Raw genomic sequence first — 70,725 nt, 5'->3', positions numbered from 1 at the left:
GGTAAGAGTCTGGATGGCATTTTCATCTTTGGTCTGGAGTACACAGCATCCATTCTTCCAAAAAAAGCCCTGAAATACTTACTCGTCTGACAACAATACACGTTTCAATTGTTTTATGGTCCATCCCAGATGCCTTCGAGCCCAGGTAAGTCGCCAGGGCGATTAATTAAGGCTTCCTTTTGACAAACTGGAGTTTTAGATTAGATTAGATTAGATTAGATTCAACTTTATTGTCATTGCACAGTACAAGTACTGGCAGTAAAAGTGCAGAGTATTGTGAGCATTTAAAGTGGAATGTAGATAAATAAGATATTTACAGTAAGAAATATATATGGAGTAGTACAGTGTTAACAGGTATTGTATGATATAAGAACTATGAGCAATCATTCAGGTTTCTGGGATCCACAATCTCCCGGAACCTGAAGTGGGAACCCAACATCAATAAAATCATCAAGAAGGCCCAGCAGAGGTTGTACTTCCTTCGCCAGCTAAGGAAGCACAACCTGCCTCAGGAGCTGCTGATCCTGTTTTACACTTCAGTCATCGAGTCTGTTCTGTGAACATCAATAACTGTCTGGTTTGGATCGGCCTCAGAATTAGATAAGAACAGACTCCAACGGACAGTCAGGTCTGCGGGATTATCGGTGCCAACCTGCCCACCATCAAAGACCTGTACACTTCCAGAGTCAGGAAACGGGCAGGAAAGATCACTGCAGACCCCTCACACCCTGGACACAACCTATTCCATCTCCTCCCCTCTGGGAGGCGCTACAGATCTCTGTTCAGCAAAACCTCCAAACACAAAAACAGTTTCTTCCTCCACGCCGTCTCACTCCTGAACAGCCAATCCACCGTGGCACTGTGCAATAACCCTGGTTATTTATAATAACCACTGTACAAATACTCCCGAAGTTATATTATATTGTAATTATATTTAATTATATTATTTATTTCACCCTCACTGTAAAACTGTAATACTCATACCATTCAATATTTATCCCTGCACTTCATTTCTTTCTTTTTCTTAGACCAGGGGTTTTCAACTGTTTTTGTCCGGGGGACCACCATTCTGACTAGAAAGTATTCCGCGACCCACTGATGTGCCTACGCGCGCGTCCCTACGTATGTGTGTGTGCGTGCGTGCATGTGGATAGAAGGAAGTTTTAACATTTGGTTTTATTTAAAAACCTCAAACAAATCTAGGTATATCTACTTAACAAATCTAGAAAAATCTGTGTAAAAAACAACACAAATGGTGGATTTTCAGTGCTTAAGAATTTAAAACAAAATTAAAATGCAGTTTGTAGTTGTACTGCATCTCAGAACCATATGTACATCAATATATAACGTTCATGACTTAAATATACAGATGTGTAACTGACATGTTGAGAGAACGTTAAAGTAACGGTGATCAATAACAATCATGGTTTGTGCCAATTGTAGGGGTGTACTTAGGCCCGATTTAAGCTTGTCTATTCATTTATTTGTTTTTCACTCTTTTGTTTTATTTAATATTTTCATTATTAATTCTGCCCTTTTGGGCCGTCTTTTTGGGGAAATTAAAAATTCCCATCACACAAACTACATCTCCAACACCTCCTGAGAGTTTTTCTACCTAGGTCAACCGCTCTTCTACATCTCCCTTTAACACGCATGCACAGGGGGAAAATACTGGCAGTTTCTAGCCCAGAGCCAGTTTCAATATTCCCCTCATCACCTTTATATTATTTTAGACATATTTTTCTTATTTTAGATATTTTTTACGATATTCAAGAGTAATCTGGAAATGTGTTGAAATATCAAAGTTAATTTTGCAGACCCCTGGTTGAAAACCCCTGTCTTAGACCATCGCACTGTTAGTTTTGTTTTGTGTTGTTATGTGTATTCTATGTAAGAACATTGAGAGCCACTTCACCATGTCAAATTCCTTGTTTGTACAACTTACTTGGCCAATTAAACCTGATTCTGAAGATAAATATATAAAAATAAATAAATATGACTATACTATAGGCGGGATAATACAGTAGTAAAAAAAGTAACAGTGTAGTGCAAATGTTCAAATGTTCAGAGAAGGTGTGTATGTGAGGGGGGGGGGAATGCCGCTATCACTGTGGTGCAGAGTTCAGCAGACTGAAAGCCGCAGGGATGAAGATGTTCCTGAACCAGCTGGTCCGGGAACGGAGGACCCTGTAGCGCCTCCCAGAAGGGAGGAGGGCAAACAGTTTGTGGCTGGGGTATGAGCTGTCCTTGACAATGCTGCGCGCTCTCCGCAGACATCTCTTGCTCTAGACAGCTAAAATGGTGGGGAGTGAGGAACCGGATGTTATGTATGGATGTAATTTTACAAGTTGACAAGACAAAACATAAAATATCTTGTGTTCATACTGTCTCAAATAAAATACAAGTCAAATTAAATTTAGAAATCACTGAAGCTTTTTTTTATTTTCCTTTTTCCATACCGTCCCAACTTTTCCTGAGTTGGGGTTGTAAATTCCTCCTGTAAATTTTCCCCAGACCTGACCCAAATTGCACAATTTGTTGAGTTTTCGAGTATGATAAGTCCTCAAAAAAGGCAATTCATTTAGCAGAATTCCTGAGACACCCATCTTACCCTTAGTTAGGGTTGCCAACTCCCTGAAAAATAAATACGGGACACCTCATTGGCAGGGCTGGCCGACCCGATGCCTTCACCCTTCCTGGCGTGGTGAATTTGTATAGCCCCGTTTTTTGTGAGTGAAATGATTTTTTAACTATTTGACCCTGAATTGAATTGGATGCATATTTTTGAGTGACATGAACACATGGAAAACTAATTTATTATCCAGCAATTCACTTTAACAATAAACAAAATTAACTGAATAAAATAAGAATCTTTCTTTAACAGAAACCTGTCTTGCTTAACTTAAAACTGTATACATTACTATAAAACAATAGATAGAAAGCAGAACATCCATCTTGAAATAGTGCATTTTTTTTTTTTAAATAACAAAAGTGCAAACAGAACGTCTGTAGATAATATGAGCCACATATTTGTGGCTCAAAGGCCATGACTGTAGGCTACAGTTGTAGTAAAACAGAAAAAAACTCATGAACGCAACAGCTTAATGCCACATTATGTGGAGATATCCTACTTTTTCCACTTGTATTTCTTCTGAGCTCTTGCTGCAGTGAGGAGTTGTTTGTCTTTGAGTGCTACAGAGAAAAACTCTGAGCAAGACAGTTCATGATTGAGGCTGACAATGAGCTCACCTTTAATTAATTCAGTTCAGAACAAGTTTTCCACAAATTTTCATATAAAGCGCCGTGTTATTCATTTTCTATTGGCATTTTACTGACCATTTTTTAAATCTCACAGTAATACGGGACAAAGTGCGTCCCTTTTCAGCTCAATATGGAACGGGTGCTTTTGTTTCTAAATATGGGACGATTCTGTTTTTCAAGGGACGATTCTGTTTTTCAAGGGACGGTTGGCAACCCTAGCCTTAGTCCACTCCAAAGCTCTTCCTCTTAACAAACCCACCACATAGTACAGCTGTGGCCAAAAGTTTTGAGAATGGCACAAATATTAATTTTCACAAAGTCTGCTGCCTCAGTTTTTATGATTGCAATTTGCACATACTCCAGAATGTTATGAAGAGTGATCAGGTGAATTGCAATTAATTGCAAAGTCCCTCTTTGCCACGAAAATGAGCTTAATACCCCAAAAAACATTTCCACTACATTTCAGCCCTGCCAAAGAAGGACCAGCTGACATCATGTCAGTGCTTCTCTTAACACAGGTGAGAGTGTCGACGAGGACAATCCTGGAGATCACTCTGTCATGCTGATTGAGACAAAATAGCAGACTGGAAGCTTTAAAAGGAGGGTGGTGCTTGAAATCATTGTTCTTCCTCTGTTAACCATGGTTACCTGCAAGGAAACACGTGCAGTGTTTTGTTTTGGACAAAAAGGGATTCAGAGGCCAGGAAATGGCTGCTAGTAAAATTGCACCTAAATCTACCATTTATCTGATCAGCAAGAACTTCAAGGAGAGCGGTTCAATGGTCCTGAAGAAGGCTTCAGGGCGCCCAAGAAAGACTAGCAAGCGACAGTACCATCTCCTAAAGTTGATTCAGCTGCAGGATCAGGGCACCATTAGTGCAGAGCTTGCTCAGGAATGGCAGCAGGCAGGTGTGAGTGCATCTGCACGCACAGTGAGGTGAAGACTTTTGGAGGATGGCCTGGTTTCAAGAAGGGTAGCAAAGAAGCCACTTCTCTCCAGGAAAAAACAACAGGGACAGACTGATATTCTGCCAAAGGTACAGGGATTGGACGGCTGAGGACTGGGGTAAACTCATTTTCTCTGATGAATCCCCTTACCGATTGTTTAGGGCATCTGGAAAAAAGCTTATCCGGAGAAGAAAAGGTGAGCGTTACCATCAGTCCTGTGTCATGCCAACAGTAAAGCATCCTGAGACCAATCATCTGTGGGGTTGCTTCTCAGCCAAGGGAGTGAGCTCACTACTAATTTTGCCTAAGAACACAGCCAAGAATAAAGAATGGTACCAAAACATCCTCCGAGAGCAAATTCTCCCAACCATCCAAGAACAGTTTGGTGACGAACAATGCCTTCTCCAGCTTGATGGAGCACCTTGCCAAAAGTGATAAATAAGTGGCTCAGGGAACAAAACATCGAAATGTTGGGTCCATGGCTAGGACATTACCCAGACCTTAATCCCATTCAGAACTTGTGGTCAATCCTCAATGGGCGGGTGGACAAACAAAAACCCATAAATTCTGACAAACTCCAAGAATTGATTATGCAAGAATGAGCTGCCATCAGTCAGGATGTGGCCCAGAAGTTAATTGACAGCCTGCCAGGGTGAATTGCAGACGTCTTGAAAAAGAAGGGTCAACACTGCAAAGTCTTTGCATAAACTTAATGTAATTGTCTATAAAATCCTTTGACACTTATGAAATGCTTGTAATTATACTTCAGTATACCATAGTAACATCTGACAAAAAGATCTAAAAACACTGAAGCGACACACTTTGTGAAAACCAAAACTTTTGGCCACAGCTGTTATGACTCCCTCCCAAGCACAGTCAGACAGCAAATGGTTTCCTCCACGGGTCTTTAATGAAGTCTTGTTCTCCACATCAAACCGTGAAAACTAAGTTATACACAGTAACAAAGACATAACATATAACGTTCGCTAGTTAGCAAACACAGTATCAATAATTACAATCAAGGTTAAAATAAATAACAGACAAAATACCTCGTTGGCTGCATGCTCTGAAAAGGAATCTTCTTATCTTCTCTTGATTAACAAACTCTTAGACATGTGTGTAACTACATCTGCCTGCTTCTCTGTGTCTCTTCTTCGTGTTACTTCTCCGTGTTTCTTCTTCGTGTTTCTTCTCAAAACAAGCAGCTCAGCAGAGGCTTCAAAATAAAAGTCTTATCACTAATTACACACACTACACACATATATAAAAATACAAAATATAAATTGGAAAACCTTTACAACATATTATAGTAATATAGTGGCAACAGTTACAGCTGTATACCTTGGCTTGGCGTTGATGAACATATGTCTGCAAAATACCAGCAAATACTGGAGGAAGAATCCACCACAGCATTCAACATCCCAGGCATACGGCTCTGGCAGCTGAACGGCCGATTCCCTGGGTAGGTGTCCTGGTGGCGGAGGTGGCGAGGGCGAAGATGTAGTTTGTGAAGGGGAACACTGTTTAGTGAGGGACTCGACTAGATTATTGATCTGAGTTATCTGGGCACCTCTGGGTCCCTGAGTCTCCATTAAAACCCTGCAGAAGCTGGTGGTGGTGTCCCAGCAAGTTGCCTTGACTGGATATATCATGCTGGAAGGAGTCTGTCTCTGCTGGGTCCATTGTGTGGCCAGATCGTTCTGTTAAGTTCAATGGAGATTTGGACCCAGAATGCAGGACAGACTAGAGGATGCAGTTTAAAATTCAGCAGGCGAGATAGAGGAATAGTGAAGACGGCTGGCGGCAGACAGGTTAGCAGGTGGTGTTGATTAGAAGGCAGGCTGGGATGGTTCTGAACACAATAAAACAAGAATGGTGGTACGAACACAGGCAAGGTAACATAGAGCTAATGTCATATTTAGCTACCACCGTAGTGGACAGAACGATCTGGTGAAGGCTGGAAGGACACACACACACAGACAAGGGGGCTGGGGACAAAGAGAGAGACTGGAGGAGAGGTCGAGATCATACAGGTGGTTGCTTGAACAGGCTCATGCACTCCAGCTTTCCAAGGTTTTTATTATTACACCGGCTTCCCACCGGTGTGCTAGAAGTTAAAAGAACAACACATTCATCGAGCAGAAATCCAGCAGATCCCAAGAGACACTTTGTTATGTTGCATAACATATGATTATATGTTCATGCCATTATTCAAACTGACTAATTTTGGCAGTTGTGAATGAATTTTACAAACGTAAATAATGCCCCCTTCAGATATATTTACCTCATTACATTTGTTGCTGGAATTTACAGTAGGATTCAATTAGTTGAAATACTTTCAGTGTTAGATCACAGTGACAGAGAGGCCCTGATCTATATTCAGGTTTGTTTTTTGTAAGGTAATTTGTCAGTATTTATATAGCAGTATTCTAGTCTTGATGACCACTCAGAGCATTTCACAGTATAGTTTTTCCCATTCATACACAAATTCATATAGTGTATCTATGTGCAGCCCTTTCTCCATTACACATCAGTCACCCACTGTCGGCACACTTGTTCAGTATCTCCTATATAGCTCTATCTCCTAAGTCTCAGTGCCCTGACATAATGTATATTGTGATTTGGCGCTATACAAATGAAATTGAATTGAATTGATATATCTTAACTACAGCTAATTCCCAAAAAGCAGACCTCACGCAGGCCATAGGATTCAAGATTCAAGAGTGTATTGTCATATGCAATTACATTTGGCAGTCACTGGCAATGAAATGCTTGGGTCACAGGCTTTCTTCAAGCAATGCCCAGAATATTACAAGAAAATAACATCGAATAAAATAAATATCAAAAAAAAACATTTAAAAAATGTATATATATATATATACACACCTAGAGAAAAAAATTTGCAAATATGCTGAGGTGCAGAGTTAGTAGAATCATGGCAGATTTGAAGAGTTTAAAAGTCTTATGGCCTCGGGGATGAAACTGTCTCTGAGCCTGGTGGTGCGGGCCCGCATACTCCAGTACCTTCAGCCAGATGGCAGCAGGCAGAACAGTTTATGGCTGGGGTGAAAGGGGTCTTTAATTATCCGGTTGGCCTTCTTCCTACACCGCTGGGTGTAGAGGTCCTCTATGGATGGTAGCTCGGCCCTGGTGATGTGCTGGGCAGACTTCACCACCATCTGTAGAGCCTTACGGCTCAGGGCGGTACAGCTGCCATACCAGGAGGTGATGCAGCCAGGCAGGATACTCTCTATGTTGCACCTGTAGAAATTGCTAAGAATCCTGGCATCCATGTTGAGCCTCCACAGCCTACGGCGGAAGAAGAGTCGCTTTCTGGCAGTCTTCCTGATGGAGTCTGTGTGGTGGGTCCAGGTCAGGTCATCACTGATGTGGACCCTGAAGAACCTGAAGCTGCTGACTCGCTCCACTCTAGTTATGTTGATGGAGAGGGGGCGTGTTCTACTCCTTGTCTCTTCCTGTAGTCCACAATCAGCTCCTTCGTTTTGTTGACGTCGAGATGGAGGTTGTTGTCCTGGCACCAAGATGCCAGGGCTCTGACCTCCTCTCTGTAGGCCTTCTAATCGTTGCCGGTGATCAGGCCTATGACAGTGGTGTCATCAGCAAACTTTATGATGGTGTTGGAGCGCTAGGTGGCCACAAAGTCATGCGTGAGCAGGGAGTACAGGAGAGGACTGAGCACGCAGACCTGGGGGGCACCGGTGTTGAGAGTCAGGGTGGAGGATGTGGAGCTGCCTATCCGCACCGACTGTGGTCTGCCCGTCAGGAAGTTCAGGATCCAGTCACAGAGGATGTGTTGAGCCCAAGGTCTCTGAGCTTGGTGACGAGCTTCAGGGCCACGAGGTTATTGAATGCTGAACTGTGGTCAATGAACAGCATTGTCACATATGTGTCCCTCTGGTCCAGGTGGGAGAGGGCAGTTTTAAGGGTGAGGGAGATGGCACCTGCAGTCGATCTATTTGGCTTGTAGGCAAACTGAAGTGGGTCCAGTGAGTCAGGAAGGGAGGAGGTGATTAAGGGGTTGACTTACCGCTCAAAACAATTCATTATGGTAGAGGTGAGTGGTACTGGGCGGTAATCTTTCAAGCAGAGGGTTTTTGTTTTCTTGGGAACAAGGTCAATGATGGAAACATGCAGGGGACTACAGACTGGAGGAGTGACAGGGTGAAAGTGTCTGTGAAGACATCTACCCGCTGATCTGCACACACCTTGAGAGCTCTGTTAAGTGATCTCCACCGGATTAACACATGCAAGGCCCCTGGACCTGATGGCATCCCTGGCCGAGCTCTAAAGGTGTAATGGGCAGTCACAAGTTATTTCTAAAACAGTATTTTGACATGTCTAAACTCCTACTCTGGAAGTAACCAAGTTCCCTTCTACCTGCAGATTTACTGTTTAACTTTACCTGTATGTTTTATGTGATGCACCAAGGTATGCCAGGGGCAGGCTGAGGCTATCACACAAAATAATAAAGTGATGCTACTCGCCAGCACCGCCGACTTTCTCAACTGCAAAGTTCAACAATTACCTCATAGCTACACATAGATGACCTCCTACACTTGAGGGATAAGTTTGGATCCCAGAAAAGCCCAATTTATGTTAAGGCTGGCTCAAACGATGAACATAGTTATGTAAATAACACCAGGAGAGAGGTTTACTGTAATAATAACTGTAACAATAGAATAAACTCAAATACCTTGTTTCAACCAGGTGTTACTGCAGCAGGATGGAAAGAGAACTGAAGAAGAAGGCCTGCCTATATGGACTCAGCCCACTTAGAGGGATCAACACGAAACACCAAAACAAAACAGGATGCAACACTGCATGTAAAAAACACTTAAATAACAATGACTTGTAGGCTTTGTGGGTTTGTATCGCAAGGGGCTCTTTACGCACATGTGATTTAGCAAATATTAACTCAATCTTAATATTTTGTAAATGCAGAATAACATGTTAGTCCTGATAGAGCTGTCACTATAAAATTGTGCACTAACAGTAATTAGAAAAAAAAGGAAAACTCTGTAGAGTGTTAAAACTCTGATCTCAGGCAAGTCTCCTTTTGTGAGTGGTTGCACATTATTCGTATTGCTGTTCTACATTGTTTCTGTTGATTATTTAATTTTGCAACTTGCCACATTGTGTTTCCACACTTGGAATAACTTTTTGGTCACTATGGATTTTAGCACTGAAGGTAATTGGACTAGTAATTGGACTTGTTGTTATTCTACCGGATACATGTACAAGACAGTGATAATCATGAAAAACAAAAAATTTCAAAACTAAAAGTTTAATAAATTTTTGTTTCAAATTGCAAATTTTTTATTTCATAGTAACATTATATCAAACTACATTTGGATCAAATTAACCCTTTTTATTTTCTTGATTATTAATCATATATATACAGGCCAGACTTGAGGATAGCTTGATATCTTTGATTTGCTGTATGACAGACAATGTGATGAGATTCTATCTGAGTCGATGTAGCCATTACACATGTTGCGCTTCTCTTATTGACCACTAGATGCTACCCAGATATAATTTTCCCTCACTGTTTGCTCATTCAAGTGTTGAGCTGCTTTGGTCTTTGTGTAGGTTGTGGAAATGTACTGCGAGGCACCTAGGTGATAATCAATTTTAGATAAATAAAGTTTTTAATACTCTTTCCCTAAAACATACTGCTGAGTGACAATCAGCATATCAGCAGTCTCAATATATCTGTTCAGCCCAAGTTTTTCGCCAAGTTAGTAACTGCAGAATATCAGAGCTTCTCGAGGGTCACATCGCATAAATAAGGGTTAATTTAGTTAAATAATTGCTTGTTGTTTTGAAAAGTGCAATAGCAGTGTGTTACTATTATTGCCATTAGGAGAATAATGGTACATTCGTTTATCCAGAGTTTATTTGGCTTGTATGATGTGTTTATTTTACAATTGTAAATTACTTGAAAATGAAGCAAGACATTGTAAAAAAAATTCTTATATGTTGTGTTTCGCTGGTATCCTCTTATTTATGTACATCTTCCCTGTAGTGAAAGGACAGGTGATTCACATTGAATCTTCTTCTTAAATATAAATTGAAGAGTAAAGTGAAAGGATATTTATCTCCCTCTCTCTCGGTGTGTGTTTGTGTGTGTGTTTGTGTGTGTGTGTGTGTGTGTGTGTATGTGTGATTTAGGCTGTACTGTATTTTTACAGACAATAAGGTACACATACACAGTGAAGTGGTAGTGACATATTTGCCATGGTAGCACAAAGGAAAAAAGCGCTTCATTCTTTGTAAGAACCGCTCTTGGGCCGTCTTACACAGGCGCGGCGCGTCCCATTGGGCAAGTCGGGCAGTTGCCCAGGGCCTCGGCCACCAGGGGGCCTCGTCGTATTTATGATTTTTTTCTTTATTTTTCAAATAAATCACTCCTCATGTCCTCCTTCATTCAATATGAACCCAATAGCAAGACAGGCTTCATCGTACTTTCTTTTCAACTTGGTTTTTGAACACTGTGTCTTGTTTGTCACTGACCGGCTGCTTAACAGGAATGAGCTCTGATCTCACTCTGTGTCTCTGAGCGAATGTGAGCGGGCGGAGCCCCGGGGCATGTGTGTGTGTGATGTCTGGGGACACACACGCACACACTCGCCCGCACAACACTGTGCAGGTAGCCGCTGTAGAGCCGCGGGTTGCCGACCCCTGCCTACGGCGAAAGAACGATTTGTTTACAGTTCCACCGTTAATGAGATGCGGACGTCAAAAGTTTTGACTCAGAACATTAGTTCCTCCTGACATATCCCCTACCGCAGTTGGGGCGCGCGACACAGTTTGAGAATCACTGCATTTGGGAGACCCAGAGGTGAACTGTCCCCCTCGCCCCCTCCCCTTCCCCCTTCTCACACAGCATCAAGCAGGGGCATCTGCAGTTGCCAATTCCCCACACAGTGATATGATAGATAATAGAAAACCACTTCGCGGGCCAGATGATTTTTTTTGTGTGTGTTTGGTTAGTGCAGGGGTCGGCAACATGCGGCTCCGGAGCCCCTCTGCAGTGGCTCCCTGTACAGTGTTATGCATGTTGCGCATATTTTTCGCGAACGGTGAACTTAACGAATAAGTTTTCATATAATGAACGTGAGTGAATAATGATTTAAATCATCATCGTATCAGGCCGTCATGAAATACCAGGAGCGGGTGAATGTGTGGGTGCGTGCTCCCAGATAGCGGAAACACACACAGGCCCCGGGGCTCCGCCCCCCGCCCCGCTCACTCGCTCAGAGAGACTCAGTGAGATCAGAGCTCGTACACGTGAAGCAGCCGCTCAGTGACTTACCGGCTGCTTCTTATCAGTGGAAACAGTGAAAACACAGAGTTTCTCTGGTCACAGCTGATCAGAGATCAGCGCTGCAGCTTCTTGATCAGAGCAGAAGCTGCATTTGGTTTGTACCAAGCTTCAGTGTCTGTGTCCGCCTCCAGTCTGACCTGGTCTCATGTTTTGTTTTAATATTTCGTCAACTCAAATATGCGTCACATCCTATTACGTCCTGGCGCTCTTACCTGCAGGTTGCTAATCTATAGTGTCCGACCCTCGGCCTCGGTAAACTAACCAGGGACAAATCCCCCAAAAGAAATGTCTGGGAGGTAAATAGAGAGTTTAATTCTGCGTGGACAGATTAATTTGCTTTCACTGCCAATTGTTCTTTGCCCAGGGCCTCCAATTAGCCAGAACCGCCCCTGGTCTTACATACATGATTTAAGGCCTTAATATGGATTACACCAATGAAGTTGTCTCCTCGTGCAGTCTCTGTTTTCCTGGACGGGCTGCTCATCAGCTTGTTTTCTTTATGCACCTTTATTGTGCATTATATTATTCCATCAGTCCACTTTTCGCTCATTGTGATGAAGTGTTGGCGCAGTGACAGTGACAAGCTTTGAATATCTTTTCTCACGTGTGTGTGTGTGTGTGTGTGTGTGTGTGTGTGTGTGTGTTATCCTCTCTTTGAGCTGTATAAGGTTGTAACAGATACACAACATCAATGCTGAAGGTGCGAGCAAGTTATAATCTTTTTTTTCTCGTGAAGCCTGCCCACTGCTCCAAATATCTCCTCTGTTCAGAAACGCATGACATTATTGGACGTCTTCACCCCATGACCAAAAGTGTCCCGGTCGGTGATTGGCCCAGTCAACTTTGGATATTTAAAACGCTTCTCCAGTTAGTGCGTGTATGCCAGTATGCTTGCATGGTGATGCGATATGAGGACTGAGTGAATTTTCGACTGTCATAAAGCGGGGAAGCACTGTAGGTGTGTGAGAGCAATGCAAGATACAAACAATACCCCGAGCACCGAGGATGTCTACAATTTGCGAATAATTTCACTTATCAGCAACATTACGGGGAGAAAATGTGTATGTTATGGTGTTATTAGTAACATTTTGGATACAAGCACAGTTCCACAAAGTGGAAGAGGACTGAGAAAACAGAATTCACGTTCCCCAGAGAAGCAGCGATGGAGGAGCAGCGGGATCTGAACAGTACGGATGGCAGCGAGGGAGAATGCGTCTCCCCTTCTCACAGCCTACCCTCGCCGCCCATACTGCCTCTGCAGGTCGCCCAGCAGGCGCACAGAACAACCAACTTTTTCATCGACACCATTCTACGACCGGACTTCGGCAGTAAGAAGGAGCACGGCTTTGTCTCACGGGAGAGGGCGCACACCTCCGGCCGGGACCGCAGCAGACCAAGCATACCATGTCAGGACTCTAACTGCAGCACTGACAGCACTTCGTCTTCCACCTCCTCGACTTCTTTGGTGAGTCCCCAAAAGAACATTGGCAGTGACGAAGGAGACGCGGCCGCCTCCACTGGGAACAGCAGTGTGAAATCCGAGGAGAGGAATGGCGGAGGGGACGGAGAGAACACCTCCTCTTCGCTTGTGGTGCTGGATGGTACCGGGGCGCCCACACCTGAGACCCAGCCGCTGCTCTGGCCAGCCTGGGTCTACTGCACCCGGTACTCGGATAGGCCCTCATCTGGTAAGGCAATAGTTTAATGAAGAAAACAAGTTCAGTTCCTGTGAAAACGGAGGAATAATAATACCACGTTGATCTCACTTCAGTTTGGTATAAACAAGCTTCAAATGTTTAGTTTTCTGTCAAAAAATACGAGCATAAACTGCATACAACACATTTCATAAAATGTTTTTTTTTATTGTTATTTTACTTATCTTATACACAGAATGAATTAAATAACGTTTATTTTAATCCTACGATCAAATTCGACGGGGATGATTTTGTTTCGTTTAATGAAAATGTGTGTACACAATCATTTGTGTTGCCAGCTCAAAGTTAACCTTCCTTTGATTCCTTACAGTTTTTACTGAATCCTCTAGTATTAAGATTCCTAAAGAAAATATTTAATCAAACCTATTAGATAATAGACTGCATGTAATCTCCCGTCAACGAGAAAAACATAACCTAAAATAAATAAATGAATAACAATTTACTTTAAGTTAGTTTTGAGCTTACCCTGGACGCAAGCATGACACGTCTCAACGGGGAATCAATGAAACATCTGCAACACATTATTGTAAATAATGAACAGCATGTAAAAAAAACACATACGCTGTTTAAAACCTACAATTAGGGGTTTTCTGTTGGGGTTTCTCACAAATTATTTTAATTGCATTTGCTGCAGATGATTGTGTTACGTTGCAAGTAAATCATCAATCAAATTGTATTTGTAAAGCCCAGATTCACAAATCACAATTAGTCGCATAGGGCTTTAACAAGATGTGATATCCTCCTGTCCTTAATCCCCAACAAGAGTAAGGAAAAACTACTTAAAACCCTTTAACAGGGTAACATGAACATAGAAACCTCTGAGAGAGACATGTGAGAGATCCCTCTCCCAGGACGGAAAAACGTGCAATAGATGTGAAGTAAAATAAACAGCTCACATTTCCGTATATATCAATTTAAGTTAGAACTTGTAAACTTCTGAGTGAATGACATGGCATGACCTTGCAGCTTGACACTAATTATTTGAGACACGTACCTATCTTGTAAACACAGTAGGTACATTTAAGCATACGGCTGGCAGCATTGATCCTGTAGGATTAAGCTTCTACAGATGACAGCGGAGCTTTTGTGTGACACATGTTTTGATTCAGACCTTGATGTGCGAATCGACGGTAAACCTTTTCTATTGCTATAAAGGCTTTTCCCCCTGTAATCTCTGGGAGATGGGCTCTTGTCTTTTCCACCTCTGTTGTCCTCTCCCAGAGGCGGCTGAGGTGGACCAGAGCCGCTGCCAGTGAAGCACGGCGGAACAAAAGACTATGGAATTAAAGGTAAATGATCCAAGTCTCGCAACAGAAATATTGAGAATTAATCGAGCTCTTCTTGATTTGGGTCCAGCTTTTAATTTCACCAACATATAAACATAAGTTTAAAGGCAGATTTTACCCATTAGTGAAGGCTGTGGTTTGAGACTCTCCTTTATAGGCAGATAATGACAAACACTTGCTAAGCAGCAAAACGTTTAGGAATAAAAATAATTGGGATTACATATAATATCATATTTTGTTACAGCCTATTGCTACTGATGAAAATCATATCGTAATAATAATTGGTAAACATTGTTCGCCCTGCTTTGTTCATTAAGAACAGAGGTCTTAACAAAGAGCCTGCATAGAATGCAGATGTAAACGGTAATTTACTACTACGAAGAAGTCTGAGCGATGGCGTGTTTTTTAAATGAACCTCGTCTGGTCTGGATTATCTTTAACTTGGTTTCATTATGATGAAGAGTCCGAGATTTTATTATTTATAACAATCCCGTTAAATGTGTGTGAATGTTTGCATCATTATTTACGTGACTGTAACAAAAAATAAAATAGAGCAAGGCTTCACCTGCCTTAGTCGGGTCAAAGTCTCTATCTGCTCACTGATTCACACTGTACAACGTTTCATTTCATAATTTCATTTTCTACTACTACTTATAATAATAATAATACCAATAATATGAATACCAATAATAATAATAATAATAATATTACAATGTTACAATGGATGTAATATTATATTTTTCTGTAATGGCATACAGTTCATAAAAGGCCCACAAGGACATACACACAAGCCAATGGGGACAAACAATCCGAACTGGTTGTTTCATTATTCATATCTAATTATCTAATATGCGTTGAATATTTATTTCCGCTCTCCCGTCCTTTCGCCCTTACTGCAGGCCCAAGGACACGGAAACTGAAAAAGTCGAAAATCGGCAAAGAGGACAAGCGGCCGCGCACGGCCTTCACGACCGAGCAGCTCCAGAGACTGAAGACTGAGTTCCAGGTGAACCGCTATATTACGGAACAGCGTCGGCAGTCTTTGGCCCAGGAGCTCAACCTCAACGAGTCCCAAATCAAAATATGGTTTCAGAACAAGCGGGCCAAGATTAAAAAGGCCAGCGGCTTCAAGAACGGGCTTGCACTGCAGCTGATGGCGCAGGGACTGTACAACCATTCCACAACCACCGTACAGGAAGACAAGGAGGACAGCGACTGAGAAGTCCACACTTCACTGCTCTCCTTCACACACTCTGTAAATTGTAAATACATAGTATCTTATTTAATGATGCAGATGGGGGGTACGGAAAGAGTTTTGTTCACTGCAGGCTTTGTCTGTGGCTCCATTTCTTCTCCTCTTCTACGGACAAGAGCAAACAGAAACACTATTCCTGGAACCTCTCTCTGCAAAAACCAAAGATTTTTATTTTAAACATTTATTGGAAATTTTCATAAACTTTAAAGAAAAATACATCATCCTCCTCGCATATTTTCTCCCTCCTGCGTACACACACACACACACACACACGCACACACACACACTGTCAGTTAAAAATCATTTGTTCAGGAATATCATAGGAATACTGAAAAATTAAGGCCTTAGTTAAACACATTAGTTCACATTATTATTATTATTAACAACAATTCAAATTTAGTAACCAGACTCAAATTGTACCGTTATAGTTTAAGTTGCCAAACAATTATTTACTCGGAACAAGTTCAGACCTATCTAAATAGGTTAAAGGAAATAAGTAAATTAATTCACGAGTCTATTTTCTCCTGGAATCCTAATAGCGCTAAAAAAGTATTACACCACAGAATCGCAAATGGAGGAGTATTTGGCCCTTGAAACACATATCCTCTAGTGTTGCCTTTATCTTGGCAGGTAGAGCTACAGAGGTGTGCAGATCTGCAGACACATCACACAGCATTAGAATATGTGAGACATATGTGAGCTGCTCCCATGATAACGTGTGTATGGATTCGTATATGTACATTTAAACCACGTTTCCGAATTGATACTTTTATAACGGAAAAATCTAAATAAATCATCAAGATCAGACAGACTCTTATTCGCTTGCGGGTCAGACCGAATATTCAATTAATAAATGGAGAAATGGTTGTTTGTGTGAGTGTGTGTGTGTGTGTGTGTGCGTGTGTGTGCTCGCGCCCGCTGTGTATTTCTTCGAGTGACTGAGACAACTGAATCTATATTCATAGGTCTTTGGAAAGGAGATGGATTTACACCTCGAGACGCGCTGCTTTCAGTGCTGTTGAAAGCGTTGCAGAGCATGAAATTGCCTCTTCGTCTGTGTTCAGTCATTTCATGAGCAGTAGAAACACACGGATAAAAGTGCTGGATCTACAGGAGAGGTCCTCTAATTCTACAGTGTGGAGGCTTTAGCACATATCCTTACGTAGTCGATCATTATTTAGTGAGATGAACAGATACGATTTTAAACTGCCAATTAGGAAAAGACATTTGGAATACTGAAAAACCCTCTAGTTAGTTTGAGAAAGGAAATTAATCATCACTTCAACTTCCTCCAGCTGTTTGACTATCACTTTTATTTCATGGAACTGTGGAACCAAGTAATGAGAAGCTGGTTTTGTACAAAGAATTTATTCTGCAGAAATTTTTTTGAAAAATATAACTGTTTTTAAAATTGTAATAGATGGACAGACAGAAAACTGAAGATAACAGTAGGCCGAGATCAATTTGTCACATTCAAAGGTAAATGTTGTGATGGACAGACTGGTTCTTTGACTCTACCTGTTTTCTTTAATTCTGTTTCTGGCCTTAGATCAGTAGGGAGAATGGGAGGTTTACCTTCATATGGAGAACCTCTGTGATTTTCAAATAGAAAAAAATTGAAAGGATGATATAATTTATTCTAACCAGCCCTAGCGTGTATTTGTGTCAAACCAGTGTGTGATGCAAATTTCAAAGCAATTAGATAAATCCAAATACCAATTAAGCTGGACAATGTGTACGTGTGTGTGGGTGTCTGTGTGTGTGTGTGTGTGTGTGTGTGTGCGTTTGTGCTTGTGCTTGTGTGTGTACAGACAGTGGCCAGCCGGGCCTGTGACTATAAAGCAGCTTTTATTTACATGCAAATGAAGGTAATAAAAAGAGAGACAACACAGATTATCTGCTGCTGATCTCCCTGCGGATGAAAACTGGATATGTAAAGTGATAACCCACTGATATATTTAGAAATTTAAATGATCCGCTTAGATCTAAATGATGTCAAGAAATCTAGATGTGAAAGACAATTTTAGCCAAAGCAAGAAACAAAAAACCCTGATGTTCACATCCTTGCCTGCACTCAATAACATCTGTCCTAAGCAACCTCCCATGCTGCTGCTAAACATGGAGGGTTGACTGTGTGTCACTTAACTGTGTAAATCACATGGATTAACCAGTAGAATGTTTTTGTGTGTTTTTTAAACATCATCTGGGTTTTAATGCCCAATAATGGTGTCTTCACTGGCTCACTAGCAGAAAATTACCAAAGTTAAAGATATGCATTATTCATGCTAGAAAACAGCTTCAGGCTACAGCTATTGTAACTGTTGAAATCTCCAAAGATACTATATGCACTGGTGTAACCCCAGTGGAGAGACACTTCACTCCACTGTGAGGCCAACCTAGTATCAGACCACCTTTTCCCCATAGACAGACCATAGCTCATCCTAAAACAGGAGCGTTGCACCACATCATGCGGCTCAATTCTGTTGCTCAACAACAGAACCACCATTTAAAGCGCTGAGCAGGGAATTCCCCACAAAAGCCGTCTTAAACATGACCTGTGGATAATTGAAAAGTCCGGCGAATTTGGTGCGAACTTTACCCGCAGTTTGCTTTTCACACATTCACAACGCAGCGTTTTTTTCTTTCATTTTGCGTCTGTCGCGTGTTAGAAGCGTCCTCAAACACCCTTGAACGCTGAATCCAGCAATCCCCTTTTGTGTTCTCACATTGGATTCTCCTGATTTTGGAACCAGGCTGAGAAAGTCCGCAGATGGCTCTCACTCGGATATAATTTTTACTAGTGCTGTCAAACGATTAAAATATTTAATCGCGATTAATCGCATTTATTTCATAGTTAACTCGCCATTAATCGCAATTAATCGCAAATTTTCTATTCTAAATGTCCCTTCATTTTTTTTTCTCCATAATTGCACATTTCAGGTAAACAAGTACTCAGCCTATAGTGCAGCTAAACCATGGCTTAATATTTTCTTTTTTTCAAGTTTGCTGTGAACATAGCATTCAGGCCTCTTATTTCAGAAACAATGAACCGTAACAGTTAGGTTACCAATAAAAGGTAAGCCTACTACTTCTTTGCTTTCAGTCAGCTACTCAAACAGACAAGCGACAAAATAACAAACAAACAAAATACACAGGCAAGTGTCGGCCTACTTTGAAAGAAATTAAACACAGAACTTTGTAGGGCTATTTGAGTCCTCCCCATATTTGTGGAAAATGTATGAAATAAGAAGTACCCTATTTTTAAATAAATAAAAACATATAGCTGCAGCCTAATAGCTTAAAATATATATATTTTAGTTGGCGAAATATTAAAACAAAAAGCGAGAGCAGTTCAGACTGGAGGCGAACACAGATACTGAAGATCGGTAGAAACCAACTGCAGCTTCGGCTCTGATCAAGACGCTGAGGCGCTGATCTCTGATCAGCTGAGACCAGAGAAACTCTGTGTTTTCACTGTTTCCATAGTTAAGAGGCAGTCAGTCACTGAGCATGACCGACTTCACGTGAACGAGCTCTGATCTCACTGTGTCTCTCTGAGCGAGTGCGCGGTGGCGGTGGGCGGAGCCGCCGGACCGGTGCACTATCTGGGAGGACACACACACACACACACACATGTGAGAGTTGGCAGCTCTGCGTTAATCTCGCGATAAAAAAATTTACGGGGTTAAAATGGGTTTGCGTTAACGCCGTTAATAACGCGTTTAACTGATAGCACTAATTTTTACACAAATTAATCAACAAAAATGAATTTGTCATGCTGATGAGAAAGAACACATGCCACCAGGGGTGGACTGTGACAAAAATGCAGCCCTGGCATTGTCTGTCCAGACCAGCCCACTACATTATCAGCGGACACCACATAGAAGTCCACAAATCTCGCGGCGTCTTCTCTCATGCATACTACTGTTACCACCTAGCTCAAAGATGGCAACAAGAAGGGAGGCCACACACAAACCTCTCAAGCCATGTGTGTTTCTTTTAAAACCTTTTGAAAATTATTATAATTATGAAGTATGAACTTATACATTAAAAAATACATGATAAACTTACCAAATTCTAACAGTGGTCCCAAATGTCCACATATAAAACAGAGGGAGAACGACTCCTCAAATATATCCAACCCAGTCTCATCAGAAAATGTTCAATGGCAACGTTGGTCCACTTGGACCGACGTTACCATCTCACAATCTGGCCTCTCAGATTGTGAGATGGTAACATTTAGTCCTCCCATTGTTTTGCATTGGCGTGTTCTCACGTCACGTGACTCTCAAGCTCCCGTCTGCGGAGAGGAAAACATGGCGGAGATTCTTTGTTTTTTCAGATAAAAATATAATTTTGTAACTTAGTTTGGGCATAAAAATACATTCTGACACCATTTCTAGCGAGAAATGTGGTCTTTGCTTCCACAGTCTTCAGCCAGTTCATGCTTATGATAAATATTTTAATAGTTATCACGCATGTTTTTATCGTTGCTATGATGGTTGCCATGGCACCACGGGCGCAGCTTGGTGTTTAAATCACAGTCCCTGCGTGGTGTCCTTCAGTGATCGTGAATGTTATTCATGTTATATAATAGTAATATTTGAGGCTAGATTACATCTCTAATGAGAAGGATCATGCGAGTCTGTTTATACCGAGGCCGGCCCGAGTGCGCGACCGGCCCGAGTCCGCGAGCCGAGCGGCCCGAGCGGCGCGAGCCGAGCGGCCCGAGTGCGCGAGCGGCCCGAGTGCGCGAGCGGCCCGAGTGCGCGAGCGGCCCGAGTGCGCGAGCGGACCGAGTGCGCGAGCGGACATGACGTGTGGCTGTCGTAAAAACCCTATTTGTAAACAACCAGCCCTTTAACTCGGGGCTGCGTCATAAACACGGCGCGCTTGGAAGACCACGATGTCATCTTCCTTCTGTCAGGTAAGTAGTTTATTGTTTTTAAAGATCGTTACGATCTAGGTTTACAGTCCGAGTGCGGAGAGAGTCCGTCAATCCACACTATGGACGCTGTTCATCAGCTAATACGCCATTGTTAGCCACATGCTTCAGCCCACGGTAGCCTGTGCTACCTGGGAGGTGAATACATGGTTGTTGAAAGCAGTTCAAGACGCTTAGCTCATCATTGAGGGACGCTACAATATAAATATAAACATGAATTTGATTTATGAATGCTTTAGATTAATAAGGAGTGTATTTGTCTACCATTACTCCACAATATCAGGTCAATTTGGTTTAATGTATAGTATGCACTATGACAATAATGTTTCCATGTTATGGAGTTGCGATTCATTTTATAAAACAATTGCTATGTTCTGTTTTTTAATCAAGGAGGATCCAAGTGAAGCTACAGGAGTTTCATTAACGTCAACAACTTGGACCGAACGGTTTGTTTTGCTTGATGAAGAGCAGGAAGGGCAGCCTGGAGAGAAAGAGAAGCCGGGTTGAGCCCACTACCATCATCCACGTACCACGAGGAAGATGAGGGAGAGAAATGATCCTACCATTAAAGAGGTACTTTTAAGTTACATACCAGAAAAAACATTTTATATAATTTGCCAAATATACATTTTTATTAAATCCCCAAAGTACACTTGCTGAAATACAAGTTAATATCACACTGAAAGAATTTTGATCAATCATGCTTCCCTGCTGTGATTGTTTAACTAGGAAAACAACTTTTTCCACAGGAAGGCAAGTAAATTTAAGGAATACATGTGCAAAGTTTTCCTCTGTTATGTATAATGATGACCCCCATCAAACATAATGTTAGCAATATTTACACCTTTTAATTTATACTGTTTATTTCTGTCTACATGTGTGAATTTGCCTTCATTAGTTTCAGAAAAGAGCGATGATGTATCGGTCAGTGGGCGGCAGCACGAGACTCCGCAAACTAGTCTGTAAGCAAAGCAGACGAAGGCATCGAGGTTGCGGCCTGCCATCATTGTTATTTTGCTTAAGGGACTGAATATGTTTCATGTAGAAATATTAGCATTTCCCTTATATCTACCAAAACTGCTTGTTTCACAGACTGCAGTTTTGTTTTGATCCGATGTGGTGTGCAAATACAACCGTATCTGCAATGGGTTGTGGGGCATTAACATTTGTAACTCTAATTTTGTTTTGACAGACTGTGAAAAGAACGTTGAGAACATCACCACTCTACAGGAAGACACAGTCCAGTAATGGGTGTCAGAAGTTCAGTAGTGAACGACAGGTACTGTGGAAAAATATGTGTCATTGTTGTACAATGTCCTTTGACTCTGTTTAAACAAGGTTAACACAAAAAGGTTTGATTGTAAACTGATATCGGTATGAATTCATGTTATTCTCCTCGTCAAAAGAAACAAACAATCCAAATTACCTGCAGAAAGCCCTTGATGGACGCTTCAGCTGCATCGTCAGACTGGTGAGACAGCAAGATGCCAACTTTAATGCCAATTTATTTGTGTAACATTCTGTGACCAAATGTATAGATAACTTTTTGTAGATTGTAAAAATAGATAACCCATTTATTACAAAAAAACTACACTAGAATTATCGCACTGCGTTGTATGACTCCGCTAACCAGAGCAGTGTCCGTCTACATATTTCTACATATTTTCTCTCATATAAATGACACTGTATCTCTTGACAACTGAAACCATAAGATGAGGTCAGTGTGGCCTTGACCTTTTTACTTTAAGACAAATACAAAGTTAGACAATCCGAAAACATGCAGTTATGCCTCCGGCGACTCGCTATTGCAGAGGCATTAAAACCGTAGTGTAGTAGATTGGATTTTATTGGTGTTACATTGGACATCTTGTATGGGTACACCAAAAAATATATTTGGTTTCACATTCTAGATGGCAATAAGCAGAGTCATCAACTCAGGAAAAATATTTCTGTAGAAAAGAAAGCCTTGTATGTGTGTATGTATACATACACACAAACGCACAATTGAGACGTTTTTGTCTTTTATCATATATTCTCAGGCAGTACTGATGCATTTACTGAGAGGGGACGTGAGGGCCTACTCTGCGTGCTCAGAGTTCAAGCCCAGCAGGCTGCAGCGGGCCTGACATATTCTGGAACAGCAGCACAGTCTTTGGATGACTCCTCTGAAGATGAAAACATGGCGAGGTACTTCTCCACTGATGAAGAACTGTGAGGGCTGTGATTAGCTACACTCTCTTGCTACAATGCTACTCATGCTACTCCCTGGCAGCCTTAGGAAGGCATTAGCTTGCTGTGTGGTAGCTGTTAGCTTCAGCATTTTTAGTTTTTAATGGCCTGTCTGACGTTTATGTTAAAAAAAAATCAGAGGGAACCATCTTCATAATTTAACACTATGGTTTGTTTGTGTCCTTCAGTTCTTCTCAAGAGAAGCGGTACAGGTGTGCCTCAGCTCCACGGTCCCTCCTGCAGCCTCCGCTCCTGATGCTAACCTCATGTCTCCATCACACCAAGCAGCAGACCTGGATTGACAGACCTTTCTCCAGAGCTGCCCCCTCCCTCTGAAACCCCCCTCTCCAAAACACTATTTGTGTAGTTTTTAAAGTATTTTTTGCATGAGAATTGTTGATCATAACATTTCCAGCAGATGCCTTAATATAATGTTTGTGCACAATAAATGACATTGATCATAACATAATGGTATTTCCTTGCACTTCTACACCATGATATTGTCAGATAAGATGCTGATTACATTAAAGCAGTGAATGCTCTGCTTTAAGCAACATAAACACACAATGATTCAATGGATCTGAAGTAGAATGGGCACATTACATTCTGTAGAGAATGCCTCAGTTATGGAAGTCAGAAAATAACTTTCTTTATCTGAGGTTCCAGCCATTTATAGTCACAGCAAAGCACACAGGTCTGGTTGTCTAAGTGGCGCCCATATCATATTGTTTAAGATGTGTAACATCAAGTTTGTGTTTCAGTGCAAAATTAGTCATTAGTCAAGAGTTCACCATCTTGTTTACACTAAAATTAGGTGACCCAGATGTTTCACAATGCAATCTGATAAGGTCTTATGAGAAACATTCTTAACATTAAAGAAATCAACACAGAGGATAGCAATATCTGTTTGACTTTAATCAGTAGCTGGTAATCGGCAGCCTGACTTATTCAAACACATTAATACTACAATGAATGAGGCAGGGCCTTCTATCAGAAATCAACTATATCGTCACGTTATGTTTCTCTTGAGCACATGGAAATTACCTTCAGCTTCCACTTACTGTCACCTGAACCATACTGTTATTTCTGTATCTACAGTGACTTTTAGGAAAACATATACTAGAGGGCAATGTATAAACATTAATACATCTTATTTATATAGAGCTTTTCAAGAAGTGCAAGTACTAAACTGAGGGAAAGCTAATACAAACAATATATATATATCTTATTTCCATGTGCCAGGACAGCCTCACACTTGGATATAAACCAATTTTAGAATACATTTGCTTATACTGGAGATCTTTTAAATTAATGTCCCAGAAATGATTTCTGATGGAAAACCCCTGCCTTATTCATTGTAGTATTAATGTGTTTGAATAAGTCAGGCCGCTGATTATCAGCTACGGATTAAAGTCAAACAGATATTGCTATCCTCTGTGTTGATTTCTTTAATGTTAAGAATGTTTCTCATAAGACCTTATCAGATTGCATTGTGAAACATCTGGGTCACCTAATTTTAGTGTAAAGAAGAAGGTGAACTCTTGACTAATGACTAATTTTGCACTGAAACACAAACTTGATGTTACACATCTTAAACAATATGATATGGGCGCCACTTAGACAACCAGACCTGTGTGCTTTGCTGTGACTATAAATGACTGGAACCTCAGATAAAGAAAGTTATTTTCTGACTTCCATAACTGAGGCATTCTCTACAGAATGTAATGTGCCCATTCTACTTCAGATCCATTGAATCATTGTGTGTTTATGTTGCTTAAAGCAGAGCATTCACTGCTTTAATGTAATCAGCATCTTATCTGACAATATCATGGTGTAGAAGTGCAAGGAAATACCATTATGTTATGATCAATGTCATTTATTGTGCACAAACATTATATTAAGGCATCTGCTGGAAATGTTATGATCAACAATTCTCATGCAAAAAATACTTTAAAAACTACACAAATAGTGTTTTGGAGAGGGGGGTTTCAGAGGGAGGGGGCAGCTCTGGAGAAAGGTCTGTCAATCCAGGTCTGCTGCTTGGTGTGATGGAGACATGAGGTTAGCATCAGGACCGGAGGCTGCAGGAGGGACCGTGGAGCTGAGGCACACCTGTACTGCTTCTCTTGAGAAGAACTGAAGGACACAAACAAACCATAGTGTTAAATTATGAAGATGGTTCCCTCTGATTTTTTTTTAACATAAACGTCAGACAGGCCACTAAAAACTAAAAATGCTGAAGCTAACAGCTACCACACAGCAAGCTAATGCCTTCCTAAGGCTGCCAGGGAGTAGCATGAGTAGCATTGTAGCAAGAGAGTGTAGCTAATCACAGCCCTCACAGTTCTTCATCAGTGTAGAAGTACCTCGCCATGTTTTCATCTTCAGAGGAGTCATCCAAAGACTGTGCTGCTTCTCCAGAATATGTCAGGCCCGCTGCAGCCTGCTGGGCTTGAACTCTGAGCACGCAGAGTAGGCCCTCACGACCCGTCTCAGTAAATGCATCAGTCCTTCCTGAGAATATATGATAAAAGACAAAAACGTCTCAATTGTGCGTTTGTGTGTATGTATACATACACACATACAAGGCTTTCTTTTCTACAGAAATATTTTTCCTGAGTTGATGACTCTGCTTATTGCCATCTAGAATGTGAAACCAAATATATTTTTTGGTGTACCCATACAAGATGTCCAATGTAACACCAATAAAATCCAATCTACTACACTACGGTTTTAATGCCTCTGCAATAGCGAGTCGCCGGAGGCATAACTGCATGTTTTCGGATTGTCTACCTTTGTATTTGTCTTAAAGTAAAAAGGTCAAGGCCACACTGACCTCATCTTATGGTTTCAGTTTTCAAGAGATACAGTGTCATTTATATGAGAGAAAATATGTAGAAATATGTAGACGGACACTGCTCTGGTTAGCGGAGTCATACAACGCAGTGCGGTAATTCTAGTGTAGTTTTTTTGTAATAAATGGGTTATCTATTTTTACAATCTACAAAAAGTTATCTATACATTTGGTCACAGAATGTTACACAAATAAATTGGCATTAAAGTTGGCATCTTGCTGTCTCACCAGTCTGACGATGCAGCTGAAGCGTCCATCAAGGGCTTTCTGCAGGTAATTTGGATTGTTTGTTTCTTTTGACGAGGAGAATAACATGAATTCATACCGATATCAGTTTACAATCAAACCTTTTTGTGTTAACCTTGTTTAAACAGAGTCAAAGGACATTGTACAACAATGACACATATTTTTCCACAGTACCTGTCGTTCACTACTGAACTTCTGACACCCATTACTGGACTGTGTCTTCCTGTAGAGTGGTGATGTTCTCAACGTTCTTTTCACAGTCTGTCAAAACAAAATTAGAGTTACAAATGTTAATGCCCCACAACCCATTGCAGATACGGTTGTATTTGCACACCACATCGGATCAAAACAAAACTGCAGTCTGTGAAACAAGCAGTTTTGGTAGATATAAGGGAAATGCTAATATTTCTACATGAAACATATTCAGTCCCTTAAGCAAAATAACAATGATGGCAGGCCGCAACCTCGATGCCTTCGTCTGCTTTGCTTACAGACTAGTTTGCGGAGTCTCGTGCTGCCGCCCACTGACCGATACATCATCGCTCTTTTCTGAAACTAATGAAGGCAAATTCACACATGTAGACAGAAATAAACAGTATAAATTAAAAGGTGTAAATATTGCTAACATTATGTTTGATGGGGGTCATCATTATACATAACAGAGGAAAACTTTGCACATGTATTCCTTAAATTTACTTGCCTTCCTGTGGAAAAAGTTGTTTTCCTAGTTAAACAATCACAGCAGGGAAGCATGATTGATCAAAATTCTTTCAGTGTGATATTAACTTGTATTTCAGCAAGTGTACTTTGGGGATTTAATAAAAATGTATATTTGGCAAATTATATAAAATGTTTTTTCTGGTATGTAACTTAAAAGTACCTCTTTAATGGTAGGATCATTTCTCTCCCTCATCTTCCTCGTGGTACGTGGATGATGGTAGTGGGCTCAACCCGGCTTCTCTTTCTCTCCAGGCTGCCCTTCCTGCTCTTCATCAAGCAAAACAAACCGTTCGGTCCAAGTTGTTGACGTTAATGAAACTCCTGTAGCTTCACTTGGATCCTCCTTGATTAAAAAACAGAACATAGCAATTGTTTTATAAAATGAATCGCAACTCCATAACATGGAAACATTATTGTCATAGTGCATACTATACATTAAACCAAATTGACCTGATATTGTGGAGTAATGGTAGACAAATACACTCCTTATTAATCTAAAGCATTCATAAATCAAATTCATGTTTATATTTATATTGTAGCGTCCCTCAATGATGAGCTAAGCGTCTTGAACTGCTTTCAACAACCATGTATTCACCTCCCAGGTAGCACAGGCTACCGTGGGCTGAAGCATGTGGCTAACAATGGCGTATTAGCTGATGAACAGCGTCCATAGTGTGGATTGACGGACTCTCTCCGCACTCGGACTGTAAACCTAGATCGTAACGATCTTTAAAAACAATAAACTACTTACCTGACAGAAGGAAGATGACATCGTGGTCTTCCAAGCGCGCCGTGTTTATGACGCAGCCCCGAGTTAAAGGGCTGGTTGTTTACAAATAGGGTTTTTACGACAGCCACACGTCATGTCCGCTCGCGCACTCGGTCCGCTCGCGCACTCGGGCCGCTCGGCTCGCGCCGCTCGGGCCGCTCGGCTCGCGGACTCGGGCCGGTCGCGCACTCGGGCCGGCCTCGGTATAAACAGACTCGCATGATCCTTCTCATTAGAGATGTAATCTAGCCTCAAATATTACTATTATATAACATGAATAACATTCACGATCACTGAAGGACACCACGCAGGGACTGTGATTTAAACACCAAGCTGCGCCCGTGGTGCCATGGCAACCATCATAGCAACGATAAAAACATGCGTGATAACTATTAAAATATTTATCATAAGCATGAACTGGCTGAAGACTGTGGAAGCAAAGACCACATTTCTCGCTAGAAATGGTGTCAGAATGTATTTTTATGCCCAAACTAAGTTACAAAATTATATTTTTATCTGAAAAAACAAGGAATCTCCGCCATGTTTTCCTCTCCGCAGACGGGAGCTTGAGAGTCACGTGACGTGAGAACACGCCAATGCAAAACAATGGGAGGACTAAATGTTACCATCTCACAATCTGAGAGGCCAGATTGTGAGATGGTAACGTCGGTCCAAGTGGACCAACGTTGCCATTGAACATTTTCTGATGAGACTGGGTTGATATATCACAACAACCTGTAATGGAGAATAATTGATCATTTAGTGTACATAATCACACCATTAAGGATCAACACATAAGCACTTTCATCTCTATTTACAGCTCAGAAAGTTTACTGTTGCTATGGCAACAGTAAACGACGTTAGCAGCTCTTAGCTAGCTTAGCTAAATCATCTGAACAATAATAACCCATAATATCACATTTCGGCATATTAAAACAAAATCAAAAACGTTTTCTGCTTTGTTTTAGACATGTCTCAAAAATGTAGCCTAGCCAGCCCCATGCCAACGTTACTTACCATGTCTGCCTCCCCTCGCTCATCATTGTTGAGTCTTCCTCGCTCGTCTCCCGGCGCACCTGCTGCTGCTGGGCTGGTGAACCCGGCACCAAATAGGTCCGTCAGTTTGGCACATTTAGCAGCCCTCCACCTCCAGAGACTTCAGCTTTTTTTTCCGATGCTTCTCAGCGCCATCCGGGCGTTTTTTACTCTTATTATCCATTTTAAGTTTCTGTCTCAGCAGCCCGTCCCGCGACTCCCCCCGCCAATGCCATGAGGTCCCGCCCGACCCTGGTTTGTGTTGTGATTGACAGCACTGTCAGGGCTCTCTGAGCCTGTCAGCCCATGATTGATTGACAATGACAAACAATAGACCAATAATATGTGTCGATGCTGGCAACACACTGCTAGCCATCTGTAGCCAATTGGCCGGCCCGATTGGAGGGAATTTAGAGAGGAAGAAGAGAAAAAAAAAACATAGCAGACCAGACCGGCCCACATTGGGTCAACGGCCCACCGGGACGATGCCCGGTATGCCAGATGGCCAGTCCACCCCTGCATGCCACACAACACAGTATAAGCAATATTTAGAGCATCAAAGATTAAAGAAATAAAAGAAGTTACTGGCATTTCCCCAAATCATCTGTTTACAAAGCCCAAGATTGTTAAACACTTTTTTGGTGCACTTTGTGTGCCCCAGGAGCCTTTCCAGTGTGGCAGTAAGTTTTTTCCTGCTGCTGTATCACTTTGGTATCCTTCAGTAACCCCTCCCATGAAGATCATCTGGCCAGAGCCCTCTATGGGGAACTGATGCTGAGGAGCCAAGTCATCAGGTGTAAAGAAGAGATAGAGACATGGTGGTGTGCGACAGAGACGCAAGCGGAAGGGTTATCAGCGGATACCTCTTCACACAGTCACTGTTGCCAATGTTCAGTCCTTTTTTAACAATATCGATGAGCTTCAGGCAAGACTCACAGTCCGATCTGGAAAATGAGGGGTTTAGTAAACTGTTTCACCTTGACTGAGACCCGACAGTGACCGGTAAATCAAGGCTTGTTTCGATGTTTTAAAGGGCCCATATTGTGTAAAATAAATTTTCTGGGCTTTTACTATCCATAATTACTTGAAGGGGGTGAGTAGGGACCCTCAAAGTATGAAAACAATCACCTCGCTGACTTTTTCATTCAGTCCATTCTAAGAAATATGTTATTTAAACGTCTCGTTTTCGTTCTTCCTCCCCCGTACGAGTCATATGGGTTCGCACTCGTCTCTCAGCCCCACCCAGCCGGTATCAGTACAGCCTCCGAACATTCCAATACCTCCCCTCCACACCAAATGCGACACCAAGCAGACTTGTTGCTGAGCTAGCAGCTTGTCAGTTACCACAGGCTAACCACAACAAACAACACTGCAGAAACACTGCAGCCAGGAGGGATGCAGGGACAAGAATGTGTCCGTGCACATTCCTCTTAAGAACGTTACTGTTCGGAAGAAGAGATGACATGGAAAAACAGATTGCAGCAGTTTTTTCGACTTTAAACAACTGATATATCATCTTAGGGTTACCAATACCTCAAATTAAATCACAGAAAGGTGTAAAATATGGGGCCTTTAACAAAAAGTGGTGTATTACAGTGGTCATCAGGCAAACACTGTGTAAACGACATTTAATTCCTACTGGTATTTATTACACTGTAGTGAAAACAGTGCAGTGCTCCAAGAGATTGTTCTGTATGCACTACACTTAGTTATGGGTGACCTTAACCACTGCAAACCATGAGAGTTATTATTGTACAACAATGTAAGGAAGTAAATCCCTGTGCAAAGTTACACTCAGTTTGTCTGTCTAACCACACATTATTTATTTGGTGCCCTCCTACAAATCGGTCCTGAGGCAACTCAAGCCAGAACCAATATTAGTTCCAGTCTGGTCCAGCCAGTCCCTTCTTGACTGCCCATGCTGCACATATTGGGCTTTGATCAAATATGTCTGTGATTACCTGGATGAACTCACAGACAATGACAGCAAACATTTCATTTGTGAGGACTTGGTCATTCCCAAGAAATATATTTTTGTTTATTCAATAATAAACCTTGGGTCTCAAAATCTGTTATAACCCAACTAACCAAATAATATCAGTTTTAACCCAGGCGGAATGATTTGGAAAGACGTTTACAAAGAAACTACAGAAACAAGTCAAAAGGGATCTTAATCTTGCTGAGTGTAACTACAAGGACAAAGGGGAAAGCATGTTTAGTGACAATAACCCTGCAGAGAAGGGTCTGAATTCCATGATCAGGATGCAGCCTAATTTCCTTTAATGGCAAACAAACAATTTTTTTAAATAACTGTTTTAATGTCAGTGATTATAGTGAGGTTTTTAAAAAATATGGTTCCTGAGCACAATGCTGTTCATATAGCATCATGGTCTTGGGACTCTTACGGAGCATAAAGGAAAGAAAATGTACCGTCACTTTTGTTATTTGGGAATTGTACTGTACAGTTGGTGAACATTTTCTGTTTAATTTTTAATTGGTCACTGAAGCATTGCAGATGCCTTGTCTCTTGAAGCGTTCCAACAATTAAAGGTGCTCATTCACTTAATACAGGCCTGTCACACTAACATCTCTCGTCATGTAATCTTACAAGATTGTCAAGGATGACTCCTGAATACAGTCCAAGAAAATTTGGACCTGCTCCAGTTTGCATACAGGGGTGTGGACGATGCTACATGCACCCTTTTAAACATGGTTTGAGCAAATCTTGAGGCTACAAAGACAACTTTCTCTTTTTCCTCCGCTTTTAAGAGCATTCACCCCCTACATTTTAGTAGAAAGGTTACAGAATTCCGACAACATAAATACTGGTCTTATATGTTGGCTGATGGATTTTTTAAATGTAAGGTCACAGTTTGTAAAGGTCAATGGAGTTAATCTGATGCTCTCCTTTCCTCCGCTGGATTGACCCAGGGGTGTGTTCTCTTGCCTATTTTTTTTTTTTTTATACACCAATGACTGTCAAAGCCAACATGCATGGCGGCCCATAATTAGGTTGCCCAGGATTCCGTCACCTTGTCCCTCCTCAGCATTGACGACCCTGATCATGGCCCAGTGTGTATTTATATATCCGCATATGTGTTTCCAACACCAAAGAACTGACAATAGATTTTAGAAAGAATCATACCACATCTGTCCTGTGGTGCTTAATCACCAGGCGGTTGAGGTTGTGCAGCATCTTGGCACAATAATTGATAACAGACAGACAGTCCCACGTGGATGCTGAGTGCATAGAAGCCAACCAGATGCTGTGCGCAAAAAAGGCAACCAGCAACCAACCAATGTTGATTTTAGTTTTATGAAAATGTTTTTAATCTTGTTTTATGAGTAAGTGTTCACTTTTGCCTTTGACTGTTGGTTTGGGAGATCTTTATAAGATAAGGTATTTGAATAAGAACCAATTAGTCTTGTTCGATTCAAGCCATCCACTGTATTGACATTTTGTGTTGCTTCCATCTGGCCGTAGATTCTATCGACCTGAATGCAGTATGAACAGATTTATTTTAAAATTCAGAATTTTCCCCTGCTGTCATTGGTCTTTTAAATAAGTCTGTATAATTTTATATTGTATTTATTAACATTTTATTTATTGGTTGTCTGTTTTGTACAAGAAATCACCCCTTGGGGATAATAAAGATTTCTTGACTTGAATTGAATAAATGAAAATCTTGCAATGTTGAAGAAATGTACTGCAAAATTCCTCGATCCTACTTTTTCTGGATCCATGTAAAGAGTTATTTCTTTACCAATGTCCCATTCTTTCACCAAGTTTTGTGGTAATCTGTTCCGCATTTCAATCCTGCTAACAAACAACCAATCAAATATGCTACTACAACAACTTTGCAAGGTGAAAGCATTAGCATTGTCCTTAGAGGAAAACAATTATGAATAATAACGAGGTAAATGCCATATGAAAAAAAGATATATATGATGTTGTTTACAGGTGTCCTCCAAATTTGTTATGAATGGAATGATTTTACTATTAACCAATAAATAAACATTTACTCGTAATTTTTGGAGGATTTCTCTGACCTTTTTTATCAGTTAGTTTTTAGCAAAGATAAAGTCATTATAGTGGCGGATTTAGGCAAATGTTACGAATGACAGCCTTTATTCATTAATAAATCAATTGATAACTGTCACATCACTGTTTCAGTCACACTTATGGCATAGAAATTCCAAATTTAATAATATTTCCCAAAATACCACTTCTTTAATTTGATTGAACTGTCCATTTAAGACACAAACATTTCCCATTATTTCCTTTGCTTGCCGCCCGCTGCTGCTGCAGCAGAATTGCTGCCGTCTGATTCAGCGTCTCAGTGTTGTTGCTCATGTGATCGTTATCTACCTCCTGGCTCTCCGAATCACTGTGTCTCTAGCAGTTAAAGTGAGTCGGAGTCCTCAGGGGAAGAAGTCCACTTTATTCCCAAAATACAGCCCCAGTCCATCAAGGTTCACTCCAAGCCAAGTATGAATCAGAAGTCCAGTGTCTGTGCTGAAGCTCCTACCTTGCTGGGTGGCCCATTCACTGCATCCTGGAAGAACTGAACATTCAGTTCCATAAGGCCTTAACCCCAACGATATTTTCAATTCCCTCCTGATTACATTACATCCAAAAGTAAAGCACTTTGCTGCTCCACTATCCTCTACCACACCTGCAGACCATATGCCTGTATAAAATAGCTCAGCCCATCAGGTTGGCCCCCCGACCTGGACCGCAAATATATCCAGATCAGCTTCCACTGGTAGAGTTAGGCAGTGGTGTATAAAGTATTTGAAAACCATACTTGAGTAAAAGTACAGATATCTTACCTGAAAGTGACTTCGGTAATAGTAAAAGTCACCCGTAAGAAAATGACTTGAGTAAAAGTCTTAAATAGCTCATATTAAATGTACTTAAGTATCAAAAGTATCTGGTGTTGAAATGTACTTAAGTATCAAAAGTAAAAGTACAAGTACCAAACTTAAACATGCTAAGTGTTTTTTATGGTAGCCCTATACAGACACAAGCAACCCAAAATTATTCTCATCAGGATTTATTTCAACTAACTGAAAAATTATAACAAAAATATACATATAAGGTATATTTGTAAACATTCAAACCCTAGATGCTGAGGTTCAAATAGTATTGGACTAGTGCATCTGATCTTCTAGGGACAATAAAGAACCAACACAACAGAATAAACAAGGGCCTCTTAAGTCTTCCTAAGATCAATAATAGACCACAATATAACCACTAAAAAATTGTTAACTGTAAATATCACTAAACTTGGACCTTTCACTTTCTAATCAGCAGCATGAATGATACACAATGCCCCCTTATGATAGCTCAGCAAAAGGAAACAAGTTCTAGGCAAACAAAATAAGATAGTTTCTCTTTCGTTAACAAACTGCAGAGTGCTAGTACAGAGAAGAACAGGCCAAATTTCAGACCGAATAATAAAGACTGAACTGAAACGAGCTCCTGCATGAGCACCTGGATAATTCTAAAGGGAATAAATGGACGGGGAATGTGCTCGCATTGATCACTCCCCTGCCCTTTGTACACACATCGCTACTCCCCATTGGATGGTTTAGTGAGGTCCTCAGAATGGCCCCTCCAGAGTCGGTCATGGCCATGGCGGAATGCCAAGAAGACGATAAAACTGGACACTAGAGGAAGTACAACTCGTAACAAGGTTTCCTCCGGACGATTAGGGCCTTGCGCTGGACTACCCTCCCCCCCCCCCCCCCGGTAGTCCGGTTGATGGCTTATCTCCCGTCCCGCCCTCAGGTAATCCTCGCGAGGCACCGTCCGTTCTCGCGCAAACATGCACAGTCCAGATAATCCAATATCATGATGAGAGATTGACAATTATATTCAGATTTTAATTTGTAACGAGTAACGAGGTGCTCAATGTCAATGTAACGGAGTAAAAGTGAATCTTTTTTCTTTTAAATGTAGTGGAGTAAAAGTAGAAGTCCTGATGAATATAAATACTCAAGGAAAGTATAGATCCTCAAAAAAACGAATTAAGTACTGTAACAAAATACTTTTACTCTGTTACTTTACACCACTGGAGTTAGGCATGCTGTACCTGGCAGCAAGTAACCCTGCGCCTGAACCGGTCCAGCCTGTGCCTCAGCAGGTCCAGCCTGCGCCTCAGCCGGTCCAGCTTGCGCCTCAACCTGTCCAGCCTGCACATCAACTGGTATAGCCTGCACTTCAGCCTGCACAATTGGCAGCACCACCAACTATGCACTCAGCACAGCCTGCCTTCAGTCATTCTGGGTTGGAATTCGACTCACTGTCAACTCAGCCTCCTCTTGCATGGCTTGGAGCATTCAATTCTATGGCATACACTGGTCTGCTCCCTATTGCACAACCAACACCGCACCAGTGTGGGCCTTAAAACGGCAGCATACTACCCACAGTATACACCTACGTACCATCACCCTCAGTCCACAGAAAAGAGCTTCTCCTTCAACAATCCTGAAATGTTTAACATGATGGAGATGACTGTGGCTGCCTCTTACGGCATACCAAAGCCCAAACTCCCTCTACTCAGTTCTGGTGAAAGAGGCCAAGATATCTTGTTTATTCCAGACAGGACCAGCTTTATTGTAATAGCAATGCATTTTAGCACTTTTTGTCATGGCTTTTGTGGTCTTGGCTTCTATCTGTGTGTTATAATTTTGTACTGTTTTGGATGGATTCCTTCTCTTTTTATTGCTGTAAAACAAATCTACCTACGGGTACAAATAAAGTTACCTTAACCTTAGGCACTTAACAGAATATTATAAGTTCCAAATACTACTTGATCACCTTTAGTGGCCTAGTGCTTATCAGGTGGCAAAGAGATATGTTAAATCAAACACCGTACACTAGTGCAATGCATGCCACGCAATTGTATGTTTAGCCCTGGAAGTTGGTCCAAGGAGAGTTGAAAGCAATATTGGAATTACCTCCATTAAAACCAGGAGATGTGCCGGCCTTTCAAGAGCTCAAGAAAGAGGCAGTAACACATTGGTTGGTACGTTGGGCCACATGGATGGTCCTTGCCAGTTTGAGTTATGATGTGGCTCCCACATGGACATACTCCTCAGTAAGCTGCCAAGTAGCTACAGGGATAGCTTTGCTAAATACTGTGTGACAAAGGGCATTATCCAGAGTGGTAATGATCAGATTTCCATACTGACATAGGTCGCGGAATGACTGGAGAGGAAGGCTCAAGTTATCCAGGTCTCCCAACGGGCATCAGAGTCCAGTCAAATCGAGTCTATCCATACTGTGCTGATAGAAAAAATCCAATGCTCGTCCAATCACAGCCTCGTGAATGAAGACTTGTCACCCGCAAACAAGAAACTACTGGCTGCTGCGGGGACGTCATGTAAATAAAGAAGGTGTATTCTGTCGATAATTAATGCTGTATATAATGTTTGTGGTGGCTAAGTACAACTTTTTAAGATCAGTAGTGTAAGGTTTTGTAAAAGAACAGGGACCCAATAGCACAAATCGCAGACAGAGTTCAGTTTTCAAAAATAAGTGGTCTTTATTACCAGGCAGGGTTCGGTACAAAGAAATTGTCAAAATCAACAGGCAAAGGTATCCTAAACGTGAGGCAAAAACGAGGTCAAACAATCCAGGCAAATGTGGCCTAGACAAGACTTGGTGCGATCGCTGGTATGCTGCGTGCAATACAAGACGAACTGGCACTGGGCAAGGGGAAGACACAGACCTTATATACAGACATACATCATCTGAACTACTAACAGGTGAAACACATTAGGGAGGGGAAGCCAATCTGTGAGACACACACACAAACACACACAGCGGTAAGAGTGAAGCTACCTACAGGAAACAGAGAAAAGCTTTATTATCAAAATAAAACAGGAAGTGACATAGAACATGCCACACTGAAATGGTGTGTGAGTGTAACCATGACAAATGTGGGGCTGGAGGTTCTAAAGGAATTGTGAGGGAGGGGTGTATTTGTTTTTAAATGTCAACAGTTGTTCCCCAGAATCACCATGCCTGTAAATGCTTCAACGAAGCAATGTACAAATTGAATGAAACGGCATAAACAACTGACTTAAAAATAAGAAGTAGGAAAGACATAAGAATGATCTTATGTCTTATCGGAGACTACATAATTTAGTCTCCGGTAGAAAAAGTTAAGCTTTTCATATATAATCTATTAATTCTCACAGGAAGAAATGTTATCACCTAGGCAGTTGCTGTAAGGTATATTAGTCATATGTCACCTGCCAAACACCCTCTCCTTATATACTGCAATGTTATTAGAGCTACTGTAACAACCTGATGGAAACATACAGCTCAGAGTTCTCAGCTTCAACTGGTGAATCTATGAGAGTTTGAGCACCAATCCTGTATTAATTAGTGGGATTCTTACATTTTTATTATAGTTTAACCTTTTGCAGTGAATGTAAGACTTATTTTGCAAACGCTGAAAGAAAGACAGCTTCACAAGTCTGTACACCTCAACCTTAACCTTCTGCTGTGTTGAGATAGTGGCAAAGGTCATGCAGAGAAGGAATGAGTTTTTGGCTTTAGAGTCAAGGCATGTCTGACCAAGTCTTACATTGTTCCAGCCAGGGGCAACAGCTTTTACATGTCTGGCTTACCAGTGCACACAGAGGATGAAACACCATCCTTCTCCTCCCAACCTTAAACACCAGCAGATACCATACATTACACACACACACAAGTTGTGTCTACTACATTGCATTTACATTACAATTCCTGGAGACTTACTCTCAACTTAATCATAACTATTACCTGACCTGAACCTTACCCTAACTTTAAAACATGTCTACAACTTATCCTGCAATGATTTATGTGATGGGGACTTGCTTTTTCTTCCCATCAAGGGGGAAATTCACAGCATAAAAGAAATCACAGCTATTAAAGACATTTCAACATATAGACACAAACATACACATATACAGTATATTAAAGTTGTATATCCACACATACACAAAGGCATGTACACTTCCACCTCAAACACCCAGACAGGCAATGTAAATGTAATAAGACAATCAGCTCAATTTGTAATGGTCAACTGTCAAGATGTCGCTTTGGAAAATAATTCAATGTTCAGTCAGTAACACTTATGTCATTATTTACCCATTTATTGCACAAATGGAAATACAGGTCACTGCATGAAAGGAAGAGTTTGTGTCATTAAGTGTCGCAGGAGATTTAAGGAGAATTTTCGGTTAATGGCTGTTCAGAGGAATCGACAGTCAGCACAGAAAACTGTCAGGAATTTACGCAGGTTTACCAGTTTCTGGCTATTTTACAGGCCTGTGAATGTTGGGAGGTGACCCCCCTGGTCCTAAGCCTAGGGGAGGCTATCACATGCAAATGACAATGCTCTGAGCTTTACAAATGCAAATCATGATAGTTTCCCTCAGTGCAGATAAAACCTTTTTCTAAAAGGTACCAACTAAACTATCTGGTGTAAGTACACCAGGCTTAAAATAAATATAAAACCTGAACTTGTAAATCATTTCCCCTTTAGTAAATAAGTGTGCTATAATTAATAACATTGTATACCATGAGCAAAGGTCAATGCTATGAGTTTTTTTTTAAACAATGCACTTTATTTCAAAATGTTATTATACTCCAAAACAATGAGGCTCATTAAATCTGTTTTCCAGGACAGGACTGACAAACCACCTCTTCAATCTTAATTGCCCATGAACACTATCCTAAATCTCAACCACTGTGCAGAGTGGCATGATTACAGTTACTTTTTCACTTTTGTTGGTTAAATAAACAGTGGATTAACCACACATCTACCAGCAATCCGCTCAACAGGAAGAAATGATGCTGGGGATTATCTGTCTTTGCCCTGTAAACTCCACACTTCTACTGGTTTTCCATAAAAATATCTGTCCTACTCACACATGTCCATGGCAAACTAAGCTGTTGACTCTGAGGAAATTCCCTCATAATTCGAGTTCAATTGTCTTATTGTTGTTATTAATCTTTCTCAGTATTTCATTAAAACACTCAACACTTTTATCCAAAGCGACTAACAAGAAGTGAATTCAACTATGAGGGTACAAACAGAGAACAGCAAGAATCATTTAAGTACATTTACTTACCACCTGAAAGAATAAACGGGTCCTCAGTCACATACTCATCCCATATAAAAATACAATTTAAAAGCTGTTATAACCGCTGCTTTAGGATGAAAAGGACATTTTAGAAGTTTTACTCTGAAAACCTCACATCACTCGTTCGCGTCATCACATGATGGGCTCGTCCAATCACAACCTCGTGAATGCTGCGTCTGTCTCCAGCAGACCGGCTCGTCTTTAGCTTGGTCTGAACGAGTGACTCGGTTTTCCGGGTAAATAACTTGCTGAAGTCGACACGCCACTGTTTCCCTGGAGGAGGAGATGAGTGCGTTGGAAAGCAGAGCCGAGGGCCCAGTGTGGACGAGTCGAGGAAGAGAAGAGGGGCGCTCAGTCCTTAAGTTAAGGTAAGGTACAGAGAGAAGCCATTGCTTACTGCTAAGCTAACTTTCAGAACTGAAAAGCATGTTAACAACTGTGGTATAGCGAGAAAGCTAAAAAAAAGGATAGAGCATTGAGTGCTTGAGCAGATCTAGTGCATGTGTAACTAGGTATAAACTGCTTAAATTTAACAGTTTGTTCTCGTTAAGTTTTTTCATAAACATGACATTTTCTCCGGTTATATTTGGTAGGAAAGTCCCGTCTCTTCACACCTCTGATGCAAATGGCAGCGCCACGAACTGGAGCGAGGGTAAGATTAAAGAAGAGACGCGCTGTGCTGTTTAAAATACATTCTCCACGTTTACTTTATCTGATCCATTTTGTGGCATTCGACGTTCGAGGGACCAATAAGATGAAGTTTTAGTTGAACTAGTGACAAGTTGCCAGCAACGCCACCCCAGGAATTTCACCTGGAGAGTTAGATTAACCTTAAAGTTAAAGCACACAAGTTCATTACTAATGAAAGCTTGAGACTGGGTCCAGCATACAATTTCAATTCCTTTTAATTAATATATACAATCTTTAAACATGACTTCGCAATAAAATATGTTCACCCAACCACACTAAAGCGAACACACACACACACACACAAACAACACAAAATACAAAAAAGGGAGGGCAAATAACTAAATGGGGTTTAAATCAGGGTTAAATCACTTCAACCCGCAACTTAAACAAACTCAATAAATGCAAACAAAAGAAAACTAACAAAGAAATTAAATCAAAAGTAATGGAGATTTATCCAAACTGATAAATCCGAATAAATAGGTAAAGCAATTAAGCCAAACCAAAATAACTAAGAAAACGAATTAAACCAAAAACATGCAAAGCAAACCACAAAACACAAATAATATCATCAATAAGATCAGTTAGAAGTCGGTTAACTGAATAGATTAAGATGAGTCTGAGGATGAGGCAGCAGTCACCATACTCGGTGGCAGGTACAGCACAGTAGGAGATGCAGAGTAGGATGGATGTGTTGGCTATATAAGCCAGTGGGCAAAACAGCAGCCGGCCAACAGCAGCGTGAAGAGGGGGGGGAAACGTGCTGGCAGAAATCGCCCACACACATGTCAACCCTGCCATAGAAAAATACATTTGTTCTAGAAGCTGAACAACAACTGTGGTAACTTGAGTTAGCGTCATCTTATCCACATACCGTCAGGAGTTGAATGAACATCAAAGGGGAGGAAGGGGATCACTTGCGTCGAGCAGCACAATTACGTGCAACTCGATCGATCAGCTGATCGCTCCCCGCTGCAACCGGCAGAGGAGGAAAACACTTGCATGCCCTACAATTGGGGCCGATACGGGAGAAGGAAGACCCGGCCAATGAACTGCCTGAGGGATGGAAGCCAATGTTGAGGACTTGTGCAAAGTTTAGAAGGTACACAGACGCAAACAACTACTACATACCAAACAACGGCGAGCTGCACGACCCAGCTAAAAAGAAGGCGATCAGGTGAGGCGGCCAGGTGCGGTGATAACAGGAGGCGGGACAGTCTGGAGCTCCAAGGCAAGAGGGCTCCCAGTGCACAACCACTCACCTTTATAGACAGCGCAACCAACCGTGATAGGCCGGTACTGCAGCACTAATTAAAGGCCCATCCTGCTACAATTTCATCAGTGTGTTTACACAGCCTGATTCCCGCACACAACGAGGCGGTCACTGCGCGTTAAGCCTGAACCATGCTTCTGCGACTGCGTCTGCGTCTTTTCATGCCGCTGTGGCGCAAGACTCGTTGTCATTCATGCTTCCCCAACCGTCGCGCGTCTTACAAAGCAATTCCGCGCCAGAACACTAGGCGGAGTAATGCTTTTTGTCGAAGACGACCTGAGAGACGCCTTCTTTCTTCTTCATCGATTGTTTATATACATAGCTACTGCGGCTCCTTGTAGCCTTTTTCAGGCGGACAAATACGCCAGTCAGTGACGGGTTATACAAGTGGACATACTTTCGGATCTCTTCTGCCAAACGCTCTTCTATTTGGTCCATATTCATTCTTCTAAATCTCCCGTTGTTTCTGCCTGTATTATGGGGCATGAAACCGGAAATGCAGCTCCAGAAGGGATGTAGAGCAGACCAATCACAGCCTTGCGGGCTGAGTGAGCTTGCGGAGCTTTGCCGTAAATTTTAGAAAAGGGGGTCGACACCCGTCAGCACGTAAGGAGGGATACATAAGCACGTAAGAGACCCGGAAGGGCTCTTGCGCTTACGGGCCCGTAAAACGCAGAAGCATGTTTCAGGCTTTAGGCAGAGACTCGCTGCAGGTCGAAAGACGCCATTGTATGTAAGTAACTGTTTAGGAATTGTTTTGGTGTTTTTTGGCTGTGGATCTTCCAACGGTGATGCAGCAAGGCTATTTCCGATTATTAATAATAAGCTCATGTTACTCATGTTGTTTTCCAGCCGCCTGTACCATGACGTACTAAGACACACCATGAAGGAGCTTCCCGTACATCCAACCGGACCTTGCAGCAGCATTGAGGAGTTCAGGAGGCGTCAGAGAACAAAGAGGGTAATACTATATTCATTAGGTCTTTTTTCAGTTGCATGTGTAGGTGTTTGTTGTCATTGAACAGTGCTAATTGTACTGATTGTGATTACAGCTGATTGAAGCGGGACAGATGACATGGATCCATCCTTCCACAGCCAGGAGCTCACCGACCTGTGTGCCACACTTCAAATAAGACTAGAAGCTACACTGGATCTCACAGCTACACACCACAGACAAAGTCCCACAAAGAACGTATGACCCAGAGGCTGCAAAGAGAAATAAAGCTTTGACTCAACATATCCCTTGTTCATGTTTTTGACCTGTACAATATGTTCAACATATAACATCAAGCATCAAATGAATGAATGTTTAATCTTCATTAACTGCAGTGCTTTTGGTAAAGGCTTACTAATAAACAATAATGTATATTAATATATACATTATTCATATTTTGTGGGAGGGGTCTACCCACGTGGGTACTGCAATGACAGGGAACAAGGCCTCAGGTGGACGGCCCTGAGGCTGGTCAAGGACGAAGCACAGGGGCTCATCAGGTCGACGGCCCGGAGACCGACGCCTCCAGGCGTCAGCCAGGATCCCCCGGGGCAGAACAGGGACTGCAATAAGTGCTTCGAGGACCCTGACGCTGGAACAGGATTGGCGTCAGCCTGGACCCTCCGGCGCGGGACAGGGACCGGAGTACACGCTGCGAGGAGCCTTTATGCCGGAACTGGAGCGAAGTCAGCCAGGACCCTCTTGCACAGAACAGGGAACGGAGTAGGCGCCGCGAGGAGCCCCGATGCCTGAACTAGAGCTACGTCAGCCGGGAACCCCCGGCTTGGAACAGGGGCCGGAGTAGATGCTGCGAGGAGCCCAGACGCCGTAACTAGAGCTACGTCAGCCGGGACCCTCCGGCGTGGAACAGGGGCCGGAGTAGGCGCTGCGAGGATCCCGATGCTGGAACTGGAGTGACGTCTGCCGTAGCGCGGGACAGGGACTGGAGTAGGTTCTGCAAGGACCCCTGGCGCGGAACAGGAGGAGACTGAGACCCAGCCAGGACTGGGGGCTGGTGCCTGTGAGCTCGCTGCAGAGGAGAGAGGCTCCCGCTGTGGACGCCCCCTCTCCAACGTCTGCCTCTCAAAGCAGAACGTTTTTGTCCATACTGGGGCTCTTCAAATGTGGCTCTCTCTGAGGCGGCTCTCTCTGACAGTTTTTTTGTGTAACATTTACTTACTCTTGTTGAGGTTTAAGGGCAGAGGATGTCAAAGCTTGTCAAGCCTAATGAGACAAATTGTGATTTTTAATTATGTGCTACATGAATACAATTGTGACCACTGTGGAACAAGTCAGCAGAAACCAAATTTAACCAGAGGATCGACGGTGCTTTACTCCCCTCCCTCCTTGACATCTACAACGCCTGCCTTGCCCCTAAATCCAACAGCATTATGAGCAACTCCACCTACTCTTCACAACCCCTCTTCCGTCTCCTTCTGTCTGGGAAGTCTTCAGGAGCCACCCGACTGCAAAACAGCTTAATTTACAAGAATCTGTTTACCAATACACCGACGGAGGAGAAAGAAGAGAGGGAAGCACGCCGGTATCCTGTGCAGATCTCGGACGAGATGCTGCAATCCCCCACTGCCGAGCATTCTACTCGCGAAGTTCAATCCCTGGACAATAAAATGGACGAGCTACACGCACGGATTAACTTCCAGCGGGACATTGCGAACCACGGAGACCTGGCTGGAACCCATGGTGCCTGACTCCGCCGTCACTCTGTTTGGTTTTTCCATCTACTGGCAGGACAGGACCTCCGAGTCGGGTAAGAGCAGATTTGGAGTGGTGTGCTTGATGATTAACTCTCGTTGGGGCTCGGATGTTGTTGCGCTTTCAGCACGCTGCTCACCAGACCTGGAGCTGCTATCGATAAAAGTGCGCCCTTTTTACCTTCCCCATGAATTCAGCTCCGTTATAATCACAGCTGTTTACAATCCACCGCAGGCAGACAAAACGTGAGCGTTAGACGATCTGTACTGAGTTATTAATGGACTTGAGGATGCACACCCTACAGACAATGCCTTAAACAGGAAAAAACGAGTGCTGAATCCATTAGCACTCTCCAGGACTGCTTTGAGAAAACAGATTGGCAGATGTTCTGTGTTGCAGGGACATTAACGAATACACAGACACTGTCTCTTCATATATCTCCAAATGCATCGATGATGTCGTCCCTAGGGTCAGTGTCAGGACTTTCCCAAACCAAAAGCCCTGGGTACATAGTAATGTCCGTGCTAAGCTCAGAGCACGGTCCTCTGCCTAAAACTCTGGTGACCCGGAGGCTTTGAGGAAGTCCAGATGTGACCTGCGGAGGGCCATCAAAGATGGAAAAAGAGACTTCAGGGACAAGCTGGAATCCAACTACCTCAGCTCTGACCCCCGACGCTTGTGGGGTGGCCTGCGACACATCACTGGCTATAAAGGGAGAAATAGCAGTGATGATCAGCATGCTGCCTCCCTACCTGATGACCTCAACACCTTCTACGCACGGTTTGAGGCAACCAACATCCTTCCATCCGCGAGACTGGCCGAGGACCGAGACGACTGCATTCTGTCCCTGACCATGGCTGACGTGAGGCGGGAGCTTTAAAAAAGTGAAGCCTCGAAAGTCCTCTGGGTCCGATGGATTTCAAGGCGGCGTCCTCAGGGGGTGCACCGACCAGCTAGCGGAGGTCTTCACCTCCATATTCAACCTCTCCCTACATCTTTCAACATTCCCCAACAGCTTCAAGCAGGCCACCATCATCCCCATACCTAAGAAATCATCCATCACCTGCTTAAACAACTACCGCCCTGTAGCACTGACCTCCACCATCATGAAGTGCTTCGAGCGCTAATACAGCCATACAGCCCTAACCAATCCACGGACTATGCCATCGCCCTGACAACACACATCACCCTCTCACATATGTGAGGATGCTGTTCGTGGACTACAGCTCCGCGTTCAACACAATTGTGCCTGCCAAGCTCAGGAGCCTGGGTCTTAAAACCCCCCTGTGCAACTGGATCTTGGACTTCCTGATGAGCAGACCCCAGGTGGTGAGAATGGGTAACCACACATCCTCTTCTTTGACCCTGAGTACCGGGGCCCCTCAGGGCTGCTTACTCAGTCCCCTCCTGTACTCTCTGTACACGCAGGACTGTGTGGCAACACACAGTTCTAACATCATCCTGAAATTTGCAGACGACAACACCATCCTGGGTCTCATCTCCAACAACGACGAGACCGCCTATAGAGATGAGGTCAGGGGCTTGGAAACATGGTGCCAAGAGAACAACCTATCTCTCAATGTCTGCAAGACCAAGGAGATGATCGTGGACTTCAGGAAGCTGCAGAAGGGGGGGCACGTTCCGATACACATCGATGGAGCTGTAGTGGAGAGAGTCTCAGAGTTCAAATTACTCGGTGTGTTCATCAAAGATGAGCTTACCTGGTCTAAACAAGCGGAATCTGTGGTCAAAACTGCACAAAAGCGCTTATACTTCCTGAGGAGACTCAAGAAGTTTGGCATGGCTGCAAAAGCACTTTGCAAACTTTTACAGGTGCACCTTTGAGAGCATCCTCACAGGCTGCACTACTGCCTGGTATGGTAGCTGCTCTGCTGCTGATTGCAAGGCCCTGCAGAGGGTGGTAAAGTCATCGGCTGCCATCTCCCTTCCGTGCAAGGCATCTACAACACAAGATGCCTGAGAAAAGCACGGAAGATCATCAAGGACCACAGCCACCCAGGTTGTGGTATTCTCACACTGCTGCCAGACGGCAGACGTTTCCGGAGCATCCGATCACGGACTACCGGACTCAAAAACAGCTTCTTCCCCCAGGTTGTAAGGCTTCTGAACAATCAACACTGACCCTCTGAACAGTCACCATGTACATTCTGCTCCCCCACTCATACAAATACACTTACTTCACATATATTCATTTAATTTAATTTAATATTCCCCACTTCTTCACCCTGTAAACTGCTGCTTCATTTGACTTTAAATTGACTATGTTATATGTTAAACATAAATTTTCATCATCATCATCATCATCGTCATCCGCTTATCCGGGGTCGGGTCGCGGGGGTAGCAGCTCAAGCAGGGGGCCCCAGACTTCCCTTTCCCGGGCCACATTGACCAGCTCTGACGGGGGGATCCCGAGGCGTTCCCAGGCCAGTGTTGAGATATAATCTCTCCACCTAGTCCTGGGTCTTCCCCGAGGTCTCCTCCCCACTGGACGTGCCTGAAAAACCTCCCAAGGGAGGCGCCCAGTGGGCATCCTTACCAGATGCCCGAACCACCTCAGCTGACTCCTTTCTAAGTAAAGGAGCAACGGCTCTAATCCGAGTTCCTCACGGATGACTGAGCTTCTCACCCTATCCCTAAGGGAGACGCCAGCCACCCTTCTGAGAAAACTCATCTCGGCCGCTTGTACCCGCGATCTCGTCCTTTCGGTCATCACCCAGCCCTCATGACCATAGGTGAGGATAGGAACGAAGATCGACCGGTAGATCGAGATCTTTGCCTTGCGGCTCAGCTCTCTTTTCGTTACAACGGTGCGGTAAAGCGAACGCAATACCGCCCCCGCTGCTCCGATTCTCCGGCCAATCTCACGCTCCATAGTACCCTCACTCGCGAACAAGACCCCGAGGTACTTGAACTCCTTCACTTGGGCTAAGGACTCATTTCCTACCCGGAGTAAGCAATCCATCGGTTTCCTGCTAAGAGTCATGGCCTCAGATTTAGCGGTGCTGATCCTCATCCCAGCCGCTTCACACTCGGCCGCCAGCCGATCCAGTGAGTGCTGAAGGTCACAAGCCGATGATCCAATGAGGACCACATCATCCGCAAAAAGCAGTGACGAGATCCTCAGACCACCGAACTGCAACCCCTCCCCACCACGACTACGCCTCGATATCCCGTCCATGTATATCACAAACAGGATTGGTGACAAGGCGCAGCCCTGGCGGAGACCAGCACCCACTGAGAACGAAACTGACTGGCTGCCGAGGACCCGAACACAGCTCTCGCTTTGGGAGTACAGAGATTGGATGGCCCTGAGGAGAGAACCCCTTACCCCATACTCCCGCAGCACCTCCCACAGTTTCTCCCGGGGGACCCGGTCATACGCCTTCTCCAGATCCACAAAACACAAGTGGACCGGATGGGCATACTCCCAGGCCCCCTCCAGGATCCTTGCGAGAGTGAAGAGCTGGTCCGTAGTTCCACGTCCGGGGCGAAAACCGCATTGTTCCTCTTCAATCTGAGGTTCGACGATCGGCCGAACCCTCCTTTCCAGCACCTTGGAGTAGACTTTACCAGGGAGGCTGAGAAGTGTGATACCCCGATAATTGGTACACACTCTCTGGTCCCCCTTTTTGAACAGGGGAACCACCACCCCGGTTTGCCACTCCTTTGGCACTGTACCCGACTCCCACGCGATGTTGAATAGGCGTGTCAACCATGACAGCCCCTCAACACCCAGAGCCTTTAGCATTTCTGGCTGGATCTCATCAATCCCTGGGGCTTTGCCACTGCGGAGATGTTTGACTACCTCAGTGACCTCCACCAGGGAAATTGACGACGAAACACCATCAACCTCGAGCTCTGCCTCCAACATAGAGGGCATGTTATTCGGATTCAGGAGTTCCTCAAAGTGTTCCTTCCAACGTCCGACGACCTCCTCAGTTGAGGTCAACAGAGTCCCATCCTTACTGTACACAGCTTGGATGGTTCCCCGTTTCCCCCTCCTGAGGTGCCGGATAGTCTTCCAGAAACACTTTGGTGCCGACCGAAAGTCCTTCTCCATGGCCTCTCCGAACTTCTCCCACACCCGCTGCTTAGCCTCCGACACGGCAGCAGCTGCAGCCCTTCGGGCCTGTCGGTACCCTGCAACCGAGTCCGGAGTCCTCCAGGATATCATATCCCGGAAGGCCTCCTTCTTCAATCGGACGGCTTCCCTGACCACCGGTGTCCACCACGGTGTCCGAGGGTTACCGCCCCTTGAGGAACCTAAGACTCTGAGGCCACAGCTAGCCACCGCAGCTTCAGCAATGGAGGCTTTGAACACCGCCCACTCTGGCTCAATGCCCCCAACCTCCACAGGAATGCCAGAAAAACTCCGCCGGAGGTGTGAGTTGAAGATACCTAGGACGGGGGCCTCCTCAAGACGTTCCCAGTTCACCCGCACTACTCGTTTGGGCTTACCAGGTCTATCCGGAAATTTCCCCCATTCCCTGATCCAACTCACAACCAGATGGTGGTCGGTTGACAGTTCCGCCCCTCTCTTTACCCGAGTGTCCAAAACATGCTCCCATAAATTTTATATTATTTAATTTAATACTCCCCACTCCTTCACCCTGTAAACTGCTGCTTCATTTGATATGTTATATGTTACGATGTTATGTTATATGTTATGTTATATAGTATGTTATTTTATTATTTTGTAACGTCGTCTACTGCGTAGATGTTGCCTGCCATGTCACAAGAATTTCATGATTTAATGTGCAACCCGATTTATATAAATTTATATCCAGATATTGAGTGCTTCATGGACAAGCAACTCTCTCATCTCTCATCTCTCATCGTCATCCGCTTATCCGGGGTCGGGTCGCGGGGGGAGCAGCTCAAGCAGGGGGCCCCAGACTTCCCTTTCCCGGGCCACATTGACCAGCTCTGACGGGGGGATCCCGAGGCGTTCCCAGGCCAGTGTTGAGATATAATCTCTCCACCTAGTCCTGGGTCTTCCCCGAGGTCTCCTCCCCAATGGACGTGCCTGAAAAACCTCCCAAGGGAGGCGCCCAGTGGGCATCCTTACCAGATGCCCGAACCACCTCAGCTGACTCCTTTCTAAGTAAAGGAGCAGCGGCTCTAATCCGAGTTCCTCACGGATGACTGAGCTTCTCACCCTATCCCTAAGGGAGACGCCAGCCACCCTTCTGAGAAAACTCATCTCGGCCGCTTGTACCCGCGATCTCGTCCTTTCGGTCATCACCCAGCCCTCATGACCATAGGTGAGGATAGGAACGAAGATGGACAAGCAACTGCATTACATAATTGACAGTGCAGCATTCTGGAAGCCAATGCATTGATCTGAGATCAGATGTGCCGGGATTGTTTGTGAGTCAGTTTAGGTCTTCTGTTTGCTTTTGCTGAAAAAACTATTATATAATTATATCAAATTTTATATGAATTATAATTGCATGAAAAATACTGATAATTAGCTTCCCACATGGAAATTTACATGAGAAAAAAACGTAGAAACCTCAGACATATACACAGAAGTGCAAAAAATGTTTTGTGTAGGAGAACACAAAAAGAAAATAAGTAACGTTATAATAGTTAATTGTGAATAAGAATACTAATTACTTAATATTTAATCATATAATACTAATGTAAACAATTTTTTTATCTTGTTGACTATTATTATGTTCACTTGGAAAAGAGAAGATAAAATGTCACATATTATGGTGCTATTTCTTCAGTCAGCATAAAGAAGACATTTTATATGGTTTTGAATTTACCAGGATCTTTGACATTGATCCTGGAACTTACTTGTTACTTCTGATTGCAACACTAAAGATGGCTGACTGAAAGTATTGTTAACGGTTCCATCTAAATAATTTGATAATGTTACATTAGTTAACCTTGTGCTGCTGCTGGGTTTCCACTGTTTGTTAGAGATATTTCGGTGCTGCTTCTTATTTAATCTCGAATTTATTCCATAAAGCTGGGGAAATTACTGACAGTCTTTGTCAATGCAAGATAATACTTATTAATGATAACAAGAACAAATTACCAGCAGGTCAGAGAAGACACTTTTTCATCCAGGGGCTTTCAGGGACAGAGCAGTAATTCTTCATCCCTTATCTGAACACCCTAAGCATGGTAATGTCTTTCTAGTACCTTGCTAATGACAGGCCTCCGACTCCTCCTTAAAGGTCATGACTAATTCCTTCTATCAGCTACCTTGACACTGTGTAGGCAGAAAGACGCCATGAAGCATTATGCAACTCTAAAACTCTATGAGCACAGGCTGTTGGGTGTACACTGGTTTTAAATGGATTATTACTAAAAAAGCAGGAACATTGAAATGATACAGTTCATTGAACTGAACTTACAGTGCTTTTCTCCAAAGGTCATGTTCTTCTACACCAGCTTGGTATCACTGAGGTGTACGTTCAGGTATAACATTTATCACTATGACAGATGAATGTGAACGAAATTTTTTTGATAAATATATCCCTGCAGAACTGTCTTGTATTTTTCAGCATGGCCAAGGCCATTACTGATGTCGGATTGGCTGGCAGGTGTCTCTTAAAATTGTAGAACATGGTATGTATTTATATGGTAAAAGCGCTTTACGGTACAGTTTTTTAGCCATTCACCCATTCAGGCACACACTTATGCAGTAACAATTCTCATTCAGTATAAGTAAAGTTAATGTACCTATTTAGATAGTGCTACACTTAAAGTAGTCATACCTTACAGCCTGTAGCGCATTGGTACCTAAGACCTCCTTCGATGGCCGACTCACCTACATGGTTTGCCTTCTGCTCCTCTCGTCTGCTCCCACCGCCGTGGAAGCGGCCTCCAATAGCTAGAGGACACGGAGGGGTACAGTCCAACAGAGAGATCCTGGGTCGCTGCTCTTCACATCATGAAGGCAGCTGTGGCTGAGGGGTAGAGCGGTCGTCCTCCAACCTTAAGGTCAATAGGTCGATCCCCAGTCTGCCCCATAACATTCACCAAGCTCTGTTCCGCAGAGACAAAAAATTTAGCTAATAACTGCTGCTTTCTGTTTCTCAACACGAGGGATATTACTCGCTCTAACCTTCTCTAACTCCCTCCCTGGCACACATCATTCACGTCACGCTGTGTCTTAACTTTATTTTTTATCTCCAACTCTCTCTCTCTCACTCTCACACACACACACATACACTGACCATCCGTCACAGTTAGACCTATGATCAGCAGAACCGGGAGAAATGTTTGTCTTGGGTCAAAGGAACGTCCATATCAGTGGGTCTCAGAGTCTGCTTTGTGCCTGTGATGTACCATCTCTCTTCCAGGAGATGAGCAGGACAAGCCATCTTGTCAACTCCACTGGACTCATAGAGAGTCAGTGTTTCAGTCTCTGCAGGTATAGACTTGCAGGCTGCATTTGCACGACAGGTCTGTATAAAGAGAGCACCTGCACCTTAATGGCATGGTTTATGTGGTTAAACATGTTTTTTGTGTCACTTTGTACAAAGGTTTTTTTTTGCCGAAGCTGTGCACATTTTGTGTGCAAGACCAAAAGAGAAAGATGAAGACAATACTCGCTCTAATGAAAACAAATGGACAGTCATCTGCTCAACTTTGCTTGGCTGGTGGAGGGCAATGTGTGACACCAGCAAGCCAGGCTCCATAGATACTGAAGAGTTAATCTGTGTCACTCACCAAGATAACCCTACTAATCTACATGTGTCTGCACAGGATGGATGGTTTGCTACATATAATGTCAGTTTACTCATGCACACAATCCGAAAGAGAAGTGAAAGCTTTCTCATAATTACGATAACTATAGAGGGTATGTGGCTCTCTGCAACTCACTATGACAACATTCATAATCATTGATCACAGAGGAGAACCTGGTACTGATAACAAATGAGTAATGGCAAAGGGCTTAAAGACTGATAGCAGTTTTTACGGGGACCATCTTTTTGTGTGCCTGGCTTGGGTCATACCATGTATTTATGCTTCCTATATTTATTTACCAGAATGTCTCCTTCCATCTTGTGAAGACAAAAAGCTTTTAGAATGCAGAAGAAATGTAGTCATCTACTACAGATATATAACTGTAAGGGGGAAGGGAGGGAGTGTAAATAAACCCTTTTCCTGAGACAGATTTCTACCTCATTGTTAATTGTTGTTGATTCTAGAAGATTCTCTAACAGTCTCCAGGTGAGTGCTTGTGGGTTGGAGGTGGGAGGTTCCAACGGTGGAAGTGCAAACCTTGGCCTTTTCATTGGTCTGTAATGATCCGAGGGCTCGAAAGCTAATAGGGCATTATAAGGGCCCCTGCCTTGTTGGACAGCTGATTAATGCAGGAGGAGATGACATGGGGCCCCTGGGGGCCTAATAAGAGGGTGTTGCCAATCTAGGGAGCAGGATGATGAACGAGCTGCAAAGCCAATGCCTATGTCCCATTAGCACTCCCCTGCTCTTTCATGTTGAACTAATGTAGCGCATCGGCACTACATAACTAGGAACTCTCTCTCTCTCTCTCTCTCTCTCTCTCTCTCTCTCTCTCTCTCTCTCTCTCTCTCTCTCTCTCTATACACACACATACTTGTATGTGTGTGTATAGAGAGAGAGAGATACATATATATACACACACATACTTGTATGTGTGTGTATATATATGTATACACACTTGTATACTTGTATTTGGGCTGGGCAATTAACCAAAACATTTATCGAAACTACCTCTTTTAACCTGTCAGTCAATTAGGTTAATACTGTTCCCAATGAGTGCATTCACGAACTGTCCGTTTTTTGCTATGTTCATTTTGCAGCAGCGACATACGATTTGAATGTCTTGCTGTTGCTCTGAATGTTGTTGTGGTACAATGTCAGTTCATTTACATGTCCTGCACATATACAGTATATTCCCACTCATCCATTGTGTTGCAGATATTCAATAAACATATGCCAATAAGTTAAACCGCAGTATCAAAAACACTTAAGACATGGAAACATTGGCATTGTATTTAAGGAAGATATATGGGGTGAGTTGCTTTCTGAATTGTGCACCCGATAATATAATCCTTTTTAGATTCATCTTTGACTCTCACGGCAGTAACCCTGCAGACACACACCGGAGCAGAAGCGCCCAATCTCGCGCGAGCAGCCGCCTGGCTGTTCACACAGGAAGCGCATTTCTCTGCGGCGGTTCAGGGGTAAATGATGATGGTCTTCACAGATGACTGACCTATGCAAGCTTATAGCCGCCAGCCCTACACAAGAGATTGTGTGCCTGTGTGTGTCTGTCTGTTTAGACACAACTGACAAATGTGTGGACTAGCACTATTATATATCGATTTTCTGTGTGTTTTCTGGCCCAATTCGCTCGCAGCGAGATGGCCGTGGCGCTTCCCGTTACTTCTGTCTTCGTCTTTAGGGCCAACTAGTGAGTTTTTAAACTGCAGAAGTTGTCCTTTGATCCATCAATCGGAGCGAGCCAGTGGGTTTTTAAATCACCAGTGTTGCTCTTTGTTTTTATATTGTGGTGGAAATTTGACCTGGGGAGGATTCAAAAATAAAGAGGTCTAAGAATTATAGTCTTTTAAGTATACTTTATTCATTGCAAGGAAGGTCATACAATCATACAGCATGCAAAGAGCATTCTGTAGAGGAAATGACAAAGAAACGTTCCATGGACATCATTAACATGGTGATGAGAAATTAATTTGCTGTTTTTATGGAAGAAAGGCATATTCTTGAGTAAAGAGCCGGAGCAGGACCTGATCAGTACATGAAGTACCTTAGTGTTTGTTTGATTCCAGAGTTTATGAGGCTGCATTTAAACATCATGAAAAATGACTCGTCAACATGTTGTACAACCAGAAACATGACGCACAGTCAGGACTCAGTGTCTTTCCACTATCCCATTGAATTATGTAAATCAAACAATAACAGAGGGAGAATTCTACGCAAAACTCAAAAAAATTAACAAAACCTCTGCAGCAACTCAACAAACAAAGACTTAAATGTGGACTTTTAAACATAAGAACACTATCATCAAAGCCTATTTTAGTAAATGAACTAGTCTCAGATAAAAAAAATAGATGTATTGTCCCTCAATGAGATGTGGCTGCATCACGATGAATATGTCAGCCTAAATAAATCTACTCCCCCACTCCAGACCATCAGGTAATCCTTAACTTAGACTAAGCTACAACTCATTGTAAAGTCTTGTTCTTAGTCTTCCACACCCATCCAAAAAATACCAACAGCCAAACAAATTTTCTGTAGTTTAAATGGTAAATGGTTAGTTATTTATATAGCGCTTTTCTAGTCTTTAGGACCACTCAAAGCTCTTTAAAGTGCAGTTTTACATTCACTCATTCACACACACATTCATACAGTGAATCGAACTGCCGCCCTCAAGGTTGGAGGACGACTGCTCTACCCCCCAGCCACAGCCGCACATTTACCGTGCTCCTGGGGCCTATTCTGAATTTATTACAGATTTCCCTGAGTTTTTATCAAACCTAGTCCTAAAAATGGATAAAATGAATATTGTCCGTGACTTTAACATTCGTGTTGACAATAATAATGATATCCTTAGTGTGTACACCAACCTACTCATTGTTGTAACCACTAACTTGACCTTTTATTATCATACAGTGTCAAACTTTAACATCTAACAGTACTTCCACGTAATCCATTCTACCAGACCATAATTTAATAACCTTCGATTTTTCATTATCAAAATATATGCCACATATATATAAAAAAGTTCATTTTCGAGATCTTTCCCTGATTGTGCTGTAGCTCAAATTTAAGGAAATAATTCCAATGACATTGAAACCCTTACTATCCGTCAATATAACCAACAATTTCTTTACAAACCCTCGCTCCACTAAGATTGACCATCTTGTCGATAGCTCTGTAAAGGCATTAAGATTAACATTAGACTCAATACCGCCTCTAAAAAAGAAATGTTTAACATAGTAAATTAGTTCCGTGGTATAATTCCAAGACACATGAATTAAAACAAGCGTCAAGAAAACTAGAAAGGAAGTGGCGCTCCAGCAACCGTGTTGAAAATCTCTTAGCCTGGAAATATAGTGTTAAAGCATAAAAGAAGGCCCTCAACAAAGCAAGAGCTGGCTACAACTCCAAATTAATAGAAGAAAATAAAAACAACCCCAGGTTTCTTCTCAGCACTGTAGACAGGCTGACAGAGTCACACCTCCACCGAATCCAGCATTCATCGATACCTGAATAGCAATGTCCATATGACCTTCTTTAATGACAAAACTCTAATTATTAGAAATAAAATCAACCATCTCCTGCCCTCAATTGGCACTAATACCCTACCAAGAATAGAAATGTCAGAAACTGCTGAGAATCTTACCAATTACTTAGACAGCTTCTCTCTGGTCACCCTTGATCAGGTTCTAAACCAACAACTTGTATCTTAGATCCCATTCCTTGAAAATTACTTAAAGAAATTCTGCCCCTAATTGATAATACGTTACTGAACACAATCGATCCCTCATTATCATCAGGATATGTACCACAGTCCTTTAATCTAGCTGTAATCAAAGCCCTTCTAAAAAATGCCACCCTAGACCCAAAGGTTTAAGCCAACTACAGACCGATATCAAACCTCCCCTTCCTGTCTAAAATCCTTGATAAAGTTATAACAAATCAGCTGTGTGAGTTTCTCCAGGAAAGTAAGGTCTATGAAGACTTTCAGTTGGGGTTTCAGAGCCAATCACAGCACGGAGAGGTCACTAATGACCTTCTAATAGCTTCAGATCAGGGATTTGTGTCTTTCCTCGTTCTGTTATATCTAAGTGCAGCATTCTGCACTATTGACCATCACATTTTATTACAGGGACTAGAACAGGTAATTAGCGTTAAAGGAACCGCCCTAAACCGGTTTAATCATATTTTTCAGATCGATTCCAATTCATGCAAATGAATGATGTGTCATCTGTGCGCACCAAAGTTAACCACAGTGTTCCACAGGGCTCTATGCTCAGCCCAAATTTAAAATTTTCTCTCATTAAACTTAGACAAAACAGAGGTTCTAATACTTGGCCCTAAACACCTTAGAGATACATTATCTAATGATATAGCTGTTCTAGACGACATTGCCCTTGCTTCCAATGAAACAGTCAGGAGCTTGGGAGTGATCTTCAATTCCGATCTGTCCTTTAATTTTCACTTTAAACAAATTTCTAGGACCTCCTTCTTCCACTTGTGTAATATCCCAAAAATATGTCCTATCTCAAAAAAATGAAAACAATCTACTTAACGTCTTTTGTTATATCCAGACTTGATTATTGTAATTCCTTATTATCAGGCTCCAGCAGTAAGTCGTTAAAGACTCTGTAGCTTGTCCAAAATGAAGCCAGTTTCCTGACAAGACCAAGAAAAGAGAGCAGATTTCTCCTGTATTAGCTTCACTACACTGGATTCCGGTTAAATCTAGAAAATAATTTAGAATTCTCCTCATCACCTTCAAGGCTCTTAATAAAATGGCACCGTTATACCTTAAAGAGCTGTTAGTACCATTTCAACCCACTAGAGCACTGTGCTCGCAGAATTCAGGCTTACTTTTCATCCCTAAAAGAAGAGTAGGAGCCAGAGCTTCAGCTATCCAGCTCCTCTCCTGTGGAATCATCTCCCACTTTCAGGTCCGGAGGCAGACACCATCTGTACGTTTAAGAGTAGGCTTAAAACCTTCTTTTACGATAAAGCTTATTGTTAGAGACGGTCCAGGCTTGTCTTAGACCTGCTCTTAGTTATGCTGCTATAGGTCTAGAATGTCGGGGGACACATGACACACTGAGCTTCTCTTTCTAGCTTCTCCTTCCTCTTGTCACTCCTTATCACATCAAATACATTAATATCTCATTAGTACATGTCCTTGACTTCTTCCCCGGAGTCCCTTTGCTTTATCGTCCGCAGATCCAGGGCCGCAGCTGCGGCCATATCGTGGATTATGATGATGGGTCGCGTATCAGAGATCGTGTTCCCAAGGGTGGATTCTGTATTGTGTTGGCATCTGATAATGGTGGTGGACAACGATTCAGGTGGCAGCTGATGGTGGATCCTGATGGCAGCGGTGGACAATGACTGTGGACTGTAGTGGCATTCGATCTTGATGTTGAATCATGATCGGGGTGGCCGCTGGAAAGACTTCTTTATATTTCTCCTCAGATACTCGACCATGACTGACAATAATCCATCAATTTATTGACCTTCAGTTATGCCACAAAGTGTTTTTTCTATTCAACAGCTGCAGATACCCTTATCTTGCAATTGTTCATTACACTTGACATAAATTGCACTTCTGTCCGTCCTGGTAGAGGGATCCCTCACATGTGGCTCTCTCTGAAGTTTCTACGTTCTTTTACCATGTTTCTACGGTTTTTTTGGTAGTTTTTCCTTACTCTTGTTGAGGGTTAAGGGTAGAGGATGTCACACCTTTGTTGAAGCCCTATGAGACTAATTTTGATTTGTGAATATGGGCTATACAAATGAAATTTGTTTGATTGATTGATTTAAATGGCTTTTGAGAACTTATCTCACTTGACCATTGGATGAAACCAGAGATCTTGGAACAAAAAGTCACTTGTGATTTGCTTGTCGATTTGTTGTATTGGTCACCCTGGGTCATCATAATACACACGTGGGTAATCCCCTCCCACACGATATGAATAATAATACAAATTAATATATAGTAATTATTACCAATAATTTATTTGTTAATATTAATTATTAGAACGCCTTTACCAAAGGAACTGCAGTTACTGAAGACTATATACATTTATTCATGTGATGCTTGATGTTGTATGTTGAACATATTGTAGAGGGAAAAAAGCATTTACAAGGTATTTTTTGATTCAAAGCTTTATTCACAATATACTAAAATATTGTAAAAACACAACTGGCCGAGCCAGTGAAAAACTAATCAGGTGAAATGTCTCTTTGCTGCCGCTGGGTCATAAGTTCTTGGTGGGACTCCGTCTGAACCTGCTTCAATGTGAAGCTGCGAGATTCAATGTAGCTTCTGGTCTTCTTTCAAGACCAACACACCTCAGTCCAGCAGAGATTGAATCATGCCTGTTATTTCTCTGTGATGTAAAGGATACTGTCTTAGCAATAGCTTTAACTTTCACTTTGTGAGGCGAGAAAATTCAACATTAAGATGCATTATGTAGAGCAGGTGTGCCCACACTTTATAGGCTTGTGAGCTACTCTTGAAATCACCAGCTCAACAAGATCTACCGACCAAATAATGTTGGTATCTCCCCCCCCCTGTCGATCGCATGACTGGACAAGAGGCAATGACGTGGACGCTCCGACGCACGTACCCCCTCTTCTTTTTTTTTTATTTGCCTTCCCCCATTTTTGGCAAGGAGATTGCCTTCTTCCTTTCTTTTTGTTCCATCTCATTGATAACATTCACTGGATTTCATATTCTTAAAAGGTCAGCTTTAAAAAACCAACAACATGACTCAGTCAATTTTCATTCAATAACTTCTCCTCTTATCTCTGACATAATGTCAACATCTGATGATTATTATTTTAACCATAGTATCACCATTGTTCTGCATTAGTAAGAAGAAATCCATGTGTAATCTCAGTTTTAGTACCGCCCACTTGAAGTGGTCTCCTTCTTTCTGTTTGATCAGTTTCATAACTTCTTAGTTTATGGCTTAAAATCTTTCATACAATAGTACATGTGGCACAGCATCCTTCAGAAAGTGCTCATTCATCCCTGTTACGTTAAATACATTTTATTTATTTATTAAAAATGTCTGTCATAATGTGTGTTTTGCCATTTATTGATTTCGAACAGCAGTGATTATTATTCTCTATTTTCATCATATGTCCCAAACAGGAGAGGAGAGTAAAGAGACTGTCTGTGTCTCCCTGCTCTCATTTGGATCTGTGCTCAAAGGTCATCTATCTGTATGGCAGTTTAGTGTTTTGATACAATGAAACTTAACTATTTGGATGGTAAAGTAGTTGAGTTCAGTTGCTCTACAGTATTTCCATTTTCGTTATTTCTTTTTCATTCTACTACATTTGTGCTGTTAAGATCAAAATAAAGATTTCACATGGATATACTTTAACTGGGATGTGTTTTGTTGATGCTTATGTCCTTTTACTAATTTAAACATTCTGAATACTTAATTCAACACTTAATAGCATATTTCATTAATTCCCTCAAGCATATCACACCTTATCTAATGTATCTGTAAACCTTGATGGTTTTATTCATTTGGTCAAGAGATTAAACTCTGTCTCAGAGTGATCCCATCAACTATCATTAGCAAGCTCCTCAAAATACAGGGATGTCAGCACAAACACAAACACAATCTTTACTTCCTATTTAGCACATTAATCTAGTAGGTATTTGTAAAAAATCATGCTTATTTTATCATCATGTTTTCTTTTGAAACTTTTTCACATTAATTCATTAGCATTTATCGTTTACTGACATCGGCGCATCGGGAATAAACTTGACTTTCACCGATGTCATTGGCCGATGTTCATTGGTATTTGTGCTACAACCGCTGGGCACTTGCAGCGGCTGGGGGCCGGAGGCTCGGTGTGTGGCTCGGGTGCAAGGCTTTCTCTTGGGCCACGGGTAGGTGTCCGTCGCCGGTGCGGAAGGCGGGCCGTTGGAGGGGACTGGGTACGGCGGTTGGCGGCGGCGACTCTAGACGCGTGTCGGGCCCTTCTCACGGATCACCTCAGCTACAGCTTTTTATCTGTCTATGACTCCAACTGGCCTTCTGGAGCAAAACGTTGCTTCTGACCAGGTACCTTGTTTTGCCTGTTTAATACTGGCGCACTGATTAACTTGAAACCTTAGCTTTGCTTAATTTTTATTAAATAGTTTACAGTTTTGTTTTAACCTCGTCTGTGGAAAGATGACTTTCCTTGTTGGCATATTCACATCAATTTGAAAAATAAATAATATTCACTTATACATTCATTACACCCTGCTGCAGCATCGGAGCTTCCACAGTTATATTTTGCTTTACTATATTTCAGTCAGACTTTCAAACGTTTATTGCAGCAGTAGAACAGGTTTTGTGTTTGGCATCTAGGCTCCAACTTAATCACTCGCCCATCTGATTACACAGGAATGATGGGAGTGGTGAGCAAATACTTTAAACCCCCTGTTGGAGCCTACAGGTGCATGCTGGGGTGGTGGAGGGGCTCAAGCAACTGGTAGCAATACTGGAGCAGGGGATGATGGGACATTTCTCTCTGCTTAAATAGACTACCTGAGAGGTGGGTGTGTATTATAGATTGTTGTGGAGAGTGAGGTATGTCACATGATGTATGTCACATGAATGGAGCAGCGCAGCTCGAGTTGGCTGCCTGAACTAGCTCGCAGGCGTCGCCCCATCAATGGTGGCAAACTTAAAGGATTTTGAACGAATCCGCACAGAGCCTTAACTTTTCTTAAAGGACACAGAGTAGATAATCCCCGTTATTGATTTAAACAAAATAGACCTCTTTGGACTTCTTCAAAAACGTCTTTTCTATAGTTTAGACCTCAGATGGGTCTCTCTGTCTTGAGTGCAGCCCAAAGTTTTTTCAACTTTTTCAAATCTTTCCCGACCGACATAGGTTCCTCAGGTCTGGGTGTAACCAGGTGGTGGCTGTTGCCTGTGCCGGGCACGACCGGAAGTGTCCCATGAATCCATCCAACCACCTACAGTGCCTTATGATATAATAAATATACACTATCCAATTTTCAATACAGCTCAGTTCACTTCCTTACATTCCTGCTAATTCAGTTTTGATTCAGAGAGATCAATTTGGATTTGACTCGTTGGGGATGTGAAAGGAGAACTTAAGCAGCAGCTGATGTCTTATGCAGAAGATTTTAATGGAGACTTGATGCATCAAGGAGACCAGAAGGTGGACCAATATACAAAAGCTAACAGAGTAACATGAGTCTGAAGATGTCTCCCTGAGATTCACAGTATATCTTCCTCTAAGGCTGCACAGGTTCTAGTCCGGGCTATTGGTATCTCACACCTAGACTACTGCAACTCCCTCCTGGTAGGTCTACCTGCTAAAGCCGTCCGACCTCTGCAGCTCATCCAGAATGCAGCAGCTCAACTGGTCTTCAACCTACCTAAATTCTCTCGCACTACAACGCTCCTCCGCTCCCTTCACTGGTTACCAGTGGCTGCACGCATCCGCTTCAAGACACTAGTACTTGCGAACCGTACTGCGAACAGATTGGGTCCAGTCTACATCCAGGATGCATCGGCCAATCGGCTTGGTGCTCCCTCTCAGCGAGGGCCGGCTAGCCACTCAAGCAGATCTTGAAAAGCCGTTTGCTTGGGGGGGCTCACTATGCCATTTGGAGCCAGGACACCAGAATGTCTACACATCTTCCACTGCAGGCTTATTTAAGATGATCCTATTAGAATAAAATGTATAAAATATAGTTTTTAAGCTGAGGTGTAAGAGTATATTAAAGGTCATTGCTTTCAAACAAACATCAAAACTTTTAGGATTTTCAATTTATTAATCTAATACCAAATTTTTATTTTAGGATTGGGTTTAGTGAGTGCAGTACCTTAAAACACATGGCCATTGCTATGCACTTCTAAATCTTAACTCATAACTGTAACTATTACAGCAGCCAATGCATGGTGACTAAAACATACAATATTTGTGTAGTAGCATGAAATAGTATAATAGTACAGGAGTAAAGTATATTCACTTAGTTTTGTTCCACCACTGAAATATGGACGTAAAAAACATTTAAGTTGAAAATGTCTTAATTAATTTACAGATACGATCCATTTTTATAATAGCCAGTTACGGGTATCTTTTTTTGCCATTTTGCTAATTCTCCATTTATATGTGACAGCACAATTGCAAGATTTCATATGCACATGTATGTATCTTTGTCGTCTGTATTGTTAGGTTAGGGTGGGAGGAAGGGTGTGCTGCACTTGCACCAGAGCAGACGGGGTGCTCCTCCTCATTTGAATGTGAAAGTATTCTTTAGCTGTTAAGATACCATATCTCCCCTGGCGCAGCGTGTTTTCAATCTGTCTTGCTTGGCTCTATGACCCTTCCAAACCAGGCTGGGGTCAGAGGTTCAACCAGGAAAAACACCCACTTTTACTTCTAGTGTCTCTCAGATGCTGTGACATTACCCCCTCTTCCCAGAAGGAAACATCCCACTTAACAATGATCTAATGAGGTATCAATGAGCTTCGTAGTCCTGAATGTAATTGGCTTTTTATGGCTGGGTGAAACAAGGAGTAGGGGGAGGTGGGGGCAGTGGGTGAACAGCTGGTGGCACAAAATGAGACTGGATACAACCTTAGAAAATGTTTAGCATGTACCAAAGAAAAACCAATGACATGTATTCACATTTGCAGACACCAGAACCCTTACAAATTTTAATTGTGGCGATGTAGTCGAGACGATGTGCTTACACACATTTTTCCAATCAAACTACTTTTTGGATAACTATCTCAACAATTTTGAATAATAAGTAAAAATGTATTATGTTACAAACATTAGCTTCTCATTGACCATGTATCTCTAGTGTAAAGGTTACTTGATACCAAGAATGGTTTGCCTACCAAAATTTGCACCCAACGCTACATTTTTTTTAAATCCTCTTCAATTCAATAATTTAAAATCAGTGCCTCTGCAAAATACTAAAAATGTGGATAAGGGAAATCCCTCTAAATAGATGATCAAATATATTTATTTTACAGGATTCTTCAAATTTGCCTTTTGTAATGTACAGATATCAGATAACGCTAGGTGCTGTTAAAATGCGACATAAGGTGAAATTTTGATTATTTTAAAGGATGCCTGAGAACATTGTCATTTCATATTGTAGGTATCAATGGAACAGAATGCAGTTGAATATTTTTGCATTAGTTCTGAATCTAAATGGATGTGACTGGTGCTGTGACAACATGTAAACCCTGGTACGTGGTACTGTTATTAGATTAATAACATCAAGTTGTATCAGTCAGATCAAGCTCTAGTATTTGGATCAATGGATCTGACCTCCCTCCCTGCGCCTGAAACACAGAGCAGCATTCTTTCCCCATCCTTGAATAGGAAACAAGAACTTCTCAAAGTCAAATTAAAAGAGGCTCAGACTGTCCTGTGAAGCATTGATGTCTAGACAGCTCCTCTGCCATGAAAGGCTCAGAGGCCTCGTCCTTCGCACTCATCCTCTACTCTCTTTGTTTTGTTCCCGAGTCCAACCACCTTCCCTGCTGACACAGGACAATTACCAGCCAGCACTACTTCCTAAACGTGTCATCAGGGGCCAAATGATTCCCTGTTGGGCCCCAGCAGCCAGGGTCCAAGGGCGGGATCCCAATGATCAACCATGCAGAGCCACAACACAAGAGAATGGCTGGCTGCTCTTCAACGCCTGGCGGATGCAAGTGTCAATCATGGGAGAGAGGCGAGGAGGACGGTGGTACAGAAAAAAGCTGATGAGATTAGGCTGAATATTTTTAATGGCCAACACTCATAATGTTACTCTCCTAGTTCTTTATCCCTGAGAGTATCACTTGCTATGAGTTTGTCACCACACCAGTCCAGAGGAGGTTCAAAAGTGTGTCATGGTCTTTTTAAGCCAAAGGGGCCTCTGCCACCTTAATTGTTTGTGCTGTTTAATAATGGCTCTCAAAACTGACCATACCACATCAGCAATAACCTTCTGTCTCTGTTATATGGGGTATATGATGGAGGGGGGCCACATCCCACTGCTGGGGGACTGAAATAAATGTTTAACTAATCAACTAGGGTTTTAACTGCATGGGAATTCTCAAACCCTCCAGATGTCATAAGAGAATCACATTTCCATACTGTTTATTAGCAGCTTTGTTGGCTTGATAGCATTTCCATTCAATTTCGGAACCACAGTCAATGTGTGATATTATTGTCTAGTTAATTACAAGTGGGGGTTTCAGAACATATCTCTTGATACATCGGCCATGGTCTTAAAATGTGCTGCTTTATTATGAGAGGAAACATTAGCCCTAATTAAACAACATTCTTTTATTAGTGCAGCATGTAGGGGAGAGCGGGGTAATGTGGGACATCAGGTAATGTGAGACACCCCCTGTATCTAGGCAACGGAACACATTTGTGGTCATTTGACCACTATGTTTTCAAGCCCCTCCCATTCCCCCCCTACCATGAAGGAGAAGTTGGTGCTGGTGCTGTGGAAAGTATGCTTTTTCACAAAATTGTGTTTTTTTCATGTTAAAGTAAATTTACTTGCTTTGAACTTAATCAACTGTTGTGTCAAAACAAATTAAATCAGGTAGAAAAACTTATATCATACATGTTGGTGAAATTCCAACATATAAAAACATGGGATTAATGCTAGCTGAAGATTAGCCTGAATTGCTAAGAGATGTTGTTTTTTCTAAAACTGTGGCTGTGGGGTAAAGTGGGACAAATGCTGTGAAGCACAAGTTAAGTTTAGTCTTAAACATATTTTAGTGTTATATTACATTATATATGTTTGTTTTTTTTAGGTCATAAACATTGTAGAAAAGCCATCATGCCAAGAAACTACACCAGGAAGACAACCTGGGGCCAAACACGCCTCACAGAGATGGAGAGTGCGGCCGCTGAGGTCATGCAAGGAAAGAAGTCCTTAAGAAAAGCTGGAAGGGATAGAAATATTGACAAGACAACCCTCAAAAGATTCATAAAGAAAGAAGAGAAGGGGAAAGTAAAATCAGTAGCCTGGGGTGCAGTAACTGAGGTAAAGAGAATATTCACAGATGAGATGGAGGAGGAGCTTGCCAAACACTTGAAACAACTAGCTGACCAGTTCCATGGCCTTGCTCCAGTTAAGTGCCGTGAACTGGCATTTGAATACGCAGAGAAAAACAATATCCCTGTCCCTGCCAATTGGACGGGAAAAAATGTAAAGGTAAGCTAGGGTGTGCAAGAGATCACATGAATCATAATAACCATAAATGTGCTTAATTGACCAATCCCCATGATTCTGTTACTAGTCCAATATTAGTGGTTGTCAATCTAGCTGTCGGGATTTTAACTATTACAACATGTGTTGTTATGGTAGTTTTAAAGTGGAAAAAGTAAGTGGACCACCTTACCCCGTAGCTGTGGTAACGTGGGACACAAGACCACTTTTTTTAAAACAATCATATTTTCACTGCCCTGTGTCCTGAAGACATTCTGATCATTTCCATTGCTAGAAAACCTCCTGAATTAATGGGAAATGTGTAAATTTTACTGATATATCACTTTAGCTCGCCTAGAGGGGAGCAAATGTAAAAAATTTCCCACATTACCCCGCTCTCCCCTAATTCCACTTAATCCGATGTGATAAAACCATCATTTCATAACCTCCGATTTCTCATCATCACAATATATGCCACTAAAAAAAATTCCTTTTTTAGATGTGTACTTGATAGACCTGTAGCTAAATTTAAGGAAAATAATTCCAATTACATTTAAACCCGTATTATCTGTCGATATAAACAAAAAATTATTTAAAAACCCGAGCTCCACTGAGATTGACCATTTTATCGATAGCTCTGTAAAGTTATTACGATTAACATTAGACTCAATAGCGCCTATAGAAAAGAAACGTGTAAAACATTGTAAATTAGTTCCGTGGTATAATTCCAAGATACATGATTTAAGACAAGCGTCAAGAAAACTAGAAAGGAAGTGGCGCTCCAAAAACCGTGTGGAAATCACCTATCCTGGAAAAATAGTGTTAAAGCATATAAGAAGTGCCTCCACAAAGCAAGAGCTGCCTGCTACTCCACATTAATAGATGTAAATAAAAACAACCCCAGGTTTTTCTTCAGCACTAGGGGAGACTGGGTAATGGACTGGGACTCCCCCGACTTCTGCTACTGCCCGACCCTTATTGGATTTGTGTTGCTACTGGACTGCCAATCCGTGTACCATCCTTTTCCATTAAAAGTGACTCATTATCATCTCTGTCTCCGACTCGAGCATTTGAATCCAACACCTCTCAGTACATTACACCTTTCTCAAAAAGATGCAGAAAAACGTACACGCCTTTGTTACATCCAGACTTGATTATTGTAATTCCTTATTATCAGGCTCCGTATAATAAGGAATAAGTATAATTACGACTTATTATCAGTAAGTCGTAAAAGACTCTGCAGCTTTTCCAAAATGCTGCAGCACCTGTCCTGACAAGAACCAAGAAAGGAGAGCACATTTCTACTGTATTAGTTTCGCTACACTGGCTTCCGGTTAAATCTTCACCTTCAAGACCCTTAATAATATGGCACCATTATACCTCAAAGAGCTGTTGGTACCATATCAACCCACTCTTAGTTATGCTGCTTTAGGTATAGATTGCCGGGGGACACATGACAAACAGAGCTTCTCTTCCCAGCTTCTCCTTCCTCTTCTTTTCCTCCTTATCACATCAGAGAATTTAATAGCTTATCAATACATGTTAGTGACTTGACTTCTTCCTTGGGGTCACTTTGCCTTATCCGCCGCAGATCCAGGGCCACATCTCGGATTATGATGGTGGATCACGACCCAGTGATCGTAAGGATGGATCCTATGTGGCGGATTCTGTATCATGCGGGCTGATAGTGATAATATTTGCGGATCCTGTATCGTGTTGGCATCTGATAGTGGTGGTGGACCAAGATTGAGGTGAAAGCTGATGACGGATCCTGATGGAGGCAGTGGACAATGTCTATGGACCATGGTGGCATCCGATTGTGACGGTGGATCATGATTGTGGTGGCTGCTGAACATGGACTATGATTACAACAAGACTGCTTGATATACAATATGTCTACTCAGATACTCAACCATTACTGACAATAATCCATCAATTCATCGACCTTCCATTATGCTACAAAGTGTTTATTCTTATCCATGCTGCAAATAGGCCGTTAAAGACTCTACAGCTTGTCCAAAATGCCGCAGCACGTGTCCTGATGAGAACAAAGAGAAGAGAGCACATTTCTCCAATATTAGCATCGCTACACTGGCTTCCAGTTAAATCTAGAATAGAATTTAAAATTCTCCTCCTCACCTTCAAGGCCCTTAATAATATAGCGCCTTTTTACCTTAAAGAGCTGTTAGTACCTTATAAACCCGCTAGAGCACTCCGCTCCCAGAATTCAAGCCTACTTGTCGTCCCTAAATTCTCTAAAAGTAGAGTAGGAGCCAGAGCTTTTAGCCATCAAGCCCCTCGGCTGTGGAATAATCTACCACTTTCAGTTCGGGAGGCAGTCACCATCTTTTCGTTTAAAAGTAGGCTCAAAACCTTCCTTTTTGATAAAGCTTATAGTTAGAGCTAATTAGTGTTATATTTTATGACACATGACACACGGAGCTTCTCTTTCCAGCTTCTCCTTCCTCTTCTCCATCCCTATCCCCCTTCCCCGGAATCCCTTTGCTTTATCACCCGCAGATCCAGGGCCTCTTTGGCCGCACCATGGATTGCGGTTTGTGGATCGCGCACCGGGGGTCGCGGTGTTGGATCCAGTGTGGTGGATTCTGAGTCATGTGGGCTGATCGTGGTGCTGGTGGCGGACCCTGTGTCGCGTTGGCATTGGGCACGGGCGGTGGACCAGGACCGCGGTGGTGGCTTGTGATGTGTCCTGGTGGGCGGCGGTGGACGGTGACTGAGGACTGGAGTGGCGTCTGGTCTGGATGGTGGATCGTGGTCTAGATGGTTGCTGAGCATGGACTGTGCTTGCAGCGGGACTGCTTGGCATGTCATGTTGGGGTTGTCCTTCGGGATGTCTACCCTCATCAAATGCTGCTAGAGACTTTGATTATTGATGATGTTCTCCTGCACGTGGCATCTATTGCACTTCTGTCCGTCCTGGGAGAGGGATCCCTCACATGTGGCTCTCTCTGAGGTTTCTACATATTTTTACCCTGTTAAAAGGGTTTTTAGTAGTTTTTCCTTACTCTTGCTGAGGGTTAAGGACAGAGGATGTCACACCCTGTTAAAGCCCTATGAGATGAATTGTAATTTGTGAATATGGGCTATACAAATAAAATTTGATTGATTGATTGATTGAAATACCATTATCTTTCTGATGTTCTCCATTACACATGGCATCTATTGCACTTCTGTCCTTCCTGTGAGAGGGATCCCTCACATATGGCTCTCTCTGAGGTTTCTACGTTGTCTTTACCCTGTTAAAAGTTATTTTTTTGTGGTTTTACTTAATCTTGTTGAGGGTTAAGGGCAGAGGATGTCACACCTTGTTAAAGCCCTATGAGACAAATTGTGAAATGGGCTATACAAATCAAATTTGTTGATTGATTATGTTTTTTGGTTCTTTGTACATACATTCTTTGTACGGATGTGATCAGGGTCACAATGACCTCACGTCCTTGGAAAAGCGGTAAATCAGGAATGACTTGATTCATATTTGGTGGTCAAAGGTCAAGGTCACCTTCACCTCACAAATCAATTTTTGGTGTTCCCTGAAAGGCCTTGAGGGAATCCTTTCACATTTAGCACAAACATTCATTTGGAATTCGATTTTGGTAGCCACAGGTCAATGTAACGGTGACTTCACTCTGTTGTCAATTGGATGCAGAATTCACTTGGACTGATTAACTGATTTGATTTTTATGATCAAAGGTCAAGGTCAAGGTTGCCTCAAAAATTATGTTTTTGATTTCACTCCTGTTCCTGTTCCTAATCCAAGTTCAAGACATCTTTAAATTGCCTCAATTTAAGATGCCTTAAATTATGTCAGAATGGTGTAATATCTAAAACTGGAATAACATTTTTTATATTATGCTGTAAAATAATATAATAATTGAACTGAATTGATATCTATTTAAAACAGCTTAGCTTTATGTGTGACTGGTTGTGAGTATAAAATAATCCCTTATTATTCCAAGAATGGGGAAATTTGCACTATTAAAAGAGCAAAAGTAAAAAAATAACATGCAATACTTAAGTGGTAGGAAAATAAAAATATAAATCGTAAAAACAGGAAAAATATGTACAGTGAATGGATTGCACATGAACCATTATATAGTCATAAAGAATATTGCACAGTTAAGAGAGTTAAGCCAGAATGTTGTCCAAAATGGGTGCGTGTAGTTCTAATAGGAGCAGAGCTGGTTGTATAGTCTTACTGATGCAAGAAGGAATGAACATCTCTCCTTCCAACACTTCGGTTGAAGCAGTTTGGCGATGAAAGACAAGATAGTAAACACCGCCATAGATGCCCTGTATGACAATGCACGAAAAGCAAATTTTCGCCCCTTCATACGCTCTTAATTCCTGCCAGTAAGTGCCTGTTTACAGTATGTGAAGTCAACATTTGCCCGGGACATAAATTGTCGGAAAACTACTGGTCAAACGTCGGGGGGCCAGGGAGGGAGGAGTGCCCCTGGGGAGATGCGGCGCGAAGGTGTGATCTAATTAACATATGAATCACAGTGAAACCGCTGGTGAGAACTTATCTCACTTCACCATTGGACGAAACCGCAGACCTTGAAACGAAAGGTCACTCATGATTGGCTGGTAGATCTGTTGCTATTGGTCACCCTTGATCATTATAATACACACGTGGGTAAACCCCTTCCACACAATAATTATTTACATAGTTATTATTACTAATAATTTATTTATTAATATTGATTATTAGTAAGCCTTTACCAAAAGCACTGCAGTTACTAAAGACTATACATCTATTCATGTAATGCCTGAACTTATATGTTGTACATATTGTAGAGGAAAAAAAAACTTTACAAAGTACATGTTGAGTCAAAGCTTTATTTACCGACGGCACAAATATTGTAAAAACACAACCGGCTTAGCATTAGGTGATGATTGAAATTTGTCTTTGCTGCCTCTGGGTCATAAGTTCTTGCTGACACCCTGTCCAATCTGCTCCAGTGTGTAGACGTCTGTGGTGTGTAGCTGTGAGATTCAGTCTAGCTTCAAGTCTTATTTGAAGTGTGGGAAACAGGCCAGTGATCTCCTGGCTTTGGAAGGATGGATTCATGTCATCTGCCATCAGCACACTCTGCCCCGCATCAATCAGCTGTAAACACAATCAGTACAATTAGCACAGTTCAATGACAATATACACCTATACATGTAACTGAAAAATGATCTAATGGAACTAATCTTACCCCACTTTCTTCTCTGTCGACTCCTGAACTTTTCAATGCTGCTGCAAGAGCTGCAAGGTCCGGTTGGATGAACCGGAAGTTCCTTCATACTGGCTCATTATACGTCTTACAGGCAGCTGGTAAACAACATGAGTAACATGTAAAGTAAAAAAAAAATTACTACGCAGTTACTTACATACAATGGAGTCATTTTCCACACTGCAAATATGGATGTGAATGTGTGTGCGTGTGTGTGTGTGGGGGGGGGGGGTATAGCTAACAAAACCCAATTAAGGGCACTTAATGACATTTTTTACTTTTTCTATCCTGTTTCCTGGCTGGGAAAGCATCAACCAACTTAAAAAACTGGTCTAAAACAAGTATTTGTAGCTCCAACAACTCCTACTTTCAATACTTTTTCAATACTGATTATTCCGTTATTACAGCATAGCCAGCAATACATTTTGTATCTGACGGTCTGCTTACTGACTCATCCACGTACAGAGTCAAATCAGAATTAGGTATTGGTGTCTGCAACAAGACTGGTCTCGGGTCTTCTTTTCTTTTGCATCATTCTTTTCCTTACTCATTTTTCCCCTCAATCCTAAGAGCAACAGCGGCTACAGCCCTGAGACAGCCGAACAACAGGTAACAAGCATGACGAGTAGTATGCAACAGGACTGTAATGAGATGTTTCTGAACAGTTCTTCTGACCACTACAGGCAAAATTGCCGCCTGTAGTAAGGGAATCCAAGGCAGGGGGAACTTGAGAGTGCTCGTTTGAGGTCATTTAAAGCCTTGTCCATTGGGATGTGGTTGGCACAGCCTGCAGTGTGGCAGTCCACATGATGGAGTTCCTGGCAGCTTACTCGTAGATTCAATGTCAAGAATATTTGCAATTCCCAAGAAAGAGAGCATTTCCTTTTTTGACTTAGATGGAGGCACGGTTGTGCAATTGATACATTAAATGTGACACCATGAAATGGTGTGCCTTTGGGAATTCAATAAATTTAGTTGAGACAATATTGAATATCAATATTACAAATATTAAAGAATAACTTTAATTGATTCAAGTTACCTTGGGGCACCACCCTTCAAAGGAAAGGAAAATATTTATTGATGAAGTCTCATG

General features: G+C 42.3%; 1 protein-coding gene and 3 long non-coding RNA genes across 4 annotated transcripts; 3 read left to right on the top strand and 1 right to left on the bottom strand.

Moving 5' to 3' along the window:
* The first annotated feature begins 12,719 nt into the window (after window positions 1–12,719).
* LOC128456268 (homeobox protein engrailed-1-B-like) lies at window positions 12,720–15,777 on the top strand. The gene is made up of 2 exons (XM_053440365.1): window positions 12,720–13,245; window positions 15,458–15,777. The coding sequence occupies exons 1-2, from the start codon at window positions 12,720–12,722 to the stop codon at window positions 15,775–15,777; spliced, it is 846 nt and encodes a 281-aa protein (XP_053296340.1).
* A 4,829-nt stretch (window positions 15,778–20,606) lies between these two features.
* Window positions 20,607–23,418, top strand: LOC128455958 (uncharacterized). The gene is made up of 5 exons (XR_008341776.1): window positions 20,607–20,740; window positions 21,149–21,331; window positions 21,951–22,229; window positions 22,798–22,945; window positions 23,176–23,418. It is a non-coding gene; the product is annotated as an uncharacterized LOC128455958 (long non-coding RNA).
* Window positions 23,419–25,008: 1,590 nt separating this feature from the next.
* Window positions 25,009–27,692, bottom strand: LOC128455984 (uncharacterized). Its single transcript, XR_008341778.1, has 5 exons — window positions 27,559–27,692; window positions 26,968–27,150; window positions 26,070–26,348; window positions 25,354–25,501; window positions 25,009–25,123 (listed from the first exon to the last, which is right to left on the bottom strand). It is a non-coding gene; the product is annotated as an uncharacterized LOC128455984 (long non-coding RNA).
* Window positions 27,693–38,910: 11,218 nt separating this feature from the next.
* On the top strand, window positions 38,911–41,956 carry LOC128456010 (uncharacterized). Its single transcript, XR_008341780.1, has 4 exons — window positions 38,911–39,125; window positions 39,351–39,409; window positions 41,570–41,678; window positions 41,770–41,956. It is a non-coding gene; the product is annotated as an uncharacterized LOC128456010 (long non-coding RNA).
* The last annotated feature ends 28,769 nt before the right edge of the window (window positions 41,957–70,725 follow it).

The sequence above is a fragment of the Pleuronectes platessa genome, chromosome 14, assembly GCF_947347685.1.
Source record: "Pleuronectes platessa chromosome 14, fPlePla1.1, whole genome shotgun sequence".
Taxonomy (NCBI): domain Eukaryota; kingdom Metazoa; phylum Chordata; class Actinopteri; order Pleuronectiformes; family Pleuronectidae; genus Pleuronectes; species Pleuronectes platessa.
The sequence above is the reverse complement of the archived record's forward strand: the minus strand, read 5'-3'. Positions and strand labels throughout refer to the sequence as shown.

Excerpts from the sequence above, each read along its gene's own strand:
- LOC128456268 (XM_053440365.1), top strand. The coding sequence starts at position 12,720 with ATGGAGGAGCAGCGGGATCTGAACAGTACGGATGGCAGCGAGGGAGAA. Across the intron at positions 13,246-15,457 it reads CTCGGATAGGCCCTCATCTG|GCCCAAGGACACGGAAACTG; the intron begins GTAAGGCAATAG and ends CCCTTACTGCAG.